The 72,089-nt window shown below is 37.6% G+C and overlaps 2 protein-coding genes across 2 annotated transcripts in view; both read right to left on the bottom strand.

Annotated features, from left to right (window-relative positions):
• The window catches only part of LOC146000340 (melanization protease 1-like), a 75,653-nt gene extending 53,724 nt beyond the window's left edge, over positions 1-21,929 (bottom strand). Inside the window, exons 1-2 of the mRNA XM_083137869.1 lie at positions 21,732-21,929; positions 7,167-7,236 (exon numbers count right to left, since the gene is read on the bottom strand). Of these exons, the coding sequence (XP_082993995.1) occupies positions 7,167-7,236; positions 21,732-21,734 (73 nt within the window). The 5' untranslated portion in view covers positions 21,735-21,929. The remainder of the gene's footprint in view (positions 1-7,166; positions 7,237-21,731) is intronic.
• Positions 21,930-27,615: 5,686 nt separating this feature from the next.
• Positions 27,616-67,827, bottom strand: LOC146000339 (uncharacterized). The gene is made up of 7 exons (XM_083137868.1): positions 67,264-67,827; positions 56,077-56,156; positions 53,016-54,242; positions 50,613-50,727; positions 50,050-50,234; positions 32,061-32,159; positions 27,616-27,954 (listed from the first exon to the last, which is right to left on the bottom strand). Exons 2-7 carry the CDS (start codon positions 56,135-56,137, stop codon positions 27,635-27,637), a joined length of 2,007 nt encoding a protein of 668 aa, XP_082993994.1. The 5' UTR covers positions 56,138-56,156; positions 67,264-67,827; the 3' UTR covers positions 27,616-27,634.
• Positions 67,828-72,089: the final 4,262 nt, after the last annotated feature.

Genomic DNA, 72,089 nt, shown 5'->3' with positions numbered 1-72,089 from the left:
GAACTGTTATGGAATTGTTAGATGAGATTTGTTTGTGAAGAATGAAATAATTTTTAAATGCTCTACATAGACACAGAGCTGAGCATGGAACTGTTATGGAATTACACAGAGATGTTATAGATATGGAATTGAATATTCTGTCTCTAACAGAGCTGTGTTGTTTTGATGTTATTAGGTACAAATCCCCACACAGACACAGGAACTGTTATGACGGAATGAAATATTAAGATACCTAACAGAGCCTTGCTGAGCATGAAACTGTTATGGGAATTGTTAGATGTGAAGAATAGAGCTGTTATAAAATATGAAGAATTGAATAAAATAATATTTATACCCATCTACTCTGTCTCTAACAAAGCTAAATCCCCACACAGACACAGAGCTGAGCATGGAACCGTTATGGAATTGTTAGATGAGATTTGTTTGTGAAGAATGAAATAATTTTAAAATCTATACTTAATATTCCTACAGAGCTGTGCTTGCCTCACACAGACACAGAGCTGAGCATGGAACTGTTATGGAATTGTTAGATGAGATTTGTTTGTGAATTTTTAAATTTATACTTAATATCCCTATCTCTAACAGAGCTGTTATGGATATAGAGGTGAAGAATTGAATGAAATAATATTTATACCCATCTACTCTGTCTCTAACAAAGCTATGTTGCTGTACAAATCCCGCACAGACACAGAGCTGAGCATGGAACTGTTATGGAATTACACAGAGATGTTATAGCTCTAACAGAGCTGTGCTGTACTGATGTTATTAGGTACAAATCCCCACACAGACACAGAGCTGAGCATGGAATTGTTAGATGAGATTTGTTTGTGAAGAACGAAATAATTTCCAATAGATCTATACTCAATATCTAACAGAGCTGTGCTGTACTGACACACAGACACAGAGATGTTATGGATATAAATGTGAAGAATTGAATGAAATAATATTTATACCCATCTACTCTGTCTCTAACAAAGCTATGTTGCTGTACAAATCCCACACAGACACAGAGCTGAGCATGGAACTGTTATAGAATTGTTAGTTGTGAAGAATAAAATAATTTTTAAATCTATACTTAATATTCCTACAGAGCTGTGCTTGCCTCACACAGACACAAAGCTGAGCATGGAACTGTTATGGAATTGTTAGATGAGATTTGTTTGTGAAGAATGAAATATTTTTTAAATTTATACTTAATATTCCTACAGAGCTGTGCTTGCCTCACACAGGCACAGAGCTGAGCATGGAACTGTTATGGAATTGTTAGATGAGATTTGTTTGTGAAGAATGAAATAATTTTTAAATTTATATAATATACCTATCTCTAACAGAGCTGTGCTGTTTTGCTCTACATAGACACAGAGCTGAGCATGGAACTGTTATGGAATTACACAGAGATGTTATAGATATGGAATTGAATATTCTGTCTCTAACAGAGCTGTGTTGTTTTGATGTTATTAGGTACAAATCCCCACACAGACACAGAGCTGAGCTTGAGAAGAATAAAATAATTTCTAGATGTTTCAATACTCAATATCCCTATCTCTAACAGAGCTGTGCTTGCCTCACACAGACACAGAGCTGAGCATGGAACTGTTATGGAATTGTTAGATGAGATTTGTTTGTGAAGAATGAAATAATTTTTAAATTTATATAATATCCCTATCTCTAACAGAGCTGTGCTCAGAAATAGGCCACAAGTGGACCGGAAGTAAATATGTGCGGGTGGGTGTGGGTGGGTGTAGGTGTGTATGTGGGTGGGTGTGGGTGTGTGTGTGTGTGTGTGTGTGTGTGTGTGTGTGTGTGTGTGTGTGTGTGTAGATGTGGGTGGGTGTGGGTGGGTGTGGGTGTGTATGTGGGTGGGTGTGGGTGTGGGTGTGTATGTGGGTGGGTGTAGGTGTGTATGTGGGTGGGTGTGGCTTAGTTTTAGGTGTGGCAAAAAAAAAATATCAAGAGAGGCTTATTTTTGACAGGTTTATGGACAACAATCTCACTGAAGTGCCTTTTGTAAGTGTAGGCAAATCAATCTGAGGGGGGTCATACTTTCTCAGGAACTCCCGAGGGTATTTTTTACAAAAATCTTGGATTAGACGGGGTTCCACACTTGAGCAAAAAGCTCATATGGGCATGTTGAGCTTGTTTTAAGTGAAGGCAAATCAATCTGAGGGGGGTCATATTTTCTCGTCCTGGTTGTAGGTCCAATTACACTACTGACACCTAAGTGTCAAGAAGCTTTCTTGTTACTAAAGAATGCTCTAATTTCAGCACCAGCATTGAGTCAACCCGACTTTGAGTTGAGGTTTTGTGTTTCTGTTGATGCAAGCCAGAAAGGATTGGGTTGTGTACTTTGGCAAGTTGATAATGGTGAAATTCGTGTAATACAATACGGCAGTCGTGCTCTTAGAGGAGCAGAGATTACATATAGTACACACGAATTGGAATGTTTAGCTATATTATTTGCTCTGGAGAAATTTGCTATATATCTTAAAGGAACTGATTTCAACTTATATTCGGATCATAAGTCGTTGTCTTGGCTTAAAACTGCACAATCACTTAATTCTCGTCTTACGAGATGGGCTCTCAAACTGCAGTGTTTTGATTTCACGTTATATCATGTCCCAGGAGTTTCGAATAATATTGCTGATACGTTGAGCAGATTTCCGCCTTGTACTACTTATTGTGCACTTGATGATACATTATATATCAATCAAGTAATTGTGGAAGATTCACAAGATGGTACTTCTTCTATTTGGGTAAAAGCTCAACGAGCAGATGAAAAATGTAATAATATAATTTCTCACCTGGAAAATAGTACAACTGATAAAGACTTTTCAAAGTATCTTCTTCACGACAAAATTCTGTTTTATAAACCCAATTCAGAAGAAATTTGTAAACTTGTAGTGCCACGTGAGCTTATACCTTTGGTATTGCACAAAATGCATGATTTAAATGGACATTTTGGTTATCAGAAGGTTTTATCAGCTTGTAGAAGGGCATATTTTTGGCCGTACATGAGGAAATCTATTAGAAATTACCTGAAAGATTGCTTAGAATGTGCACGAACCAAGATTGTAGGTCGGCCATTGCGGAGAGATGAATATCACGTCGTTTCTCAACAACCGCACGATTTCCTCTCTATTGACTTAATCGGAAAATTACCAAGATCACATACATATGAATATCTTCTCACAATTGTAGACGTTATGTCAAAGTTTGTTATGATTTATCCGTTAAGAAAAGCGACTGCCAGAGAAATTATCAATCGTTTTGAAGAACAATATTTTAAACATTACCCTGTATGTAATATATTATTATCAGATTGTGGGAGCCAATTTACATCAAATGAGTGGAAAACCTACATGGATTCAAGGAAAATTAAGCATATTACTACCACTACATACAATCCGAAATCTAATCCTATTGAGAGGTACAATAAGGAGATTGTTAGATTACTGCGATTATTCTGCAATGATAATCACACCAGTTGGTATACAAAAATAAATTCTATTATTCAGTTACTAAATCATTCTTGCTCTTAAGTTACCGGATTATCTCCTAGTGAACTTTTCTTACATGAAGGACTCAATATTTGAAGAAATCGGCTGGCCGGAGCAAATTAAATCTTTGCCATGGAAACGCAAATTGTTTTTAGCGGAAATCAGGACTAGACAATCTAGAAGAAGTAGAAAGATTAAGAATGCATTGAACTCGATTAAACTTCAAACAGGAGATTTGGTTATGATAAGAAATAGGCAAGTTAGTTCTAAAATTAACAGCCAGATTCATAAATTGTTCAACTTGTATATTGGGCCATTCCTTGTCAAGGAAATTAAGGACAATAATGCAATTCTTTACACAATGAACCAGCAATATTATGACAAGGTGAACTTTTCAAATCTTCGAGTGTTTAACTGTTCGGAAGAAAAGAGGAATCAACTCTTGTCTGAGAATTAAATTTATGAGAGTAGATACTGGAAAAGGGAAACCATTCTGTTTATCATATTGTACAATTGAATGTTGTATTATGCTCTGATTTGTTATTACCTGTTAGGCACAAATCTGTTTATGTGCATGTTGTTGTCGAATGTCAGATAATATTGTCCATTTGTAACTTTGTTTTAGTTATGTTGATAAACAACGGACTGATTTGTAAATGAAAACTCCTCCTCGCTGTTTGGTAGTTTTCATTTTCCCGGAGGAGGGGAATGTTGTGACGGTCCTGTGAATCCGCACAATATAATTGTATGTTTATTGAAATTATTAATTTCATATTATACAAATCACTTTATATTAACTGTTCAAAAAAAATGTATAATAATTACTTTGTACTACGTTAATTATGTTTTATGTTATTTATTGCGCTATACGCTGTATAAACGAGATATTTGGAATTCTAACGTTGCTATAGCAACGAGAATCAATAGTCATTGTGTGGTAGTGTGTCTGAAAAAAATGGAAATATAGGTAATAGTGAACTGCATATTTCTCAGTTATTTCACTAATATATAGACCCATAGAAGTTGTAACTTCACCTTCGCGTTTTAGTTTCAAATATTTATGAACGAAATGTAATCGTGCAAATGATTGACTAGAGAACGTCACAATTATCAAGACAAGAGTGCATCGATCAACTTACTTCCACATTTGGCGATGAAGCCCCATCCTTTGTCACTGTGAAACGCTGGTATAACGAATTTAATCGTGGCCGCCATTCGCTCACCGAAGAGATTAACGAAGGTCGTCCAAAATCAGTTGTTGTTCATTCAAGAAAACATTGATGCTGTGCAAAACCTAATACTGCAAGATCGTCATGTGACATACTGTGAGATTGAAGCAACCATAGGCATTAGTTCCACCAGCATATATAAAATATTACATGATCATTTAGCTGTGAGAAAGGTATGTTCTCGTTGGATCCCACACAATTTGACAAAAACTCAAAAAGACGCTCGCGTCAATTGGTGCAAACAAATGCTCAATAAATACAATCGTGGTGCTTCAAAAGACGTATATAAGATTGTAACAGGTGACGAATCATGGATATATGCATATGAGCCGTAACGTAAACAGCAGTCGACTGTATGGGTGTTTCAAAATGAACCCAATCCAACAAAAGTTGTTCGCGCTCGAAGCACATCGAAACAAATGGTCGCCTGTTTTTTTCTGGAAAACTGGTCATGTGGCAACTGTGCCTTTAGAGGAACGTAGAACGGTCAACTCTGAATGGTACACAACAATTTGTTTGCCAAAGGTCTTCGGTCAAATACGTAAAACAAACAAACGCCGTCGGATCATTCTTCATCAAGACAATGCCAGCTGTCACACATCTCGTCTAACAACCGACTTTATGAACAGTCAAAAAATCGAATTGATGGGTCATCCGCCGTACAGTCCTGATTTGGCACCCAATGACTTCTTCTTGTTCCCGAATGTCAAGAATAAATTGCGTGGACAACGATTTTCGTCGGCGGAAGACGCCGTTGATGCGTTCAAAAACCATATTATGGAGGTGTCTCAAGAAGATTGGAAAAACTGCTTTGACAAATGGTTCGAACGAATGCAAAAGTGTATTGACCATAAAGCAGAATACTTCGAAAAACAATAAAGCAGTTTTCAATGCCAAATTCCTGTTTTTTCATTGTTAGGTTCAAAATATAAATAGTGACCCTCGTATCACCTTAATTGAAATCAGATGTATATTCAGAAAAGCACCAAATCAAATGCAAATACAACGATATACTGCTGGGTGTTTCTACGCAAGAAAACCATGATTGAAATAACATTTCGCTTGAAATTACAGTGCCATTTTGACTACACTGGCCGCCTTTTCTTCTGCACTCCGGTTCACGAAAGTAGGCGTTTAGGCTTTTACGCTGTTGCCCCGCCGGTGACAGCGGCGTGCTAACAACTCCGTGTGTTCGTGCATGATATTTTGTATTCCGTTTATTTATATATACGTGATATAAAAATGGTGTCAATAACAGTGCGAAATAATAGAAACATGATAAATCAAATGGACATTCGCATATATCAGTTTCATGTGTATTTCATCGAGTTTCCTATAATTCTGTTTAATAAACAGGCTAGGAGATTATGACACTCCATTCCTTCCTTACTGCACCCAAAAGTAATGTGGAGGAAAGTTGATGTTTAGACTAGGCAACACTGCATGGCGAACGTTGCCACACAGTGTGCGAGAACTAGTAATCGTTTGGCTTCAATCGCTTTGACTTTGTCATGTGGCACCAGCGCATTCTGTAATAATTAGACACTTAACACTGCCGTCTCTACTAATTCATAAACCAACTAGAAATGTTGTTGTTGGTATAGAAAACGGCAAATATAATAGTAGGCAAAATTGTCAGTCACCATGCTTGTCATATGACGTTCAAGAATTAAACAAAGAGCATGAATAAGCAGAGAACCATCTGTCCTCCAGCACAATTGCCTAAGAAACACCTGCAATGAAGAAGAAGAAATTTAAATAGGTATTGACAATTTACGTACTGTTTTGTTTTCGGTTGACTGTACATACTCACAACTTAATTCTTCATTAATGTGACGTTAAACCAGAAACATCGGATCATTGCGATTTGGTGAGATACGCTAAGATTCACACAAATGAGATTCCGTTCGCCTAAATAATATTATTCGCTATTGAATTAGGACATTTGTAGTAATTGTACTAATCTCGCCGCAGAGAAAATTAACATTTGTGACCATTTCTCTCTGCAATCTGTCGAGGTAAAATTAACAACATGGAGTCTTTTGTTAAATTATGTTTTCTAGCCACTCATAGACTCGTATTTGAATTAGCTAATCGCAATTTCAAAATTACATGTGTAACTTCAACTTAAGGAGACAATCGTATATAATTTATGTTCAATGGTGGAGAATAAAACACAAAAAATAGACTCCTTATGCGTACTGCAATACTGTACATTCATTGCGTAGTAAAACCAGGCACCAGATATCAGATTCTGTGTTGAGAAGAATTAAATTTGATCTTATCAGTAAAAGCCTGGGTGTATTATTTCAGGTAGAAGTCACGGCGCTTAATGTCTCTTGAGTGTCAAACCCAGGACTTCTCAGATAAAAGACAACCATAATAACACTACCGTGAAGTGGAATAAGATGTGGAGAGAAACTGACCTTTGAAAACTCACCTTCACACATTTTGCATCTTCCTAGGCAGGCACAGGTGAGAAATATAGCGCATATGAAGTGCCATGTGACCTGAAATAAATAAATAAGAAGTAAGGACGAGGATCATAGTTTCCTTTTCAACCTTTATTACTTACCACAAGTCAAATGTTTCAACACTTGCAGCAAATACTACCAAGCGTCCAACATGAAGTAATAGCAGTACTGAAAAGAAATAACTTGTGGATATATACACATTTGTATATTCAGCATGATCATGTTATACTGCACACCATACACATAACCATAAGAAAAATATAATGTACTCTCCTCGATGACATTGTGGTTAGGCCGTTACCTTGTAATCAAGGGGTTCTGTGTTCGATATCACATTGCACCTCAAACTGTTAGTCCAATACCAAATAGCCTACTGAGACCAAAAACAACACGTCCTTGGGTCTTTGGAATGGATTCTTTCCTCAAAACATGCCGAAGCATGTTTACGGCAAGAAGCATCACAAGCGAATTCTAAATAGATAGATACTCTAAATGTTATTGTGGATTTATATAATATGCAAAAAAACAACTTACATGTTATAAGGTAGGTGAGCCAAAGGTAGCCCGTGTTCTCAAGGCGGCCCACATTATGAAAATCATATTAGTATTTAGCACAGCTAACAAATGGCACTACATTAATACATTAATATGCCCAGTACCCCTCAGGTGCACCATGCAAAAACCAGCTGCCAGAGACCATTTTGTTTAAGTAGTTGTGTAACTCCTGGCGTCGTAGGGACTGTGCAGACCAGTCCTCCATGGAGGTCCGCTATTCGTCGTTACTGTAATATATATATATATATATATATATATACTGTCATATATAATGCATGTCAACAATCAAAAGTTTGAGACCAACAATTTTCTTTAATAAGATGTAGAAACATGAACGAATATGTTTTCTTAAGCACAAGCATCATTTTCTAAGCCAACTATAAGCCGTGGGCCACCTTGGGAACAGATGTAACGGTTTTGTATTTTTTTTTATTTTTTAAAAGTTACAAGCAATGTTACAAAATATCCATTTGGTAAACATTGTCAATTAGTTACAGGAGTTATTTCCTTTAATTTCAGAAAATTATCTCTCATTATAGATTTGTAAATTGCCCTAGAAGCTTAACTAGGGCCACCTTTGCTTCAGCTACCTTACTTGTTGGCAGCATTAAATCACGAATGTCTGGGTTAGCATCTTCCGCCCGCCCGCTTGTATTCCGTATGCTTACAAGAACTGGCCTCAATCATGGCTCTCTAAGCCACAATTCAACAGTTTGTGACGTAGGTGATGCACACCTATTCCATTGGTATCCATATTATGTTTCTATATAAAAAAGAAGTATTGTCATATTTAATTGATCTTTTAAAATCCTTAATTTGTCAGCAACGTAAAAAATATATTGGTTGTTAACTTTAGTATGAAAGACTGGTGCACTTTGACATGACCCACGTCTTGTGTGCTCGCATGTTGACATTGGGTTCCTTAATGCTCGTAATAACTTAATTCCAGCATGTACAGTGCGTTCGAAAAGTAACTATTATATAAACATGATTACATGTTGAGGGATTGTATTCCCTGCGCTGCGAGTAATGTTTTCTGCAAAGGTTGGTAATCCTGCGTTGTGTGCAGTTTAGTTTGCTTCCGCGAGCCAGTCAGGCCAGTGTTGCCACATGAAGAGAATTTCCCTTTCGCAGGGAAATTCGGACCGAAATTTTAGCCAAAAGGGAAAAGGGAATTTCGATTAAAAATACCACAATTGCAGGAAAATTTTAAGGCCATCTGACTACATTATCAGAGTTTATGTTAATTTCGAATTAATTATCTACATTTTTATGTTTTGATTGATATGTTGTTTAAAGTCCACTTTATGCACAGTATATAGTTTAAAGTGGGATCCGAACCACTTGTGCCTCCACCGGGTATCGAACCCGGGACCCCTTGATTACAAGGCGACGACGCTACCACTGCGCCATCGGGGAGGCCCTACATTTTTGTGTTATTTATTTTGCTATTCCTACTTGTTTCTGCTCCTTTAAGTTTATTGTACGTTGCTTTTATGCATCTTGAGATAAATAGTAACTATGAGGATTAACGATTAATGGGATTCCCGACCAGGATACAAACCTGGGACATCTGGTCAGGAAGTGATGAAACTGAAATGTGAAAATGTTTTAAAATATTTCTTATTCAAACGAATAAGGAATTCAACGGAATACTTAACTACGTAGTACTACTGCTTCCACCACCACCACTAATAATGCTGCTGCTGCTACTACTACTACTACTACTACTACTACTACTAATTATTATTATTATTATTATATAATTTGCTTAGGTGAAAGGAAACATTGGTCCAAAATGACATTGTGGCAACGCTGAGTCAGGCTGGTGCTTTGAGACTAGAAGGTGGGCCTGGTTCTATGTTGTACTATAGTGGAACCACAAGGAAAGAAACCTGCGCAGAACCTCACCGAGCTGGCGGGTGAGGGAAAGGACGGGGGGAAGGAGCCTTCAACGCGGCTCACGTCAGTGTTGCCAGACCTATTGATATCTCGGGAGAATTTCTTAATAAACTATTGCTATGGAACCTCCAACGGCCCGCTGAAAATCACGTTTCCTGCTTATCTTACTTGAACATGGAGGGGAGATGTAGAGTGGAACTCCACTCAGCCATGAAAAGTGCTCTTTGAACTGTGAAATTATGCCAAACGATACTCAATTGTGTTAGGACATTATTATTTTATTACTATTACTACATTACTATTTTTAGATGGTTGTATTTTATCCCACCCGAAAATCTATTTCTATTTTAGTTATTTTACGTCGCTTTTGTGCCTCTACGGGTAAGTACGACAATATGGATGAATGAAAAACTGATGAAATGGATGAAGTGACACAAACACAGTGAAACGTCCTTGCCTTACTAGGTAGGAACACTGACTTCGTAGCGTGGGCAAATTATTTTATACATGTATGTATGTATGTATATATTTGTGTGTGTGTGGGTGTTGTGTGTATATATTTCTAGCAGATGGGGAAGATAGGGGGGAACCCTAGCATAAGGGTTGCTATCTTGAAATTATTGAAGACATGCTGTCTACTTCATCCAAATATATTTCACATATGTAATGCATTTTCTCATTATGGTGCAGGACGCGTGCCCACCCCTAACGATAGCTGTACACCGAACACCAGCAGAAGGCAAATTGATCTGTTATTGTTAGCATTCGACTTGAAAGATTGTGGAAAATGAATGTTGACATAAAAGTACCTATTATTTTTCAGGCGTATGAGTTGATTTCAGTCACAGTAATGTACATCCATTATTATAATAGGGATGTAGGAACGTGATAATTTCAAACTCAAGTGGTGTTTTCTGAGAGGGCAACATTATTACGGTGTAATATGCCTCGTTTACCCACCTGATAAAAATACATTGTTTCCCCCTCGCTGGAAAAAAATCTGTGGACGTCCCCTTGCCTCTTGCCTCGAGAACGTTGTTCATCCGCTACTATTAGATCATCGGATTTTGTAGCAGATCTTCTGTTTTCCCAAGAAACAATCTCCCGATTTTTTCAAGTCTGACCTGGCAACACTGTCCCGAGTACCGATAACTGCAGGGAAGATGCGCGAACGCTTTTGACAGAGGGGTTTTTTTTTCCTTGTGGTCGAGCTATAGTGCATGACAGGTGTATGGTTACTTTTCGAACGCACAGTAGTAGTGAAGGAAGTGAAACAAGGGAGTAAGTTCGCTTGTTTGAAAAGTTAGAACGAAACGTTATGTGTACCTTGCTCAAATATTGTACAAATACTTAAAATATTATTGTCTACTTCTTAATAATAAACTATACTGCTTTTCCGGATTCTCTGGAGTAGCGACGCGCAGAGGGGAAAGCTTGTGGGCGGGGCCAGACTAGGTGGGGAAGGGTGCGGGATGAAAGCAACGAAGTGCTGCGCGGTGTAACGGCCGTTATGCAAAACGCTTTCTGCTGCCAATTTCTTCTTTTATTCTTAACAATGGCCAGTGTATTGTTTTACACAAAGAACAAATAATATTGCACGTTTATTTGTCATTTCATGCTACGAAGAACAGAAAAGAACTAAAACAAATTTAAACATACATTTTCAAAAAACATGCAAATAACCACAAACTATGAAACATCATGTATCAAAATGTGTTTTAAACAAGTCTGAAAAACTTTTCAAACAAGTTGTTCTCGAACACATTCAACACTATGAGGCGCTCTCCTGAATGCAGAGTTCCCCTAGACTTGCGAGCTGACATGTTTACTACGGAACTACTGGACCGCGAATGAGCCCCCTCTCGTGGATGCCCCTCCCCTCCGCGCGTTCATTGGACGAGGCGCACACCCTTCAACATGCGCACAGAACGCATTCGCGTTTTCTTACTCCAGAGAATCCGGGAAAGGAATATAGGTAAATACTCTGCATCTCACAATAGATGTTTTTTATTAACGAAATCAATAGCGACACCTAAGCAGAAAAGCAATATTTAATATTTTTGTCAATTTTACATTTGTAAATATAATGGAAATAATTGTTTTGCATCTGTGAATATTAGCCTACAGAATTCCTATCATTCACCGAGGAATTCATCATTAGCTATAAAAGTATATATCAATAATGAGGATTGATATTGGAAAATAACATAAGACTAATTAAGATTAATTGTGGCCCATTCTCATAATAATTCAAGAATAGAAATAATCTAAGTTGATTAGGTGTTCTTGGAATTTTATAATGTTTTGCAATGCTGCCAACTCTCACAATAATTCAAAAACACATATGACTTATTGTGACTGTATACAATTAGACTTTCACATTGCTGTTTATTACATCTTCACTTGACACATTCAATTTTCTTTTCTATTGTTTGATAATTACTGAGAAGATTTGAACATCGAGGGAAATATGATAACTGCGGTGTTAGTATAAGGAAACATATACTTGTCTTTGAACGAAATGCTACATAGAGTCACGTGTATCGATACAAGAATATTGTGCTTTTTACGATGCAAAAACACAATAGTTTACTTCGTTTCACTTTCTGAAGACAATCGCATCAGAAAAACATGGAATTTGCTTTTGTCTCTTTTATGAAGATTCTTTTAGCGCTCTCATTAGGAGATAATGGTCACAGTGTCTACACACGTGTGTCTGCAAATGATTACACCACATTTTCGCACGATAAAGGTTTAAAATTGTTAAAACAATGGTTGTATACATTTGTGGTGCAAGCACGGGCTTTTAATACATTGTAATGTGTGTTTTTTACCACCATTTAAACGAAACACTCTGTAGTAAAAATTTTACTGTGCTATATGAAATTGCTGATCACAACAATACCCTTCATCACATTGTTGACATTATCTTGTCTTCTAGATTATATTCGTGATGATTATGTTTGGGAAGCCCTATTGATGTTCGTGAATGATGCTTTCAATGTGCGTTTTGACATTTAATTAAGCATGTTTACAATCAGTCAAACTGGGATGTTATGTTTGTTGATGATCAACATTAAATTTTTGATTATGTGGATGAGCATCTTTAATTTTTAATTAGGAGACATTTCATGAATATATTCTGCGATTACACTTTCTTCAAGAAATGTTACCAACCGAATTGACCCAGTATTGCCAACCGTACTGTCCAGACCTTGGACTGTACGCTGAAAGCACTGTTGTGGACATGGTTTTGGATAGAGGAATTAGCGATGGTCAACATTGAAATAAAATACTAATCTTGTGATTATTAGTAACAACAAAGGAATCGCTGGTAGCTTAAGAATTATTGTAAGGTTAATGATGTTCTGTAAGAATAATTTACTATGAAAAGAGTATAATAATAATAATATAATAATAATAATCGACTATGTATGCACTGTGAAAACGAAATTTTGAAAATGACTCTTGTCGCGCTTTATGTACGAAAGAATAAGCCTATATTTCTTTACTTTTCGTCTTTCCACTGTTTTTTGTTTTAGCTGCAATTTTTTAGGCTGAACTAGGCGTAATCATTCCTAATTATACATCAGAAGTTACTGTTACTGGGCCTCCGAAATGGAGCAGTGATTGCGTCGTTGCCTTGTAATCAAGGGCTCCCGGGTTCGATACCCGGTGGAGGCACATAGTGGTTCGGATCCCACTTTAAACTGTAGGTCCAGTCTCGATTAGCCTTACTGTGCATAAAGTAGACTTAAAACACTCAATGAATCAACATCAGAAGTTACTGAAATATGCAAAATTGGGGAAAATATATTATTCATTGCTTCTCGTTACAAGGGCTTCAATATATCACGTTCCAGGACACAGCATCAAAAATTGACACCCATCCCTTTTTCGTTTTGAAAAATGTTTGTGGGCTCTCTTGACATAGAGTGTGATAAAAACCAAAGGACGTTCCGTGTGTGGAAAGCGGCCGTTCGCTTATCTGTCGAACAATTTACGAGTCAACGCTTTTCTATTTCGCGGTCTACTGAAAGTTTGGACAATCTGATAGACATTTCTTACAGACGTAGGTAATTGTGTACGACTATTGAACTCTTTTAGCTTGTATCGACCTGTAAAAGTGCATATGTTTTCTCTAAAATGTCATTGCCATTGCGTGTAACGGTTATTACATATGTTGTGTGTTACTGGTAGTTGTCAGAGAAATATTGTCAGCAAGACAATCAAAGTATTTGATATTGAAATCGGTTTAGCTTTTTAATGTGCATAGTTTATGTTTGACTTCTATGAAGTTGTTAATTCGATAATTATAAAATTTTATTATGAGAGAAGAAACAGCATTCTTAAGAGACGCGAATAAATGGTAAGGTGTTTATCGTAATTATGTACTGTGTTATTTCACACGTTATCTACGGATTTCTTCAAGCAGTTTTACAGAATATCTTCCTAAAATTATGCGAGAAAGTATCTCTAGTTCACCTCAGATGTTATTTTATGCTCCAATGACGATTAAGTATTTGTATTTGTGACGTTTTACGTCGCTTTTTTGTCCCTTCTAGCTAATTGCGACGATGAGGATGGATGATGATTTGATTAAATTGATGAAGGGACGTTCACAGAGAAATTCCTGCAGGTTTGGTTAAATCGGCTGCACTTGTCGAGATCAACTGAATGAATCACGATTATTATACAGGGTGTCATTTTAATGGCGCCCACGGACCACGGAAACGTATAGAGGACATCAAAACAAACAACTTTTCTCAGTAACATTTTTCTCGTTGGTGCATCATTTCGGCGCTACAGTCGTTCGAAAAAGCCCGTTTTGCCGCCTGAATGCTGGCAACCACACACAACATTTGATTGCATTTGTGACGTCATATCCCGTCGTGAAGCGATGCGTTCCAGGGTTGCCAGGAAAACACATATTCTGTGAAAAATGACATAGCTACAATCAGCCACATTACGTACCGTAAAACAAAACGAGAAAACACGTTCTGTAACCTAACAGGAAGTAAACAAACTATACGAAAAATGGTAGAAAAAAAATAGATTTCAAGTGGAAGTAGTCATTTCGAATTTTGTCTTAGCTTACATATCAAATATTTGCAAATCTAGTTACCAAGTTGGTATCTACAATTTAGTCTATCCACTTCGTCCTTCTGATACTAGTTGTCTGTGACACACTGAACAGATGACAAAATATAAATGAAAGAACACAAAATTCCAAAGGTAAGCAACACATAATGTAATGCATATTCAGGGCATTATGAGGCAAGTGACAAAAATGGTTGAGAATACAGGGATATAAATAGTAGTAAAACAAACTCTCCGACGACTGTGTTTATCTACGCACCGGATACACATGTAATAGTTTGCAACTCTGAACCGGGCAGTATATTCGCTATTGATTCATCATTAGATTGTTACTGTGGTTGTACGTGTTTTAGCCGTAATGTAACAACGTGAACCTCAGATACTTCCGTTATCAGCACAAAGTACCACAAGGCATCTGGACACAAACCTGTAGATAACAACCTTGCAACCAGATTTGCAAATATAATTGACATGTAGCTGGGCGTAAACAGCCAAATGTAAGTTGCAAGTACAATACAATTTATTGTTGATGATATTTGACATGTAGGCCGAGTTAAAATCCGATAATGACACTTCATTTTGAATACGTTTTTTACCATTTCTCATATCGTTGGTTTACTTCCCCCTTCTTCTGAGATGACTGCTGAACTTCTGGCTGGTAGGCTATGATGTTCGGTTTACTGGACGCGTTTCTCGCTTCGTTTTACAGCTAATAATGTGGTTGGTAGTTTGTCATTTTTCACAAAATTTGTGTGATCCTTGCAACCCTACCGTGAGCTGTTTCGCCGCAGGAAATGACGTCACAGATACGATCAAATGTTGTGTTGGGTTGCCAGCATCCAGGCGGCAAAACGGTCTTTTTTGAACGGCTGTAGCGTCGAATTGACGCACCAACGTGAAAAATGTTACTGAGAAAAGTTGTTTGTTTTGATGTCCTCTACATGAATCTGTGGTTCGTGGGCGCCATTAAAATGACACCCTGTATATGAGAAAGATATAGAAGTGTCGGGCTGCTACGCATTTGGAAAACTTGGAAAACAGGAAAATCTCAAGGAATTTGGCTTGTCAGGGAATTTTGCAGATCATCTAGAATTTACACGCTTTTTGGAATCTGCAAGAGAAGTTGCAAAATGAACAACTTCCGGATTCGGTTCTTGTGATTCCATTCCAATCCCCAGAAAGATTCAGTTCAGAAACTTGTTTCTCTCATTCTTACGATTCTGAGTCTGGTACAAAATTACGGTTCCTTCGAATTTCGGTTCTACAAAGACTCGTAGGTATTATTTAATTCTCACTTTTATACTAGGTTTTAGAAAGAATATCAAAATAGAAATTGTAGTCCCGCTATACTGATTGATAACTAATGTAAGCTGGCTATATGATCATAATTATCTGAAAGGTTGGTAAAGAAGAGGTTATCGTCTACTATTTTATAAATCTTGTTGGCATTTACATTTTGGTGTAACAAGAAAAGAAATTTTGCTTGCAAGATTATGGCTCTAGTAGAATTTTACGTAATGAACGTTAGCCTGACTGATTCCGCATAATAGTGATAACTGCATGAATAACTGCACAAAGTGAATATAGTGTCGTAGAAAATGCTGATTTTTTTTCGTTTATAAGCACACAGCATCTGGAGAAAGTTTTGTTGCATGTAGGAATTGCATAGTAAATCCGCTAGAAAATGAACAATTTTGTATGGTTTATGAAGATTATGTTGTTTGTGAACGTTTTCTGTTGTTTTAGATCGCGGAGATGTGATATGGTGATTGTAATTTTACATTAGCCTTCTAATTTTCACGTTTTATGCGTGTAGAATGGATTTTGCTTTTAAAAAAATTGTGATAGCGAATATTCATGATAATTAACGGACATGAGTATTTAACTGAAAAATACAAGCTTCAAAAGTAAATATCTTATATAAACATGTCTGGAAAAAATTCATTTTTGGGCTGGAAAACCTGGAAATCTCAGGGAATTACATAATTAAAAGATCGTAGCAACCTGCATGCCTTACCTGGGAACGAATCCCAGAACATCATCTTATTTCGATTTCTACATAGGTTATCAATGACGATGCCGCAAGAGAATTTTGTTTTGGTAACCTCAAGGGTGGAGAAAATATTATTTCGGTCGCCACGGCTGCTAACATTCTCTCTCTCTATCTCTCTCTCTCTCTCTCTCTCTCTCTCTCTCTCTCTCTCTCTCTCTCTCTTTCTTTCTCTCTGTGGCTGTATGTCTCCCACTCTTTGCATCTATCTCTTTCTACGTGAATGTAGCTAAAGTTGTATGGAAATGTGGTGCCAACAGATAATGTTGATCAAATGAACAGAGTATGAACTGATAATGTTCTGAGACATGCGCGTACAAAGAGAAGCGTGTGGAAATCGATCATAGAAAACGATGCAGGATTGGAGATTATATCCTTAGACATGTACGAAAAACCACGTTGCAAGGTCCAGAATACAAGCACATCTCGTACAGTACATCAAACTAAGCTAAATGATGAAAGATTCAAAGAAATTAAAACCTTATCAGAAGGAATGAAGAATGTAAACGATGAAACAAAGAGTAAGAAGAACATAGTGCAAACCAGTTATCAGAGTCCACGTTCCATAAATGTAAGGTCTCAGGAAACAAAGAAAGAAGCAGACGGGGACGGCACCAAGAGTTAGGACAGAGTAGCTCACTCGAAATCAGGCTGATGAATAGAATGGGAACTTACTTGTTTGCATCCCTTAATAATGATGTGAGAATCGGAATACATTTTTTTAAATGATCTTACCCATCGAAATCCTGCAGTGGCCTATCAGAAAGAATGGTGCCACCCAACTGAAGTCGAAAAATATAAAGTGAGCAGGGACACAACTAGGAAGGAAGGAAAATTACATTTTGGTGATGAGGGGAAAAGTGTTCGTGAAAACCAATATCAGGGTTGACCACCTAGGAATAAAACTATTTGGGAGACACTAGAGAGAGAAATTTCACGCCTTGCTCCCTAGGTGGTGAGTCGATAAGACTCCTGAGTGATAATCAATAAAAAAAAATAAGGTAAAGTGCTCCCCTGTGCTTAGCACTACGCCATGAAGGCGTATAGGGGGTGTGGGGGTAACGCCCCACACTTTCTTGATCCGGTCGTGAGTGGGGGTGATGTGATCAGCATCACGCCCCTGACCGCCTTTACCCCCCAGGGTTTCCCCCAGGTACCCAATCCGAAATATAATTTGAGACTACACATTTTTTCCATTTGGTTATTTCTGGTAAGTAGGGACATGAGAACATTTGAATACTAACATTCAAAATTAAAACCACTCTTAAGAATATAATCTAATTGCGAAAATATACCTATATTGCATGATCTGTTTCTACCTTTAAGTTCATAAACCAGAACGGTGGAAATAAAAGATTAAAATTGATACTAAACATGTTATGTTCTATCAGGAATTCTTAATTACATTCTTTCGATGCACCGATCCTCCTTGAATGTATCTGTTACTTGGTGCATATTCAACAATGACAACTTATATCAATCAAACAATTAAACATGTGGCCAATTTTGTTGAAAGTAAACTTAAAATATCTTATACCTTGCATTATCTTGTCATTCCCAACGACATTATTATTTTTGTTACTACACATTCTTTTATATTGTTAGTTACAAATTCAAAATAATGAAAATCTATTCATGAAGCGCATTACCTTTCTTATTTTGAAAATAAATCAGTACAAATGGTATTGATAAACTCAACGAATCAGCTACTTTCACATAATTTTCTCGGCTTAATAACATAATATTCATCCATATGTTTCGTGCTTTGAAAACTTAATCTAGAAATAGTAAATACCAGTAAAGAACGAGGAACCGATTACTTTGAAGCAATCTACTGAGTAATGATATTTGAATTGTGCCCTTTGCAGGAATTCTAATGAGTGGTAAGTGTACACATTCAAAACAATTTAGAAAGAAAAATTCATAAGTGTTCATTATTGTTATTTGGATAGCATAGTCCTTTGTGGAACACACTTCCAAAAAGTATACATAAATATAAATAACAAATTAATAATGTAACAAAAACTATTTACAAAGCTCTCTGCATGCAACACAAACTCCAAAATGTAGACATACCATACTAACAACCAGTGACGACGATAAAGTGACATGGGAGTGGATGTCTCCGGCTAACACATCCACCCCACAGAAAATAAGATAAATAGAATAAATAAATGCTCGTTTATCTCAAATATGGATTTCTGTTCCCTCTCAGAAAATATTCCCGACACCTCTAACTCCCCACTATTTTTTTTTGGTACCGTAAGTTCTACCAACTAAAGATGAAACGCAATAAATTCCCACATAGGGTATATTGAGACATAGATTCTTACAGACAGAATCAAACTTGGCAAATAAACCTAGTAGACATAATAGTTAAAACGAGACGCCTCTAGACAGGAACGTTAACAACAAAATAATATCATAAAAAATAGGTAAATGCAATAACCTTGACAATAAAATAAAGCAACTGTGACAGAAGAAAAATGAAATTTGTCGATCCAATCAGCAACTAGATCTGTGCAAAGGAGACTCATAGTTCCTCTCCAGAAACTAGATAACCATAATTTAATTCAATACACAGAGGACTCTTAAGCAGTAGACCTCACATTGCAATACTATAATACCACCTCTATTAGTTGAAAATTATTTCATTTCCTGAGTTGCATGGAAATGAATGTGTGAATGTTCAGAAACAGAGATACAGGAATACATAATAATAATATGCTCTGTTAGAGATGCAATCCTCATCACAATTCTGACGATATAAATGACCATAGCTAAGAACGGAGTTTGGCATGACCGCATTAGACACTCGAATGGATTCTCAATGAACTGTAAACAGCGGTCTCGTGCCTTACCAAAGCACACCGATGAAGAAGCTCCATTCGGAGCACTCTGCTTCAGAAAATGACGACACGCTTCAATTAATTGCATATTGTTTGAGTGTATTTCCGTGAAATGTACAGTTTACATCAGTCTCTCATCGCGCGAATGCAAAAGATGACCGACCGATTGAGGGACAAATGATAATTTCACGCTCTCGCTCAATCTTCGTTTGTGTTCTCTGTGAACTACTGTGTAATCAGTGGGGATTTTGAAAACCTAAAAAATTCTTAATAAATGACCTCAAAAATGACCTCACAGTTATCAGAAAATGACCTAAAATATTTAAAAATTACCTTCAAACTTAATTTATATATTAAAATACAATATTGAATTTTTCATAAATGCGAAGAGAATCATTTAAGAAAGTACTTTAAGACAACTCGACGCAGTCGGGTGTTTGGTAGGTTGGTAGGTTAAACTTCTCAGAGTGTATACTCATCCTGAATTTATTGAATTATGCGAGAATTATTGATGCTGGGATTGTGCAAAAAATGTCTTTACAAACATGGAAAAATACCGGTATCTTGTAATCAAATGTCGTGAGTTAGACAGAGGAACGATATTGTAGTGTTTATGTAGGCTGGGGGAAGGAACTCCCCATATTTATTTCGTTCACTTCGCTTTAAAAATTAATACAGTTAATTCACTGCAAACGTGCAAACGAGGAATAATTCTGAATTTGGAACTCTCTTCTAATTGAGCAAAATAAGTGAGTTTACGTGATTGTGGCGTATTATTTTTCCCACCTTAAGTTGTATACTTTAGAAATTATAATAATATTGAATTACAGTTTGGATATACCGGAAACAACTAAACATTTTATAGTGTTGCTATTTATGCATGGTGCAATGTACATGAGGTAGTGATTCGCGTGAAGGTCATGAATTGACACGTCTGCTTCAGCATCAACGCAATTCATTCCTTAAACCAACATGGGATGTAGAAGAAAAGAGAACAAAATTAGCAATGGACAATTTGCCTGCTGTTGCTTTTGCTGGCAATTGTACGAAAATATATTTTCAACCTGCAAGCCTATGATGACGTAACACGTACGATAAAGAAGAACGAATCTTTCATATTTTGTTGTTCTGTGTATTGCATGAAGGGAAAATTGTCTAGGTAATGCTACCTAAAATGTTCGTTGTGCATATCTACTTCACATAGCATTGGATTGTGATAGTTTTATCATGATATTCTCTCTTGGCAAAATGAACTGGTGTGGACCTGTTGATAAAAGAAAACATCTGGCCCAGTGTGTTTGGAGGTTAGTTTCATTGCCGTTTTGACAAAGGTCATACAATGAAGGTGCGTTGAGGTAGCAGTGTAGAATCTTCAAAATTGCCCGAAAATAATACGCTAGGCGATTCAGCAATGACCAGTCCAGAACCACGTAAGATAGGATTTAACGTTGAGGGCACATGTTTCTTTTCGAGATATTCACATTTAATTACAATGTTGTTTCCTGTTCCCTGAAACTGTTAATAAGTTTTAAAAAATTGGGAAGTTAAAAACAATAGTTGCGTTTGTCAATATTACGTAACATTTGTGCTTGAACGTTAGCTTGCGCTGCGATTGTCTCACCAAATCCATGAAATGAGTTTGTTAGCAGCACGTTCGAACACAGATTATAATTTTATCGCCACAAAGGGCTATAGAAACAAGGCAATTTCCTTATCTGATTTTCCCAAATGAAGAGAAAACAATTCCGTTTCAATTTTACATATTTAGTATTGCAGTCCTTGCTGCACTTTTATCAAAGTCCAACGTGCCACAAAAGAATTTGATTCACCATATCTGTTGCAAACAGACCGAAAAAGGACATGTGGTGAATGGAATTAGCGTAAATCAGACCACATGTTCCATTGTAGTTGTGTCGTAAACAACGAAAAGGTTCCAGAACTGCTCATTACTTGATATTTTTTTACCAGGCCATATGTTGAGGAACGTAATAAACGCTATAATCCACTGAATTGCTGTGCGAAAGCAACGCATAAGTCAATATTACCCGCTGTTAATACAAGATGTTGATACTTACCATTTTCAATCGATTGGCACTCAAAATTTTATCTCAAAAGGATCCTTTCCTCCATAAACGCCAGGCTGCAGTCAGATGTTTCGTCTGAGATGGTAGGTTCTACCTGTCCACATCAGCAGCACAGTTGCAAGTCTGAGATTGATTCTCTGTGGAACGATATGTTTATAAACTCGTCGAGATATGGCTTTAAAAAGAATCGATTTAAACCTGGTACGCCAACCACTGCCTGTTGCATGTTTTCTTCAGCTCGTGTTTTTAGTGCAATTTAATGACGGTTATGTCATTTCTCTTCGAGTTAATGTTCCGTGGCATGCGTAAAGTTGCCGCGGGTTTTTTCGTGCTTGGAAGATAGTACGATCGCAAGCTCAGGCTAAGGAACAATCCTGCATTGTTTTTCAATATCCAAACGATTTTCCATCGTGGTCGTGTGTTGATAGGAGCATCAAGATAGAATCAGTAAGCTGTTATTTTTAAGTGAAAAAAATATAGGACCTGGCTACTCTGCAGAAAGTTAGGAAGTTGGGATTTCGTTCATAAAGGTTTTCCTAGAAACACAAGTGAGAATTTTGTTTTCAAGTACTTAGGAAAGGTGTAACAGTATCCACTTCCTGCTTGCGTACTTAAATTGTAGCAGGAAGAAAATTTGGAGTTTGGTAGACGTAGGCAATACATGTAGACCTAACCGTGAACAATTTCGTGGTCCAATTAGACAAATGGGCAATAAATGGAGCCAGCACAATCGCTGCTTTCAATAGATCGAGATAAGAAAGAAATGTGGTCAGTGTTTCTAACCCATTCGTATTGTTTGTTACTGTCCGATAATATTCTGTCCCGCACTTTTCATTCCCTGCTGTGTACATTTAATAAAATAGTAAATAATACATGCTGACTTATTGTAAATTGTTATTTAGGAATTTCGTTATTACGGGGGTTAGGAAGTAGCTCATGTCTATAGTTCCTCAGTGCATTTTTTAAAAATTTCTACACATTCTTTATCAGCAAAATTTATGTTAGTGCACGGAATAATACTCCAATAACCGCCATTCAAGTGAACAAGGGTTCACTTTGAAAACAAGGTTATAATGATAATGATACGATGTCACTCAACACTTTGTATTTATTCATAGTTTAATTATTTGATGTAGCTTTTCTACGTAGCTGTAGGAGACAAGAAATACAAATGAATATTCCTAATTTATCTGAATGCAGGAGCGGTTCAAACGCAGGTATTACGCTAACCACTAGTTCACGCAGGTTGACTAAACCCTCCATTGCCTTAAAGGGGGGTGACGATATTGTACACCCAACAGCAAAAGTAACAGGAAACAAGTGTTCATAATCATCTCCATTGTGATCCACAATGTGATGATCATGAAATAAAAGCATCAATAAGCAGATATCATCTGCGTCGCATCATTCCTTAAAACAACACGGGAAGAATAGAAAATAATAGCTATGGACAATTGTTGTTGGCTGTACAAGCAGTACAAGAGTACACCCATGTTCAAAAATGGGGCTGCATTTACAGTTCGTAATCCTATACGCTTCTTGGGTAATAATTGGTAGGCTAGACTGTGATATATACAAAGTAACCAAGAAGTCGTGTAAACGTACTTTTGATTGTTAATAATATGAAAACAGGAGTGCCGTTGGTCACAAATCACAATCATATTTTTAAAATTGCTTCAATATATATTAATTCTAAAATCTCTAAATTATGTAAAACATCTCCATGACATGGATCGATAATAAGTTTCTGAAATAAACTATTCAATTGTCTAGAATATGCGTTATTGTTCTGGTTCTTGGATAAGTCAATTATCGAGGCTATCCTGAACACAAAAAAATATAAGAGATATACAAAGTAACCAAGAAGTCGTGTAAACGTACTTTTGATTGTTAATAATATGAAAACACGAGCGCCGTTTTCACAAATCACAATCATATTTTTAATATCAAAGTAGGTATTAAATTTGCTTCAATATATATTAATTCTAAAATCTCTAACTGCATATTACTTATATTGTTTGTGTTAAGGATAGCCTCGATAATTGACTTATCCAAGAACCAAAACAATAACTCATACCTATTCAAGACAATTGAATAGTTTCTTTCAGAAAATTGTTATCGATCTATGTCATCGAGATGTTTTACATAATTGTAAATATGTATGTGTGTGTGTGTGTGTTCAATAGATATAACAACATAGTAAGCTATTGTTGTAATATTATTCCTTAAGTCGATTCACTATGACCCTACAAATCCAATTTAGTTGAAGAAATAGGATTAAGTTTTGCTCTTTTCTCAACATGCGTATTTAGTTATCACAGCGCGTTACTACGCCAAGGGTCCCGGTTTCGAATCCCTGCCTGAGCATGGGTGTCCTTTGTGAGCGTTCTTTCATCAATTTCATCATGTCATCACTCATCCTCATCTTCGCGAATAGCCAAAAGAGGCATAAAAAGCTAAGTAAAATTAACCAAATCAATGAACATGCTCGTGGAGAAAGAAGGTTTATGAAAAATAATGATTAAATTACACCTGTTTAGAAATCATCCTAAACAGTTCTAAGTTTTTTGAATGATATTTTGTAACAAAGGAAGTTTGGTGTTTTAGCCCATGTTTGTAAAACTGCGAATCAGCACGATGAGCTTTAAATAGACGGTAGGGACATTCCTTTGATCTTTCGTCCTTGGGACTGCCTTTGGAGAGACCGACATCCGAACCAAGCATCGCGAGGACTCTGTTACGAGACACGTCTGGAGTTCGGCTCGCCACGCTGTCACGGCAGTCTAAACACGACTTATAGACATTGGGTACAGTCGCATATTTATTTCAATTCTGGCGAAATGCGCTTGAATATTTCTCATGAAGAATGAAAATGCTGCCCTTGTCTTTTTTTTACTTAACATTTTCACTATGAAATTAAACATTTTGGCATTTGTGGTCCGACGTTTTACATCCTGTGGTTTTGGTAGAGAAGGAATTCTCTGCTAGTTGGTTTCGTTTCAACACTTGAAACTTATCGAAAATGGACTAGGGCCTCCCCGATGGCGCAGTGGTATGTCGTCGCCTTGTAATCAAGGAGTCCCGGGTTCGATTCCCGGTGGAGACACACAGTGGTTCGGATCCCACTTTAAACTGTAGGTCGAGTCCCGATTAGCCTTACTGTGCATAAAGTGGACTTAACACATCAATCCAAAATGAACTAAATAAATATAATGTACAATTTGGATCAATTTTCTTTCAACTTGACTTGATTTGGTTTATTTTACTTTGCTTTTTTGTCACTTTTGGCTAATCGCCAAGATGAGTGATGATATGATGAAATTGATGAAGGAGTCGCTCACAAAGAACTGGGATTCAAATCCAGGCACCTTGGCGTCGGATCGCACTTTCAACTTGACTATACAGAGCAATTCTCAGGAAGCTTACAGACCAAAGCATATTACGCTTCAGTAAATCAGATTTTACCTCAGTAGCCGTAGTATCTCTTTCAATCGACACTCATTCCACCATTGCATAAGCGTATTTTCTCCGCAGAAAATCATTACTGTACTGTCAATGATTGCATGTAAGGGAATATTCAAAGGTAATAATATTTTTAAATAATCCATTTTTCTTATAAATGTAAAGCACGGGAAATGTTTCCACCTACTTTACATGTTTCTTCGACATGTATTCAACATTATACACTTTTCAACTGATTCAGTCTTCAACGGAAACATCCAAGCAGACTTTCTGGTGTGAGTGGCCACTGTACGGCTGTCAAGGATTTGGATGGGCCACATATCTTCAAGTAAAAATTCATTTTAATATTCGCATGGTTTCCATACAGAAGGTTTCCAAACATCCACTTTCATTTACTTTTATCACGAAATTTTTACCTACTCTATTTTGACAGGGTGGCATATTCTGATTTTGGCCTCACTATGGCGCAATGGACGCACTCAGGATTTTTTTCCAAGCAATGGCAAGGAAGGTACTTTCTCTGGGTGTATCATATTCCTGCAACGCCTTTATAATAATTAACAAATTGCTGTGACTGAAATTAAATTACTTGTGTGAAGTATATAATTTCATGTTGACATTCATTTTCCAGGGAGAACTGTGCCCACCCCCTTTGCCCCCCATGCTGAAACAGTCGAGATATTGTGATAAAGTAAATTACAGTAAAACCTCGTTAATCCGGACTAATGGGGGGTGTAAGTTGACCGGTTTGACGAAAGCCCAGATTAACTGATATAAGCTAAAAGAACAGTAGAAAGATTATTAAAACTCAGTTTATAGCAACAAAACACGTTTATTATGGTGTATTTAAAGGGCATAGGCCTAAATACACTATACAGTACAGTAAAATGTAAAGCCGTTACGGAGCAATATGACGAATTCGATTGTTGACTTCTAGCCACATTTAAAACCGTTCATTCTGCATTATTTTCGCATTTTGCCTGTCCAGATTAAGCGAAGTCCGGCTTATCGGGGTCCGAATTAACGAAGTTTCACTGTAATAAATAGGTCATAAAAACCACTAAAGTAAGTGAAAATATCTCTTGTATTCCTTTTTCATAAAATTTGTGCTTTTAAACACTTTTTTTTTTAAAAAAAATATGTCTATTTCGACCGACAACTATAAATCAGATATGAGTTTTACATGCAGAATTGCCATCATTCATGCAATTTCGGCAAATGTAAAAAGGTAGCCAGTGGCGGTGATTAGGGGGCGTGGAGGGTAGGACTTTTTTTTCTTTTTTGCCGCCGTACTATGGCCTCTTAAAACAAAGCCTTCTATATCAACAAAAAGTAATATGTCTCCCGCCTCTCCAAAGATTTGGCACCCAATCACCGCGACTGTAGCCAAATAACTAGTTTTATGGAGATTAACATGTCAGTTTCTTCTCGATACCAAGATAGAGTTTGGCTAAGTTTATTGAAAGTACACTTTTATACTCGGATAGAATAATGAGGACTGAACTTACAGTTTAGTGAGCGATCTGATCCTGCTGGGATAGAACCCGGAACCCCTTGATTCCAAGGCGACACCGTTAGCACGACGCCATCGGGAAGGTCCTAGATTGTAAGAGTGTTATTGTGTGTGTTAGGAAAAAAGTTCACATAAAACCACAATGTTGTAAAGAAACAGGTAAAACGTCCATCAAGAAAATGTTCGTGGGTTTTGCAAGGAATTGTGGATTGTCCATTGTTTCTGCTACTTCTATCGCTAGTTTCAAGTTATGCAATATAATTAAAGGGCTAGGGAGTAAAATATGGTGACATTTTGGTCATTATTGAGTTTCTTAAGTAGAAGGGTTATTAGAAGGTAAATTGTTTTCTTTTTGTGTTTACCAATTTCAGACGGTTTCGATGAGTCCAATGCATATTGCATGACATGCAATTACACATTGCATTGTAAATTTTTTTTTTACATTGTAACTCAAAAATGATCAAAATGTCACCATGTTTTACTCCCGATTCCTTCAATTCTAAATTCTTAAATTTGCAGTCCACTTACCTTTCAATAGTGGCATCAGACAGTAAAAATATACATTATTTGTATACTTTTGCACTGCCTGTAATGAATATATCGTTTCTTTGTGAATTAAAACTTATGGACAAATTGATTTTACAACAAGTATTGGCCTTCAAGGGAGAATTTCGCCTGAGGATCGAAATCTCGAACTATTGAAATCTATCATAGTTTGACATCTGTTCAAGGTGCAAGGAAAAAAATGCTTCGGATAATTTAAGATTGCAATGACGCTCGCTACAAAAGAAAGTGTAATTGTGATTCCCTTGCTGTGAATATAACGATTCTTAAAATCAAAACTCAATCATCCCCACACCATTTCAGCTGTAACCATATCTCTAAATAAAAAGTTCAAAACAATTGAATATGACTTGATTTATTCCCTAACAGTGTCTAAAATCCAAGGTAAATATGATGATACTCTAGTATAAACGCCAGGTAGATCTACAGTGCCACAGCTCTTGGCACCGAAGGAGACTATTCCGATGATAAAATACCGCGGCATGCCATCTGGTTGTTCGGGCCTCATAAGGGGTCCGCCACTGTCCCCTTCGCAAGAGTCCTTCCCGTCCTGGCCGCCTGCGCACAACTGCTCTTCTCCTATCTGCGCCTGGTTTCTGAACGCTGCTGCGCATGCGTCGTTCCTTACAATGCTTAAGCTGACATACTGCAAGGTGTTGGTTCCTCCTGAGTTCCCTGTGAAGGCAGTGAGTGATAAAGTGTATTAGCACACTGAAAGCGTGGTTAATTAACGGTAACACATACTGGCATATCATTCCGTTAGACTATATTACTTATGTAATGTAACTTTTAATAATTCTGACTAATATATGCACACCATTGGTCAGAATCAACTTAAACTGGCCTATCGTATTAATAAAGCCAAAAACAGTATCTGGAAGTAAAAAAAAATGTTACAACGCTTCTTAAGAAACTATTTCTATAATCAAATTACTTTAAAAAACCATCTCCCAACTGCCAGTCTCCCTCCCACAATCCTACCTAGAGGTGTGGAGATCTTCAACCGGTAATGGGGTGACGTGAGGTCAGCACGTCGAACCCCCAGCCGTTACAGGAGATTTCCGAGACCGGGTTACGCTACTCACTCGTAGCTCCCCAATTTCCTCACGATGGTGAGTTGCCACCGGTCCTATTCACAGGCCGAGAACCCAGAGACTGAACTCAGGTGGACTCGAACCCATGCAGTCGAAGCTCAAAGCACAGCGCCTTAAGCCGGCTTTAGACGAAAGCATTTCCTAGCATAAATGCTTCCAAAAATCTTATAGCAGACAGTTCTTTACACGCAAGAATTTCCTGTAACTTTTCGGCTATTTTTTGCGATTACAATGTATAACATACGTATACAGCATGAAAGGCACGTCGTGTTACACCATCTATGCTGAGTGTATGGTGTTTACATTTGAAAAAGTAAAATATTATTCCATACGTGTACAGTAGACGTTGTAAAGTATGTATGTAAGCAGCGCAATTGTTTTGTACCTAATAACGGTTTATACGAAATGTTATCCCTCTCGGTTGAATAGTTATCGGCTTTTAAACATGTGAAGTGATACATTGTTTACATCTCACGCGGCCGCCATTACAACTACGCTCGTGACCTAGAGGTAGCTTCTGATTGGTTACGCTACGAAATATGATATGGACCGAGCCTATCCTTGAGAAATGCCATGAAATATGCCATGGCATCTGAAAAGCCAAAAGATTTCTCACTTTACACAGTAGCATTTTGGTCATGGCATAAATGTTAAGAAAAATGTTAAGGAAAATGCTTTCGTCTAAAGCGGGCCTGACCGTACGACGACGGAGGAGGACCCAAAACGAATAAAGCCGGTGGTAAGCACACTGCGCTACGATGCCAGAGGCCCGGGTTCAAATCCCAGCCTGGGCATAGGTGTTCTTTGTGCGAGTTTCTTCCTTCTCATCTTCGCGATTAGTGAAAAGTGGAAGATAAGCGACGTAAAATAAATTAATCAATCTATCTATCAATATCCAAAACGAACTTTCCTGCGATAAGATGTATGATTATTAACAGGGTGGGAGATGTCGAGCAGCCCTTCCCCAATAAACCCAAGTATCCATGGCAACGTAGGAATGCTTATAACCCTCCCCATGGATAACTTTATCCTCCCCTTGTAACAATTGTGAAACAAACTTGGTACAGAGGTTATCAAGAAATTCTTAACAATATTTTACATGTGGGTTATTATTGGTTGAAGATGAAGCTTTTTCATACTGCAACATGTGAAGGCATATGGAGGGATGTGGCGGTAAGGTCTAACTCGAAGTTCACATTATCGCCATGAGTGGAGGTGATGTGGTCATCACCACGCTCCGGCCGCCTTTGCTCCCCAAGATTGCCCTCAAGTATCCACCCCAAGGCTCGGGTGTAAAACATGGTAAGTGACATTTTGGTAATTTTTGTGTTACAAAGTAAAATGTGCCATTCTTCAATTTTTGAGTGAAATTGTCATGCCATACATTTTGCATTGGTCTCAGTGAAACCTTCTGAAATTGGTAAAAACAACACGAAAACAATTTATCTACAGTATAGCTTCTAATAACCTTTTATCTTAATCAACTCAGAAATGACATAAATGTCACTATGTTTTACAACCGACCCCTTCAATTAATATTGATAAGCAAGAAGTTCACAAAATGGCAAAATCTACACTATTGCAAAGTTTCATTCTTACATTAAATCCTTGCATGACATGGAAAAGTCATGGACTACTTTTTGGGACTTCTTATCTAAAGATCATTAAATGTTAATCTATAAGTATTAGTTTTGGAAAAAGCAGCTTTTTCATCTAAATTGAATTGTTGTTTTAAGTCCACTTTATGCACAGGATGGCTAATCGGGACTGGACCTACAGTTTAAAGTGGGATCCGAACCACTATGTGCCTCCACCGGATATGGAACCCGGGACCCCTTGACTACAAGGCGACGACGCTACCAATGCGCCATCCGGGAGGCCTTCTTTATCTGAAGGTAAAGAAAATAACTTACATATCACATTATGTGAAAAATAAAAAAAAAATATATAGAGCCATTGACGTTTGGCATGAGAAGATTAAAACCCATTATGCAGTATTACATTATATTAATGTTGCTTCTAATTATTGTTAGTAAAATAACATTATGACTTCTAGCTTCCTCCGAAAAGGACATGTATATTCTTACAAAATGCAGTGGCAGGTTCGATGGCTGCAAGATTCGTTATAAATGCTAAATATAGAACATCGAAGCTTCTATACCCTGTCCCAGCTAACTGTGGAGCAGGGCCGCGCATATCGGCAGACGAAGAGGAGCTCATTCGAGAGGTGAAAGCACAGCGTTGCCAACTGTACGCTACTGACCAGACCTTAGTCCGTACGATAAATGCACGGCTTGTCAAAATTTATATTTCCCTAAGAAATTCTTAAACCTGGAGACAAAAATACGGTCCGTTTGTCATGTGCATACGGTATTGTCGTTTTCAAAAGCTTGCAACGCTGACAAGAGTGAAGCAGGGAAAGTGGACAACTCCAGTCGTCCATTACGCAATCCCGTTTCTCTCACTGTTCATTGGTGGAGTCGTCTCGCGTCACTACTTGCGCAGAGACTTGTTCTCGTTCGCCTGGTCTACAGTTAGCTGGCACAGAGTATAGTGCGATTCATTATGTCTGATTAAGTAAAAATTTCAATGGTTACGTTATATTAGCACTGAGCAGTATTCATTCGGAGAGTGGTAGCCATTCTGGGTAGTTGAGAGTTGTTTACCTAGGTATTACTGGGCGCAGAGATTTGGCAGTTAAGAAGTTAAAAGGAGACACCCATAGAGCAAGTGAAAACAAAAGTCGGTTATAGTCAGATTTCTCACCGAAAGTGTTGACTGCTTTAGAAATGAAGCGCCATAATGCTTTTAAAATACATAAAGTTTAGGGAGAGAAATAGATAGAAAGTACAGAGAGAGAGAGAGAGAGAGAGAGAGAGAGAGAGAGAGAGAGAGAGAGAGAGAGAGAGAGAGAGAGAGAGAGAGAGGGAGAGAAAAGAAATCAGAGAGAAAGAACGTCAGAAATACTTTTAGATAGATGTTTTCCTTTACAAAGTGTTGTAACTTCGTGTTTTTTTGTTTTTTTTTGTAATATGTCCTTTTCGGACATTTTTGTCCACCTCGACGATGAGATTAAGTGACAAGTAGGTGACATAAAACAAATCCACTGGTCGGGACTCGAACCCGAGAACTTCAGTCGACTAACTAAAGTGAGTTAGTTTGTTAGTTAGCTCTGTTTCTGTATATACCCATGTGAGGATGCACTGAAATTAATAACTATTTTGTTATTGCGTACATGCTCGAAACATGGGAACTAAAATTTCTCAATAAATGTGACCTATATTATGTGGAGCTAATAAGACAAAACTGTGTGTTTGATATAATGAATATAAGAGATATAAGCAGTGTCGGCGATTAGAGAGGGCAGTTGTCCCCTCCCCACTTTGCCCCCGCACTATGCTATACCTTACATACCAAGGAAAGTAAACTGTGCTTCCCCCCTTCCCAGTTTTGGCACCTTGCCCCTTCCTGGATATAAGAGTTTTTACATGAAATATTCACAGGGTGCTATGTGAGGGAGGGGATAAGTGGAACTCTCCCCCTCTGCTAAATTTTGGTGCTTAAGACGGTAACTGTAAGTTGTGTTTCTAGAGCAATTACCGGAATTTCCCTCCCAGTAATTTTTTTTTTTTTAATACCACACTGAGTATTCACATAATGTAACAATGTAGCATTGTTGTGTCTTACCTACGCTTGTGATGCCCCATCCAGCTACAATCCCTCTGTTTCCTGTATAGTCCTTCGTAATTAAAGGTCCAAAAGGTAGGCATATTGGGTGAACGTATGCTGCAAGAGACGAAAATCATAAGTGAATGTTACAATTCTAACAACTTTGAGAAATTAATTAAAGCATAATGAAATATTCCAGAAATAAGAAAAAGTGTAGTGAAGTGTTGACTCTCTACTAACGGATGCGCACTGTATGAATGTCAATATACTATGAATCATAAATTAAAAACGCAAAGAACATACAAATGTCAGTCTTTCTCTGTAGTTTGGTCACTCTGGTTCTCAAGGGTATACTAATGCAAGTAACTGCTTAATTAATGCTAAGGCGCAGGGGCGTTCCTGAAATCTTCATTTGGGGAGGTGAGTCGAAATGGAAATATGATTGAATAAACAGTGCCGTATGGGGTGGAAGTTAAACTAGATCCTCATTTAAGCAATATTGTTATGTATTAATAACGGTAATTGGTAGTTTGCTAAGGGCCTACAATAAGAGAAAAGCATTTACTTGGTGGACAATATCCAGTTCTTGTAATTACATAATTTACAAAACGTTAAATATCTATTGTCCAGGAATTCTAGAGGACGATTCAACAAAATTGAAGGAGAGCATTCAGCGACATGGTATATTATTTGTACATGAATAAAAGTCTTAGATTGTGACAAAAAAAATGGAAGAGAAATAATAATTATATTGGGGGAATAATATTCAGAGAACTGGTATACACATTTTATTGGGTAAATATTTAAGTGTAGTTGTATTTAAATGAAAATATTCAAATTTACAGGGACAGTATTCAGCAATAGGGTACCCAAGGAAGGGGCTGATGGGGCTGTAGCCTCACCAAATGCATAACAAAATATAATTTTTGAAAAATGTCAACGTTGCATACACTTTATAAAAATATATGCCTGGAGCAATGTTGGTTGCCTCCATTCATACATGCATATAAACATAATTGTACTTGAAAATACTAACGACATAAGATGTATAAAGACTAGGGATGGCCAAACGGATAAGGATCCGAAAAATCCGGATCCATTCGGATCCGGATCCGGATCCAAAAGTTTCGGATCTGGATCCGGATTCGAGAGTTCCGGATCCGCGGATCCGGATCCAGGTCTGAAAGTTTCGGATCTGGATCCGGATCCGAGAGTTCCGGATCCGAAAATTCCATATCCGAAAGTTCCGGATCTGGATCCGGATCCGAGAGTTCCGGATCCGGGTCTGAAAGTTTCGGATCTGGATCCGGATCCGAAAGTTCCTGATCTGGATCCGGATCCGAAAGTTCCTGATCTGGATCCGGATCCGAGATTTCCGGATCTGAATCCGAGAGTTCCGGATCCGAAAATTTCGGATCCGGATTCGGGTCCGAAAAATTTGGATCTGGATCCGGATCCCAAAATCCGGATCCGGATCCGAGAGTTTCGTATCTCAATCCCATTATAATAATACCACACCTTAAAAGGTATTATGATCTTCGATTGCAAAGAAATTTTTCGTTAGTCCTACAAGAATTTTTTTCAAGTGTTGTTCCTGAAATACTTTGCTACGCATCGGCTAACACACTCGTGCACACATGTCAGAGGTGATTTTGTAAATGCCATTGAAACGAATATGTATTCATTCGAATGTATTGGAAATTAAAACACACATAAATGTGAGACATTCCATTCCAGGATGAAACCTTTAACACACATAACCAGATAGAAATGTTATACAAAAATTATACAATTGTTCTACAGTTACAGTTTTACAAATTAAAATAAAATATTATAATATATGCAGTGTTATATAATTACAAAGTGTAAGACTAACAAGGGAGGTTATCTAAGTGTCCCACTCCGATTTCCATGAAACTTGGCAGTATAGTGGGGCCCAAAGGAAGAATTACGTGTTTTTTTGTTTCAGCTAAAAAAACTGTTCTAGGGGGCAAAACCCCCTCAAATGTCAAGATGAAGACAAATTGAAGTGAGGATCTGACCCCTGTGTCCCCCTCCGATTTCCATAAAACTTGGCAGGTGTATAGTGGGGCCCAATGGAAGAAATACGTGTTTTTTTATTTCAGCTAAAAAACGGGTTTAGGGGGCAAAACCCCCTCAAATGTCAAGATGAGGACAAATTGAAGTGAGGATCGGACCCCTGTGTCCCCCTCCGATTTCCATGATACTTGGCAGGTGTGTGTATAAACGGGCCCAAATGAAGAAATACGTGTTTTTTTTTGTTTCGGCTAAAAACCTGTTTTAGGGGGCAACCCCCCCCCTCAAATGTCAATATGAGGACAAATTTAAGTGGGCATTTGACTTATGTGTCCCCCTCCAATTTCCATGAAACTTGGCAGGTGTATAGTGGGGCCCAAAGGAAGAAATACGTGTTTTTTTTTGTTTCAGATAAAAAACGGTTTTACAGGGCGAAACCCAATCAATTGTCAAGATGAGGACAAATTGAAGAGGGGATCTGGCCCCTGTGTTCCCCTCCGATTTCCATGAAACGTGGTAGGTGTATAGAGGGGCCCAAAGGAAGAATTTGTGTTTTTTTTGTTTCAGCTAAAAACTGTTTTAGGGGGCAAAATCCCCTCAAATGTCAAGATGAAGACAAATTGAAGTAAGGATCTGACCCCTGTGTCCCCCTCCGATTTTCATGAAACTTGGCAGGTGTATAGAGGGGCCCAAAGGAAGAAATACGTGGCTTTTTTTTGTTTCGGCTAAAAAACTGTTTTAGGGGGTAAAACCCGCCTCAAATGTCACGATGCGGACAAATTGACGTGAGGATCATCTGACCCCTGTGTCCCCCTCCGATTCTCATGAAATTTGACAGGTGTAATTAGAGTCCGTATGCCCCTGTTTCTTCCTATGCCATATTTACGTGGTTTCGGGGTCAGATCCCCACTTCAATTTCTCCTCATCTTGACATTTGAAGAGGGGGGGAATGAAAACACACATAAATGTGACACATTCCATTCCAGGATAACACATAACAAGATAGAAATGTTATACAAAAATTATACAATTGTTCTACAGTTACAGTTCTACAAATTAAAATAAAAAAGTTCTGGCTCTGGATTTCGGATCCGCCAGGATCCGGATCTGGCCATCCCTACTATACACCTGCCACGTTTCATGGAAATCGGAGGGGAACACAGGGGTCATATCCCCACTTCAATTTGTCCTCATCTTGACATATGAGAGGTGGTTGCCCCCTAGAACAATTTTTTTGCCGAAACAAAAAAACACGTATTTCTTCATTTGGGCCCTGCAAGTTTCATGGAACCGATTTCTTAGACCTAAGTCTTAGACTTAGACCTCCCTTGTAAGTGTATTAATTAATTACAAATCGCGCACACACACTATATATATATATATATATATATATATATATATATATATATATATATATATATATATATATATATATATGTGTGTGTGTGTGTGTGTGTGTGTGTGTGTGTATGTATGTGTGTGTGTATATATATATATATATATATATATATATATATATATATATATGTGTGTGTGTGTGTGTGTGTGTGTGTGTGTGTGTATATTAGCAGGTAACAATATGTTATAAGCACATTCTTACTTTCCAAAGAAGCGCATGTGGGATGGCAAAACGGATCCGGATCCGAAAATTCCGGATCCGAAAAATCTTAGGATCCGGAACCAACCGGATCCGGATTTCGGATCCGCTAGGATCCGGATCTGGCCATCCCTAATAAAGACCCGGGTTCAACACCCCCCCCTTTTCAAATCCTGCGTACTCTACTGGTATTCAGAGACCCTAGTGGCAAGGGACTGGTACTGTGTAATTATAACACCATTAAGCCTTGTTTCCATGATATGAAAAACTCAATATGCTGACCAAGGCAGAAATTTCAACCTTCTAGCAAGGTCTTCTTCAGACTCTGCACCAAGTACAAATGTAACAAGGTGGAAGAGGAAGGGATTATCTACGAAGTGAAATGTAAAGAATGTCAGAGCTTGTACATAGGAGAAACGAAAAAAGAGACTGAAAGACAGGTTGAAACAACATAGGGATGATGTACGACTTCAGAGAGAGAGAAATGCGATATTTAAACACACGAGAGAAACAGGACATGACATAGAGTGGGATGAGGCTAAGCAGATAGGAAGGGAGAAGAGAATGCTAGTGAGAAAATGGAAGGAGGCTGTTGAGTTTCGGGTTCTTTCAGTTCTTCAATTACACAAGAAATGGAGTCAGGAATAAAACAGTATTAGCAACACGAACGTAAATGTATAATTTAGGAACACAGTAACATAATCAGCACAATAACTTACATTGTGATATGAAGATACAAAGTTGCGTCGCACAGGACGGCTATATCATATTGGACATGTTTGACAGGATGAACGCACAGACTAAACACCAACAACATTTAATAATCAGGTCTGGCGTTCGAGTTCAATCAGCATCCGACACTCTCCCCCCCCCCCCCTTAGGTTGAAGAGACTCCCGTTTCATGTAGTTTGCCCATATCGGTCAGGCGGTCGTCTTGGTCTTTGTGATCTCCTAACCGGTTGATTGTCGCAGGCCGCATTCGGAGGTACCACTGGATCCTGATAAGCACGCACTGGGAGATAATCTTCCTCTCCAACAAGCACTGGGTTTTTTCGGACAAGGATGTCTTTTCCGACCTTGTCGGGATACTTCTTGATCTTCGAGAGATGAACAACAATCGTGTCATTGTCCACAATCACCTTCGCCATCTTCCGGCCCATCAATTTAACAATTTCTCCGATTTTGTATTTGGATCCATGGCTGAATTGTTTCTTGCGTTGTTCAACAAGCACCTTTTCCCCCCGGCATAAACGGAACGGGACTAATAGGCTGATTGTCGAAACCATTTGGTGCGTCAAAAGCGGAAATGTCCGTTCTTGGCCGAAACTTGAGCAAACGTTCTGCTGGACTACATCCGTGCACTTGTCACGGTATCTAGTGACATGTGAAACGCAGTTCGATATAAATTATTTTTTGTTTATTGATTCATTTTATGCACAAACATGAAAGTGTGAGGTTTGATTTTATTTTTGTGAATAAACTTGTATCCGAGCCAGACGTCGGGAGTTGGAGCCGGGTCTTTCCTGAGTGACAGCCGCCGCTTAGAACATGACATATTTGCACCAACGCGAAGATAAGGAAAGATTATTTTCGTCGCTACCAGGCCTGACTGGCAGCGGGCGGGCTAACCCATGTTCACGGATGACCAGAGAAATCAGCTGGAGCTCAAGCCTGCAAGGATCCAGGACGCGTCGCCGACCGCGCCTTTCAAGACAATGCACAGAGGTCATTTCCATCCCCTGAGAAAGCGAAGCGAAGCCACCTTAGCGTGGGTTTCAACGGACGAATTTGAATCTCTTATATATATGCGGTGCTACCACCCCAGAGACAGTTTTTACCCGGATTTCACAGAGAGAGCATCTCCGCGCTACACTCTCGCGTGATCATTGTTTTGTGTCCGTGGACTTTGTTTCCTTACGTACCGTGAGCGAATCGCAGATAGAGGTACCAGTGTGCGCCTTATTTTGGTGAAGATTACGCGGTGATTTGTTTTTTGCCAAGCGTTAACTACATAATCATGGGCGGCTAAAGGAGATTGAGAAGGGAGTCTGTCGACTTCCCTGACCCCGCAACGATGCATCGCCATCTTCCGATGAAGCCAGTCAGCCAACGCCAAAGACGACATCAAAGCCAAACACTGCCCAAAGCCCGAAGGACGTCTTCAGAACGACGCCGATCGAAGCCCGTCACCAGAGAGAGAGATTGAAGGACGACTCCAGAACGACGCCGATCGAAGCCAGAGGGAGAGATTGAAGGACGACTCCAGAGCGACACTTCCAGAACGACGCCGAATCGAAGCCCGTCACCAGAGAGATTCCGAACCGACGCGTGACCACGTACACCCGACGCTAGTGACAAGAGGAACGCCCGAAGTTCTGAGGAGGTGCAAGTACACCATATCGTCGCAATTATTCTTCGTCGCGATCGACCTCGGAGGACAATTTCGCCACAAAGGAACCGTGTGCAAGTCCCGCGTCCAGGAGAGATGAAGGACCACGCCATGTAGCAGAGTCTGGTACAGTATACTTCAGAGGGTCTCATGTCCATGTAAACGTGCGTCGTTAGTATCACCACCGTACGTTTAACGCCGAAGTCTCACTTATTTGCAAAGTTACTCAGGAAACCCCGAACCTAACTTCCGTCTCTGACAATTTTTGGTATTGTTATAAAAAAGGGTTATTTCATGTTCAGATGTTCTAATTTAATTGTCTGCATTCAGCGTTAGAAGCTCCATTTCATTTCTTTAATATTTAGTGTAAATTGTCAAAGTGTGCTCCTTTTTTTTGTGTGTAACCGACCGCCCCGTCGCGCCATTTAATTTGTCAATAGTTGACTGATGAGTCCTTTTTAATTGTGGAAAGCGTAGTTGTTTTTATTGCAAGGTCGTGTGCGTGAAATAGTATTATTTGTTGCATAGTGGTTTTCAAGGTAATTTTTGCTCGCGCCGACGATTGATTTGTGTACTCCGGCAGCTGGAGCCAATTAAGTTTTTGCATCACTATGTAATTGTGTAGTTGTTCTCATTGGACGCGAGAGGCTTGTGTGTAATACCCCCGTCCGAGAAACTTGTATAATGTCGTGCTTACGACTCGATGCATACGTTCATTCGAACGAAAGATTTAACCACGCCGACCCAATTGTCTTAGTTAACCGCTTTCCGAGGGCTGGCACTTAAGTTGATTTAAAAGAGCACAGGAGCTGGCAGACAAATGCCCTAAATTCACATAAAGGCTTAAAAAATTAAAAGGAATGATATGTTAATGAGATCCATGATTTGTATCCATACTTCACATGTAAAAATACCTCATGTGTGTGAAAGAGAGATAGCGTGAATGTTGTGAGAGTGAGGAGGCTTTGTAAACAGTTGTTGATTGCAATATTTTTTTGTTGTTACAATATATATTCACTTTTTTACCGTTCGTCAGTGTTGTTATTTGACGTTTTTCAGGTACCGGATATTATGCTATTAGTGTGTTATGAATGTTCGAATCTACATATCAAAGGTAAACAAAACAAAGATTAATAACATTTCAAGGTATTAATCTCCGCCTCGCAATAGTATGACAATAAACGACCGTCTCAGTACCGAACTTGATAACTGGACCGTGAGTCACGACCGGTTTCCCGTACAAATAACGACGTTTGGCCCCGTGCCGGGGTATGATTGACACGTCATTTCGGGGACCGTGAGTGCACTCGTTACACACTGGAGTATTCCTTAATCTGCCTAAAAGCTCAAGAACGAACTTGTCCATCTCTCTCAACGTGATGTATGAACGATTCGAAAAGTTCTTTTGTAGTAAATTCTTCACCACCCCAACATTCCTTTCAGCTAGACCATTTGATTGAGGGGTGTACGGAGCTGAGTGAAGAAGCTTGATGTTCTTCTTTGAGCAATAAGAATTGAAGTCTGAAGATGCAAATGGTTGGCCATTATCTGTAACATATGTTTTCGGATATCCAAAGCATGAGGAAAATTCCTCTAAGTAACCAATCATGGTGTCAAATCGCATATTCTTCACTCTCCACACAGATATCCAATGAGAGTAAGCGTCAACTAGCAACAAGAAATCCATGTCTGAGAAATGGAAGAAATCAAGATGAACACGCTCAAAAGGCTGCGATGCAATAGGCCACGTTTCGAATGCGGTACCTGGTACATTGGGCCTGTTATTGTATCGCAAACATGTGTCACACGAAGATGTAACCCTTTCAATATCTTCATTCATCGTGTTCCAGAAGAACGATGAACGAGCTATTTCCTTCATTTTGCATGTTCCCTGGTGGAATTTGTGTAACAGAGACAGGACACTTTGTATACAAGATTCAGGTACAACTAGTCTTTCGCCCACGAAAATACATCCCTTCTGTATGTGGACATCATATCGCCTGCCGAATATTTTCCTGATAGGATGACTTTTTGTTCTCCCTATGGATTGTGGCCATCTCCTTTGAACATATTCGAAGACTTTAGAAAGATCAGGATCACGTTGTGATTCCAGCGAAATGCGCGTCAACACCGAAGATTCAATAAGATTAAGGACAACTGGCTCAGCTGTCAACTGACATGCGAAATCATCATGATAATCATGAACTGGATCATCTGCAACACAAATTCTAGATAGAGCATCAGCCAACTCAACATGCGGCGTGTAAACAGTTCTGAAGTCATATTCTTCCAATACTAACTTCCATCTGTTGATTCTGCTGATGGCTAAAGCAGGCAAGTTACTTCTAGGATCCAACAGGTGAGATAAAGGTTTCGAGTCGGTGAACGCAACAAAATGTCGTCCAATGAGATACTTGTGAAAGTATTTGACTCCTGGGACTAATGCAAGTGATTCCCTTTCCAATTGAGTGCAGTTCCTTTCCGCAGCGGATAAAGTACCGGCCATACACATGATAGGCTTTAGGACTCCGTTTATCTTGTGCATTATGGCTGCTCCCGTAGCGGTAGGAGATGCATCCGACATGAGGTATAAGTCTTTATCAGGATCATATACTGTGCGTACTAAGTCCTTAGATAGCAGATCCTTGACATCCTGGAATTCCTTCTGATGAACATCTGTCCATGACCAGCGCACCCCATTCTTCAACAAATCATATAAACTGGCAACACAGTCAGCTAGGTTTGGCAGGTACGAAGCGTAATACGTGACCATACCGAGAAATGACTTCAATTCGCCGACATTAGTGGGTGGCTTACATTGAATTATTTTATCAATGTTTTCTTTCAGAGGACGAATTCCCTCCTGTGAAATAGAATGTCCCAGATACTTCACATTTTGTACAAAGAACACAGACTTTTGTTCATTTATGCGGACGCCATAATCGGAGAAAAGATTTAGCACCTTTCGTGCGTTATCATAGCACTCCTCAAGAGTAACTCCTCCCACTAAAATGTCGTCTTGGAAAATGGAAACCTTGTCCACACCCATCAATATCTGCTCCATCGTGGCTTGAAAAATTGCACTGGCAGAGTTTACTCCGAAGGGAAGCTTCAACTGTCTGAATAACCCGAATTCCGTGTTGAAGACAAGAACCTTCTGAGCCTGAAGAGATAGGCGTAACTGAAGGTAAGCCCTTCGAAGGTCAAATGAAACGAACCAACAGCAACCAACCATCTTGTTGAAAAGATCCTCTATTCTAGGTAACGGATGTCCCATCTTCCTGAGTTGCGGATTAACAGTGTTCTTGTAGGATACACATAATCTTAATTCACCGTTTTTCTTACGAACAACAACAAGAGGAGAAGCCCACGATGATGATTTGATAGGTTCAATTACTCCGTCACTAACCAACTTCTGTAATTCATCCTTGACTGGTTCCTTAAGCGAATACGGGACGTCGTAATATCTCTTGAAAACTGGTGCAGCATCGTCTTTCAATGGCAAGTCTATCTCGAAGCGCTTGATCGACTTGGACATGTCACCATCAAAAGGTATAGGAAAATTTTTCCTTAGATTCGCAACCAGTTCCTTTATTGCTGATGATTCAACAGTAGTTGCAACCATCTGAGGAACATGTGAAACAAAAATGTTTCGCCATTCAGGCATGAAAATGTCAATCCAAGACAAACCCATAATTGCACGATTCAATTTTGTCTTTACAACAATCATATCTAAGTTATGTTTCATTCCTTGAAATACAACTTCAACGTTAACTTTTCCTAAAACACCAAGATTATTACCATTTGCTGCTTTCAAGATGATAGGAAAATTGTATATAGTGCAACCTCGCAATGAAGACTCAAATTGTCTGCTATCAATTAAAGTATAAACAGAACCTGTATCCACTAGGAATGGAATCTTAGAATTGTTGACTTGTAAGTCGACAAACAACGATCCCTGTGTTTGCCAAACAGATTCACTCTCTTTAGTAATGAAGGTATTGAAAATTTTTGGACACAGAGCATTACATTGGACACTAGCGGCGCTGTAATCAACAAATTCGCTCTTAGATTTTTCTTCTTGATCATCTGCAAATTTGTGATCTATGGGAATGCACGGCACATTAAAATCTGAAAAATCAATGGATGATTCTCGGACCATATGTTTGAAATTGCTGTGATTGTTAGGTACAATGGAAGGTTTCGAATTATCTTGCATATCAATAGATCTTTCATTGATACCCGTGTTAAGCACAATGTTAGCGCCAGAAACCAATTTGCTTTTACTAGAATTATTAAATTCTCTCTTCTTGCAGGCAGTCAAGAAATGATTTTTCTTTTTACAATATCTGCAAGTAGCCCCAAAAGCTGGGCATTTCCCGTTAGGATGAAAAGAATTACAATTACCACACGGTTTACCAGAATCATTGTTTGATTTGTTACCAATATACCTTGAATCAGTTCTATTTTGTCTGATGTTCATTCGGAATTTGTCCTTGTACCTGTTTTGTATTTGCGAAGTGACTTCAGTTGGAGTTTCAGAATATTCCACAGCATTCTTTGAGTGACTTTGATTAATAATTCCCTCATTTAATTCTAGCTCATCGAGATACATGGCCGTATCTATTGCTTTTTTCAAGGTCAAATCAGGATCTGATAACAGTCTGTTTCTAACGCACACATTTCTCATACCAAGAATAAATACGTCGCGACACATTGAGTCGATGAGATCACCAAAATCACATTTTGAAGCTTGTTCTTTGATTTGCACAATGAAATCCGGAATGTTCTGATTTTCTTTCTGTTTAATAAGAAAGAACTTATGCCTTTCAAGCACGAGATTTTTCTTGGGCTCATAATGGCGGATCAACATTTGTTGAATTTGGGCAAGACTGAGTTCTGATATAGATTTTGGTTGTATGAGATTATATAAATCAGCATACGTTCTGTGCCCTATTGCTGCTAATAGAATATGCTTAGCCTTTTCATCTGGAATGTCTGAATCTTTGCAGAAATGCTCGAATCTATCAAAATATTGCTTAATACTTTCCTGCTCCCTGCAGAATTCGGAAAATTGAGACAACCTCTGCATTGTATATAGAGATTCTTACCTCCAACAGACAACTTGAAGAACAATAACGAGAAATGTGTAGAATTACGAGAAGTAAGTATGGGTAACAGTTTCATGCATCGGAGACACATTTAAATCGGATATTTTGTCTTTCTCGTGGTTTGTACTTACCAATTATGTATTGCGGAACATAGTGGAAGGTGCCAATATGCTTTTTGCACGAAAACAAACACTTTTTCTGCTAAAATAAACCATTTTCCTTAATGCTACGGAAAGCACGTCACGGTGCGATATCGCTTGCTTTGCGAATTGTAACGCTTCTTTTATTTTCGAATATCAATGTTTCCAACTCTATTGTGCATGAAAGTTGTAAAAAACCGGGGATCAAAAACCATGCACGGGTAGCCCCACAAACCATTGACGTTAGCCCCAAAAACCATCCACGGGTAGCCCCACAAACCATTGACGTTAGCCCCAAAAACCATCCACGGGTAGCCCCACAAACCATTGACGTTAGCCCCAAAAACCATCCACGGGTAGCCCCACGAACCATTCACACGAGGTTAGGTTAGGCCTGTTAGGTTAGGTTCCATTAGCACCCATTTCACCCCTAAATTCATCGAAAAACCATTTTCCTTTCTCGACAAAAAACCGCGCGTTTCTCGAAGAAAAAAAAACTCGCGTTTCTCGAAAAAAATCGCGCGTTTGGAAACTCTGATTCCACTAGGGAGATCGCGTGACTTCCGACGCTAGAGCCATCTGCAGGTACATCTTGGAAACAACGGCATAATGTTGTCGATTTTCACAAAATGCGCAATATTATTACATGAAAAGTGATTATTTATTGTTCTGCTGCATTGTAGGATGAAGTTTTAGGAAGAATATATATCGACGGAGGTTGTAAACCTTGGAGAAACTCATTTCCGTAGGTAGTTTCTTGTGTAAAATTGAAGAAATGTGTCTCCGATGCATGAAACTGTTACCGTAAGGATGTTCCAAGATCCTCGTCGCCATTGTTGAGTTTCGGGTTCTTTCAGTTCTTCAATTACACAAGAAATGGAGTCAGGAATAAAACAGTATTAGCAACACGAACGTAAATGTATAATTTAGGAACACAGTAACATAATCAGCACAATAACTTACATTGTGATATGAAGATACAAAGTTGCGTCGCACAGGACGGCTATATCATATTGGACATGTTTGACAGGATGAACGCACAGACTAAACACCAACAACATTTAATAATCAGGTCTGGCGTTCGAGTTCAATCAGCATACGACAGAGGCCAAGGAAATAGAGAAGAAAGATGAAGACACAATGAATTGGAATGTGGGACTGATGATAAAGAATGGAAGAAGGTGTTAGAAAGAGTGGAAAGGACAAGAGAGAAAGAGGAGAGAAGAAGGAAGAAGAATGAAGGAAATAGAGCGTGAGATAAAATAGTCCAACCACATTCACTTTCAGGTGAAAGTACAGTTGACAAGGGAAAGCTACCTGCTAGAATGTTCCAGAAACAACTTTCTAATAGTGTGGAGGGGAGTATTTTTGTGTATATATATCGTCCTTTTCTTGTACCTTGTTACATTTGTACTTGGTGCAGAGTCTGAAGAAGACCTTGCTAGAAGGTTGAAACGTTACGTTTAGTTTATGTTTTATAATAAAATAAATTTCTGCCTTGGTCAGCATATTGAGTTTTTGGTACTGTGTAGCCTCCCGAAGGAGAAAGTGATGTCAGTTAATGTTATATTCCTCCTCTTTTGGCTTGATTTTCTTTTTAAAAAGTTAGGGGATTAGAAATGGCGAAGTAAAACATGACACTGGTTCGTAGGCAAGAAGTTACAACAGCCACTCTATTCATGATTACATAATTTCTTTACGAGAATTCTGGGAATGTCTCGTATAACAATAGTAGTCTTAATTAAAGCAGGCGTGTTTAGGTGTCTTGGGCCGCTCTTACAACCAACCCTTGTTTATAAGAAAGTGACAAAGAGAAGAAAAAAAGTACACATGAATAGTGACAATTAATAAAACAAATTACAGAATTAATTAAAAGTGACAATGATATAAAGACAACGAAAGTTTCATATAATACAAATAGTGGAATTATTTCATTGTAAAGAGAAAGTACAACGTGAATTAGTAGTTAGCATATAATAATAATAATGATAATAGTAAAGAGAGAAAATAATAAAAATGACCAAGAGAAATAAAAGTTATCCAAGTTTTGATTTCGTTGTTGTCCCAACATGTATTGCTTATACTGAAACATATGTATAGTCTCTGGATAGTCTGTCACAGTCTTCCACGAAAGTACTCCTCTCTTCATGATTGCCATTGGCACGACTGATTGCAGGACCATCTTGCTAGAACTGAATAAATACTTCCCGAAGATAAATATGCGTTACTTGGCATTGTGGTATTTGAAAAATTATCAGAGGGGGACAAATTCTAATAACTTCTTTCCACCCAAAGCATGCACAAAATGCTAAAATGTTGCAGGCGGAAGCAGTATCCAGTAACCAGAAGGGGGAAATTCCACCTTATTTCCCTACAATAACACTGATTGTTGGTATTCGGAGAGGAGATTGTATTAATTGTGAAGAAAAATTAGCCTAATTATTCTTTTAAGCGAGACCATTTCTTTTAAATTGCAACTTATGTAGATTTTGTAGTACGGCACACAAGTGTTCTTAGTGAACATGACCTTAACTATGCGAATCCACAGTTTATTTATTCATTTAACAAAGGATTCCAAATGCAGCATTAGCCATTTCGCATTGGAATGTATGTTACTATAACAATAGAAATTAACAACAATAATACAAATAATATAAACAAATACTGGGAATAATGAGTACCCTGAATCCGATCCTTTTAATGCTTAAATAAGTTGTAATGAAACAAAAAACACATGGATTAAAAAAGCAAATGAAGCCCTTTTAAAACTATACCCAATATGGAAAAATAAATATATCTCCAAAAATAAAAAAATCCGCATTTTTAATACAAATGGAGTGACCCAGCAGATTATACATGGGCTGCAAACTTTTGTTAATAGATGCCTACAGCGGATAATAAATAAATGGCCTGACATAATAACGAATGAAGACCTATGGGAAGTCACCAACCAATAACAAATTGATATCTAGGTAAATAAAAGAAAGTGTAAAGGGATTGGACACACTCTTCGGAAACCTGTTGGATCCATAGAGAAATGTGCATTATACTGGAATCCTCAGGGAAACCGAAGAGGTGGCCGACCTAGGAAGTCCTGAAAGAATCAATTGAAGAAGAAGCTTTGGAAATGGGATTAAGACAATAGCTGTCAACAGGACCAGATGGAGAAGTTTCACAGATGTCCTATGCTCCAAAAGGAGCAATAGGAATTAAGTAAGTCAATGAAACATACTTGAAGGAATGCAATAACAGTCGAATTCCATAATATTATAACTAGTGTGATTCTGTCTAAAGGTCTAAAACATTTTTTAAAACTTTGCATGCACTGTAAAAAGTGTGATGCAAAGTAATACCAAGTGTAGTATTCATGGCCGTATTTAGAGGGTTTTTTTTAGGGTTCAACCCCCTCCCCCCGAAACGTCTGGCTTGTTGGATTGAATCAGGGAAAAATGCGCCCAGCACACATGACCTTCACCAACTAATTCATTGAAGGGTTGGAATTCCCGGTTATCTAACTCTGTTCATTTGTTTGCTTCTATCGCACACCTGGTAAGTTTTCCAATGACTCAGTAGTCATTACCAACCCATCTCTGGCACAGGTCAGGTGGTGTGTTTGTGTTTCTATTTGTGATGGCTGATTTGACAATCACCGAGACGAACAGAGGCAAGCCGTGTGCTCTGTTCAATGGATTTCAATATCGAGTTAAGAAGAAGACGGATGAGAAAACTACTTGGCTTTGTGTTAAAGAGAAGAAAGAAATTGAGAGACCTTACCAAGTGCCTGAGAAGTCTGGCGTACATCCAAAAAATGGAGTAAAAGATCGTCAACGAAGGTCACAAGAAATGGAAATACAAAAATGTAAATAAAAACTTTAATCAAATAAAATAAAAATTACAACATATTAAATAAAAATTACAAAGTAAAAAAAATATGACAAAGGACATAATCTCCAGCTTCTAAACACGCCAAAAAAGAGAATATTTTTACTGTACTTTTAAAACAAAAATCTCTTTCCTGACAGTCCCAAGCCTGTGTTACGAGTGTGAGGGGAAGCTGCGTAAAGGTTGATTTAATCAACATATCATATTGGTGAGGGTCGTGTGTGTTGGGCGCATTTTTCCCACTTTTCATTGTGGTTACTCTTGGGAGGGCGCATTTTTCCAACTTTTAATGCAAAAGCGCACTTTTCCCGACACCGTTGGATTAATGGAACTTCAGAAATCAAACTTTGTAACACATTTTCAAAAATGTATTCGCAGTTTCACAAAAATACAACAGGGAGACAATCCTGAAATGATCGGATTTAATTCTCAGAATCGCAGCTCACCCGCGACCCCTTCATTTTCACTTCTGCTGTCCTCTCTCCAGTGCTGTTCCTGGATCAGGCAGAAAATTTCCTTGTGATTGTCCAAAAATTCCCGTTCCAACTTTTAAATTTCCTGTTCGATAAGGGGTTTAAATCCCCCTTTATAAGAGTTCAAACCTAGGATATCCTGCTTCATAGCGCGCTACATTCACTATCATTCACCCGGCGGTCGATATAGTACATACATTTTTCCTATATGCGATCCTATAAAGCACATATTTGTATAGTGCATAGTGGTTGTATATAATGTTGTTTGGTAAGTATAGGAACAATATGAGCGTCAGAAAATGGGATCGAACAGGTCCACAGAAACACCCCCCCCTTTCAAGAAATCATTGCAAATTACAAAATAGCAGAACTTTTATTAATTTTATTGTTAATAACTGAAATAATGTCAAGTTAGTATTCGAATAGAACAACCAAAGAAAAATGGCGTTAGATCAAAAAATTGAGGTTACAATACAAGCACCAGGTTATGATTTACCTTAATCGAAAGAATAACTGATTCCACAGTTTTCAAAATTCCAAAAATTAAGTTTTATGTGAATGGCCAAACATCATAAACTTTATAACTAAAATTCCTCTCTTGCTTTTAAAGTTTATCCTTGAGGTATCTAAAATTTAATAACAAATTATATTAACTGTGCATTTCAGAACACGCTGCATGAAACGTAAAAATAAATAAATAAATATAAAGTAAAAAGAGTTGTGCTGCATATTCACACTTCTGATTGATAGAGTGGAAAAGTCTCCTCAAGGATATAAGGACAGCAATAATAATAATAATAATGCGTTTGGAATTTGTTTATTATAAAATTTTAATTATTATTTAATAATTATTAGATATTATTTATATTATTAAAATTTCTTGCGACGCCCATGAGAACAATTATAGGTGAACCCCCCCCCACCCCGAAAATTTTTGCTGCCTATGGCCATGGTAGCATTACAAATACTCAGCCTTGGTGTAACTTAACACTCCCGTTGGTGTTAATGCGGAATTGGCAATGTTTTGTTACACCATTGGACTGTCAAACAATACCAAGTATAGAGGCTTTTAATGCTCGAAATAGGTGCTGTACTACACCAATTGTGGTGGGTACAAAGTTACCAATCAGTTCTGATGTAACCCAGTTGCATATTTTAAAACGTGTACTCAGTTTCTTGCAAAACAAATTCTTCAGGTAATATCAGGTCTCATAACCAGCCCCCTTCCCAACAAGTTATTCTAGAGAGAAAAGACACTTCGGAACCGTTAACAAATGAGGAAATAATGGAAGATTATTTCCAACAATATGCCACAGTATGCCTCTTGCTAACGAAGTTCCAGGATTTCGAGTTCCGGTTTGGACATGGGTGTTCATTTTTAGTGCGCCCTCATCAATTTCAACTAATCATCACTAAGGCCTGGACTTTTATGTAGGTAACACATACGAAATATGTACATAAATATGTAGAAAAGATCGCTGAAATATGTAAATATACCGAAATATGTTAAAATATATAAGTATATAAAAATATCTAATATGCTTATTCTTTCTCATTTCTGTGCTGTTTCTAGGTTCCTAGCAGTAAAAAAATAAATGTATTTATACTAAATAAATTTCTCAATATTATTAGGGAGTTTCTTCAAATAATAACATTATAATGTGCTGAATTGCATTGGAAAATTCTATATCTGTTAAATTGATATCGTGAATGACAACATTTTTTAGTACAAGGTCAGATTTTTTCACCGCGAGAAATGCGTTCAACTTTCCACAATGCTCAAGAATATTCTCATTAAATAAAGAAAATAGTTTTGTCGGGCAAAGAATAAAATTTACGTTTAATGCAATAATACATTATTTCATAAATAAATAAAAAGTGCTTCTGTTTTCAGTATATACGATGTTCATGTGATGCACAGTGAACCACTAAATACATTTTGCGAGGTTTTTTTACTTTTCATTTTTGATTTTTGAATGTTCTCTTCTTACAATTATAACTCCTTACTCAATGAAAAATCAGAAAAATAGTTTAAATACAGCGTTTTATGTAAAAATATGTAATGTAAACTGGAAATATGTAATAAAAAATATGCAAAAATATAGGTGACATGAAATTCACATAATGGTTCCTAATATCGTAATTCGCCGACAGTTGTAGTTTTTGCTTGGCTACATAAATGAAAAATATGTAATTACACAAAATTCCGACCCATGATCATCACTCATCATCATCATAACTAAAAGTAGCAGAAGAGTGACGCTAAATACTAATAAGAATAAATACATGCAAATGAAGTACATCACCCTCTAAATCTATTGCAAGTTTGAGGGAACACATAATGTATGTATATGTGCTACAATATTCTACATACTCACATGTAAAAATGACGTCTCTGTCCAACCGTATGAGAGCTATGTCGTGCCTATATTTGGGTTCATCGTATTTCGGGTGTATCGTCACTTCCTCAGGCCTGAAGTCCTGGGGAATGTCGGCGCAGACTCCTTGATAATCGCAGTCTAAGTCCGAAGAGATGTTATGCTCACCCAATCTCACTCTCGCCCTATAAAAAAGCAAGCAAGACAAAATACATTTCAACTTTTTACTCAGAAAGAACGTCCACAGTGAATGTAAGCAGTCTGTAACGTATAGCGAATAACTAAAACAAAGGATGACTATTTCATTATTCTTTATGATCACACCTTCATGCATTCCCCTTAATACAAAATCATTTACACAGCGCAGACTTCAGAGGTGACCCTCGTTGGCTCATGGCATATGAATGCACCATATCCGGTTTCATTATAACATTACAGAATGTTTGCTTTCTTTTTTCAGTTATGGTGTGTAAGAATTCGACAGTACTGCACATTTTTTCCTTTTTTTTTTTTTTTACATAAGTATTGTATACGAGGGTAGACAAGAATTTGTATTCACTTACAGTTGTAAACCACCAGGAAGGTTTCTGACGCAATGCGCAGCAGTGACGACATAACGACTGTTGATTAAAGCGCCTCCACATCGATAGAAGTAGCGGTTGTTGGGAGATCCTTCGCCTGCAAAACACATTTATATTAGTTAGGCATACTATAATAAACTTCACTGCAATAATTTCCAAAACTTGCAATAAACCTTGAAATACCACAAGAGGAAATAGGCGATCATCCAGCTCCCTTGAGGTCTAAAATTATGCAATTGCCGCTCCTGAGAATTCTAAATCTTCCATGAGCATGGTGGCATGATAGTTTAAAATTATCGGCCCCTCCTTCTCCCCTTTCCACAGTTCGAACGTAGTTAATATTTATACAAACTGTAGCAAAACGTATTAGTAGATGTATTCACTTAGAATATTTGAACAATCAAATATAAACATATTTCAACTTAGAGCATGTATTGGAATTATATATCAAATCATTAAAATCAAAATATTACTAATAGTTTTGAACAGAGGAAAGATAACCTGACAGTAATTCATTTTATTATATTAAGATTTTTGTTGTTGCTATTCGATATTAATACTTCTTGCGTGACAATCTGTAGCTAAAATGGTTGTAATTTTGATGGCCGAAAGTAAACTTCAGATTAATTTAAGTACGCTTACCCTACAATGGAAAAAATTGCTTATCAATGTCAATTCTAATCAAAACAAAATCAAGTACCTATATTTGAAACACAAAATGATATTTTTAAATTTGACTATAACAATGAAAGTTTTGATCTGAATTTCATGGTCTATGTAATGTATGCGATATGTTAATAATGAAGCACAATAGTTTTAACTTTTAATGTGTCCTTGCACGGTACATAAAAATTTCGAGTGGATGCCTCATCATAGACAATTACCCCAGAATCCTCAATTAGATTACAAATTACATGATAAAATGTCACACGCTGATACTAATGACATATTGTTAACTTTTTAAGACATGTGACAAGAGTAAAAAATTTGAAAGCTGCAAAAACAATGAACATTCAAGTATAAACATCTAAAGTGTTCAATTAGCTAATTACAACAACCCACATGAATCACAGGCATAAACATCTTTGTTCTTGGCCCATCCGTTTCGGCAAGTGCAATGGGTTTTATCTTCAAAGTTGACAATTGGACAATCTATTGTCGCAGTTGTTCCTTGGCGAGATCCTATCTTACCTGTGTTAATCCTAAACGAGTTGCAGCTAATAAACTACGCATAACGTGGTAATTTCTTCGTTAATCTTGCTAATGATGCTCTTCTTGGTCATTACTACATGTTCTCGTTTTAATTTGTTCACACGTCTTGTTCATATCTTCATGATTGCTTCATTCCAACTTCCTAGAGTTAATGCCTTCATTTTATGTTCATATTTTATCAGGAGTGTTCATCCTTCCCCAAACAAGAACAAACAATTTCTCACACTCTTGAATGTTACGGAATATAACTGTCACGTTTCGTATGTAAATAATCACTAGGTGTCTTCAATGATTATCACTTCGATTTTGTTGTTAATTTGAGTTTGAATATTTTGTGAAACTTTTCATCGCCATACCTTGCAAGAAAATAATTAACACCAGACCCAGTTCGCTCCCGAAAGTTTTCCAAATTACACGGCTCTAAAATTGAAATTTTGTACAAAAACAAAGGTAGCCTTGCCTTTCTTTCGGTATAGATTTTTGGGTGATTCCAAAAGGCATTAATTTTTGTTATCTTGCTCATGTCATGAGAGGAAATTTAACTGGAACAACACGTAAATATTGCTTCTATGCCATGGATGTAAGAGCCTTATTTGTGACAACACTGATAACTCCGAAAATCATAATTTTTTTGTCCGAGATTGCTTAGAAGAGAATAAATTACATGCTAAACACATTTTCATGCATACGAAGTAGCAAAATAATGTAAATGTTATATTTTGAATGATTTTAGCGTTTCTGTAGATTTCACCTTATTTTGCACCACAGAACACCACAAAAATCGTAACATAGATGACACTCTGGTAAAAAAAGTATTCGTTTATGAATACCCAGTTACATACATAGTGACAGGTTCATTGCAAGATGTAATTTCAGGGTTATTTTTTCCATAGCAATTTTAAAACATACATACTATATTTTCTTTTATCAATAGTTGAGCCTCGGCCGGAAAAATATCTCTGAATAAACATTGCAAAATCCTATGCATATTGATTAAATTTTAAAAATAATGAATCAATACGATTTGAATCCTGTCGAAACGCTTTCAGAAGATCTCTTCCCTAATTTGAAATTGCTACAATACTTCGACCTTTATCCCAGCTTTCAACTCCATTACGAAATAACATGCAGGCAAATTGAGGTGAGATTTACAAAAGTTTCTAAGTTACTTACGAACGTAACCTATCAGCGCTATCCATGGATATGCTCCTAGAGCAGCTTCTTTTCCTCCAACAATACGTTCTTCGAGAGAAAGTCCACAACGTTCTGTAGGAAGTAAGTTTCTGTTGCGGTGACTATCAGTGCTTGTCGAGTTACTTCTAGGCACTGGGATAGGTGTTGGTTCTGAGTTATGGTGGAGAGAAACTTTAGTCGTGCTTTGCGTACTGCTGGCTACGTCGGGATGGTAGTCTGGCCTAGATGAGGAATCTGGTTTCAAATCTGGTCCATTAACATTTCCCGGTTTTGGAGTAGGTCTGTGATTAACGCCTGGGTTTGGTCTCATGTCTGGTCTGTGGGGTCCGTCAGGCTTGAAGTCTGGTCTGTGGGGTTCGTCAGGCTTGAAGTCTGGTCTGTGGGGTTCGTCAGGCTTGAAGTCTGGTCTGTGGGGTCCGTCAGGCTTGAAGTCTGGCCTGTGGGGTCCGTCAGGTTTGAAATTGGGTCCGTGAGGTATGTCTGGCTTGAAATCTGGTCTGTGGAACACCCCAGGCTTGAAATCTGTCTCACGGTGGACATCAGGCTTGAAATCCGGACTGTGAAACACGTCAGGCCTGAAATTTGGTCTATGAGTCAAATCTGGCCCTGTCTGTGGTCTGTCTGGATCAAAGTGAAATGGTCTTCTGGGCAAATTAGGAGCGGGCGTGTTTCTTGGGTAATTATTTTCAACGTTAGGTCTTCGTGGAAGATTTGGCAAGACATAAGGTTTGTATGTGGTGTGGGGACCATACGGCCTCGTAGTCGGTCCGTTTGGAGTATAATTCGGCCTAGGGGAGTGGTTGAAGTTGGGCTTTTCCGTATAGTCGTATGGCACGAGTGGTTTGTGAGGGTAAAGGTTGTTTGTGGGGTAGTAACTACCCTCTCCAGGGGAATATCCGCTTCCAGATCTAGTTCCATGGAGGGAGCAGCACACAAGTGGGGTGAAGCCTTGGAACCCACAGGTTGCTCTTCTCAGGATCTCGATGTCAGAGGGAGATACAGGGTGGCGCTTCAGAAGTCCCAACAGGTGAGGGCATTGGTGAATGTCCAGGCAGATTCCCACGCTTCCGTGCTGGGTGATGCAGGAGTCTCGATTTTCCATTCGCGGTGAAAGTTTTCCAACGTCTGGGAATGTGAAGTCGGGGCTCGTCGGGACATTTCTTGAAGGCCATGTTCTTGGCGTGACAGTTTCGGTGTGGAGCCAGTCTACAATGAGAACGAACGTTTTTTAGTAGCTTACTACATAACTTACTCTGAACCATAAACATTTAGTACTGACCTGCAAAAGCTATTCTTTCGACATTGTTCAACTTGAGCCAGGAAGACTAATGTGTCGGTAATGGTAACTGTTAACTTACCACCTCTTTGATTGATTTGGTTTACTTAGCTTATCATTTGTGCCACTTTTGGCTAATCGCGAATGTGGAGATGAGTGATGATTAGAGCCCGGAAGTTCAGGCATTTATTTTCGTTAAAATAGGCAGGCAAAAAGGCATTTATAATGTGGAAAATAGGCACTAAAATTGAAAAAAAGGCAAAATAAACCGAAAAAAGGCACATTTGGAAGTCGCTTACTTTTATCTATAATTTCTGGCAACATGTTAAAATCTACATTGGGAAGAGCATTTCAATTTTCTCCGTCTTGATTGCACATAACTACAAGGCGTTTTTTTTAATTACTCAACATTCATTGATAGTAGTCTGTCAGAGAGAATGTTTTTCATAATAGAAAATTATATTTCTACTTCGACAGAAGTTATTGGAGCATACATAAAACAAGCTAATGAAGCTGGACGCATTTCGGTAACAGCATTTTCACCTTTTAGAATATCACAAATTGTTTTCAATTGTTTCAAGTCCTCATTTGCACTCACTACCCGTTTGCACTTTTCCGCAACAGCTGACCGACCCCTTTTCTCCTGGCACTTCCATCAACTGCTGCATAGATTCCTCGTACATTTTCATGCATGCTACAAAGTGTTTTTTTAAGTTCTGTAATTGTAATTGTCTCTGGGAATGCACCATAATGTGCAAAAATAAACTTTAATAGCACAGGAGCTTTTTCACTTCACGAATTGAAGCCGCTTCATTTTCTGGAAGAGCACTGATTTTTTTAAAGCTTGTTAGCATAATATATAGCTGCTGATATCCAGGTTCCCCATCTGGTCAAGACTGGTTGCGGAGGTAAACTAAGCTCAGATGCAACTTCCTTAAATTTTCGGGTTCGAGAGGGAGATTTCAGAAATATCTTCTTTGTGTTCGAAATCAACCTGTCCACTTCAGCAGTCAATCATACACAAGGAAATGTTAACTGAAAGACAATATCCTAACTGAGCATCAAATACATTTTTCTCACACTTTTCTCCTTCAGCAATGTTGAAACATACATGAGTTCAATATTACTTAAATAAGGCGAAAATTATTCACATAATAAACGAAAGAAAAATAAATGCCAACAACGTTTTTTGGGAGAAAAATAATTTATATACACATTTTTTTAAAAAAAAAATGGTCAAATTTAATTGAAAAAGGCAAAAAAAGGCATTATAATTAAAAATAGGCAGTGGGGTCCCAAATAGGCAAAATAGGCAAAATGAAAAGGCTTCTAAAACATTCGAAACAACATGAGAAACGTATATCCGGAAAAATTTTATCAATATATGCAGTGGATAAAAAGAGGCATTTTGCCAAACTTCCGGGCTCTAGTGATGATATGATGAAATTGATGAAGTGAAGGGACATTGACAAGAAATGTGGGACCCCTGGCATCGCAGCGCTCTGTTAACCAGACCTCCACGGAGGCCTTAGTAAACTGTGTTACGGACTTGTTTCCGAGTCAAACACTAGAAATTGAGTAGAATTTTCTTTAGCACATTAATGCAGTTGTGTACTTAACTCTTGACATATGAAGTTTTTCTATTGTCTTAGAGAACATTTTTGGAACTCTGTGAATTTATCACTCACATAACAAAATTTACTACCCTTGATTATCAAATTATTTGCGATAATTCCATTACAGTAAATTACAGTTTATACTTACGGCTGATAACAGTGTTCTCTAGGAAAATTAGTATGTTGAGGAGGAAGGTGAATGGCGCCATCTACCTTCGACTGCTTCACCTAAAAAAAATAAGAACGAAAGTGTGAAAAATAACAAGACTATGCTTGCAAGTTATCTTCATTTGGAACAAAATGTTTGCAGACTAAGGATAATAGTACACCTTCAAAGATAAAATGAAAGTATTTTTATATCACGTCATATTACAAAACGAAAAGCATGCATGCACTGGCTCATTGTCGAACAGTAGTCTTGAAAGGAAAGTATGACCTATCTTGCAATGACGTCACCAGAAAATGTATTTCGGTTGGACGAATATTCGCAGGTGAGATCTGCATCGGGTTTTATAGCTCCCTTTCTCCTTCTGTATTTTCCTTCTGACAACCATATGTCAAGTCCACGTGGAGCCCAGTATATCCTCCCTCAAACCTTTCCCACCAATAGCGTCCGTTTTAGGAACTGACAGTATTTGTCACGTCCACGTGGAGTAAATGAAATGTTGCCAATTCAGTTTCTTTAGAGATTTCATAACGTGAGGTTGCGGTTATGATTGTGTTGTGTTATTTTTTATTTTTATATACAATGTGGACACCTTGGGAGCAGTGTTGCCACATGAAGGGAAATTTCCCTTTTGCAGGGAAATTCGGACCGAAATTTTAGCCAAAAGGGAAAAGGCAATTTCGATGAAAAATGCCACAATTGCAGGGAAATTTTAAGGTCATCTGACTACATTATCAGAGTTTATGTTAATTTCGAATTAATTATCTACATTTTTATGTTTTGATTGATATGTTGTTTAAAGTCCACTTTATGCACAGTATACAGTTTAAAGTGGGATCCGAACCACTTGTGCCTCCACCGGGTATCGAACCCGGGACCCCTTGATTACAAGGCGACGACGCTACCACTGCGCCATCGGGGAGGCCCTACATTTTTGTGTTATTTATTTTGCTATTCCTACTTGTTTCTGCTCCTTTAAGTTTATTGTACGTTGCTTTTATGCATCTTGAGATAAATAGTAACTATGAGGATTAACGATTAATGGGATTCCCGACCAGGATACAAACCTGGGACATCTGGTCAGGAAGTGATGAAACTGAAATGTGAAAATGTTTTAAAATATTTCTTATTCAAACGATTAAGGAATTCAACGGAATACTTAACTACGTACTACTACTGCTTCCACCACCACCACTAATAATGCTGCTGCTGCTACTACTACTACTACTAATTATTATTATTATTATATAATTTGCTTAGGTGAAGGGAAAAATTGGTTCAAAAAGGGAAATTTTGGCCCTTGGAAAGTGAAATTGTGCCCTTATATTGTGGCAACACTGCTTATTAGTGTAACGTCGTCGCAATTCGTGTTGGATGTTTCAACACTGCAGGTAAAAGTGACAACAGAGCTTTTCAGAAAAACATGTCCTGTCTCGAAATCAGATACCCGTCCGGTCGGCTTCCTCTCGAGCTATGTCAAAGATACCGAACTGGCGTTCGAATCAGGACTTGAACTTTACTAGACTTACAATTAAAAGTGGAATTCCAGTCACTGTGCAATGTCCTTCCATCCTGGAATTGAACTTGTGACCTCTTGGTTGCAAGGGGAATAGCCACTATACTATCGGGAAGCTCAACATTACGTCCATTCACATACGTGAAATTACGCCACTCACACGTAATTGTAATGCGTATGTAACTTTATGTGCAGTGCGAGTTGTAACGCAGCATAAGTGTTAACGATACGATGTAGAACTCTGATATAGGTAGTTTTCTTTATACTGGTATTACATTGAATCATGAAAGAGAATATTATCTATTTGCTGAGCTTAGCCAGTGGGATCAGCGTAGCATGGCCAGTGAGGTCCATAAACAACCACCCATGCATATTTATACGCAGTATACACAGTTTCAATGACATTACAGAAGTAACTATATTTTTCATTTAAAAAAATCGGAAACTTCAGTTACGTGTTGTTGCATATTCTATTTAATCTGTTTTACAATTAAGCTGGACTCACACTGGAGCGTGGGCGTGATGAAGTGAAATTCTTCGATTCTAGTGGTTTTACTTCTATACTCTGGGATACTCTTGAGATATAATACCATTATTAGTGCCAAGCTCACACCGATAACAGCCGATATTTTTCAGGCAGTGTGTATCCAGCTTTACAATATATTTCTTCTTTTCAGCACGTATTAAATCCTAATACACAAATAGAACTAGAGTATAATGTTTATTTTGTTTAGTTTAATTACGAATGTTTTGTCTATATTTGCTTCATAATGTAATTTCTACAATATTTCCAATATTTCGTAACGATAATCGTATTTTTTTCTATTGCTTTGAGTGGTCGGTGCTGGGGGGGGGGGGCAAAATATTTTCAGGGAGTTTGTCGAAGTCGGCAAATGCCCCTTGTTTTATGGACCAGTACGCATCTGTCCTTTCGTCATTGTCATCCTTCTATGTGATGAAATTATAAAAGTTTTTGGTTGCTCACGTGTAAAGGTTCAAGGTGCTTGATTCAAGTTACAAATTGACTTTTTACTGCACAAAATTAAACACTGATAGCTCACAAGAAGAAAACATGGATATTTGATGTTTCTCGAACATTATCCCACACATGGCGTTCAAATCCATACAAAAAAGTGCACATGAGCTTGTAATTCCACTAGCCGTATAGTAGGAAGATGCAGGTATGAAGAGGCTGGTGAAATCTAAGCCAAACAATTACAAGTGCATGAAGTGTAGAATCACAGACAAATGTATTACCTTTGTCTGTGGTAGAATCAGGCGCGTGCCCAGGATTTTCGTAAGGGGAGGGTTATGAATCCAACACATTTTCCAGTTCACAGGTCAAATTTCTTGTAATAAATTAGATAATTAATATACTTGGATTTTACCCCAATGAACGCAATCAATGTATTTGCTATGGATGCTTCATGTTTTTATTGCATCATATAAAAGCACCTGCTTGAATATTTCCAAATTATTAATATTTTATATTTAATTGCTCATCGTGGGTGAAAGAAAGAGGAGGAGGGATTCCTTCAGTTCGCATTCTAAGGGTTACGGATATTTTCTTGACCATACTGAGTAGGGAATTCTCCTTCCTTTTCAGTGACTAAGGAATGAATGAATGCTTGTGCATTGCTGTAACTCAACTCCAATATTATCAAAAGTAATTGAAGAAGCAATACATTTCTCATTGCCAAATGTAAACATTTTACAATATTGGCAATTTATGAAATAAAATGTATTTCTGCTTTGAATTTTTTTAAATGACGAAACCAATGGGGGGGGTTTAACCCCCACCAACCCCCCCCCTTGGGCACGCCACTGGGTAGAATGCATTAGCTGTAATTGAAGACAAATAGAAACATCACAGGCTTTGTGTTCTCTTGCGGGCGTCAAGAGCTAACATTATTCAGTCATCTGTAAAATAACAGCAACAGATAACGTATAGTGAACTAAAAATTAAAGTTCTCTGCCGTTGTAGGGATTAACATGGGAATGTCCTGCAATGGCTGGACGTGTTCTACAGAAAATTAATCAGAAAACTGATTGCGGGACTAAAAACTATTACTAAAACTATTGAGAGAGAAAGAGACATTAAGCAATAGGGAAATACAGAAAGAAAGAGCAAAGATGAAACTAGAAAGACATACAGGGAGATAGAAGAAAGAAAGTACAATGGGAGAATAAAACTAGAAGAGAGAGACAGAAGGAAACAAAGAAAGAAAGAAGGAGAAAAGATGAAGCTAGAAAGCAAGCATGTAGCCAGGGGGAGGGCTAAGGGGGTTGAAGCCCTCCCGAAATCCTACAAATATATAATTTAAATGTTATTTGTATTGTTAATAACAGAAATAAAGTTATAACCACAGTAAAAACTACATTACATCAAACAAAAAAGTTTAGTGTATAATAGAGGAACGAGGTTATATTTTTATATTCTACGATTTAATCCAAGGAATAAATGGATTAACGCACAGCTTCCCAAAATTATAGTTTTCTTTGTGAGAGGTTATAGAATATAAACTTTATGAGTAAAATTTACCAGTAACTGTTAAAGCCTTTTTTAACGATTCTGTAAAAGTTAATAACAAAACACAATAACTATGATTTTCAGTACACTAACTACAAAATATAAGAAAAATAATGGACAACAATTGTGTTAGATATTCACTGATACAGTGGAGTAGCATAGTATCTCAATTTATGTAATAATAACAACAAATTTAGATTCAAATTGGTATATTTTTAATAACTTATAATAGTTATTATTGCAAAATAACAATAATTATTATTGTCATTATCATTTGTACTAATCAAGTTTTATCTATGGCTTGACCCCCTCTACAAATATTTCTTTCGACGCCCGTGCTGACGTGCCCGAAATAAAATTCTGGCTACGGGCCTGCTAGACATACATAGACAGTAAAATTAGAGAATGAAACGAGAAGAGAGTGAGACATAAAACTGATAGAAGAATAAAGAAAGAAAGCGAAAAGATGAAGCTAGAAAGACATACAAGGAGATAGAGAAAAGAAAGTAAAAATGGAGAATGAAACGGAAGAAGAAGAGAGAGAGAGAGAGAGAGAGAGAGAGAGAGAGAAATGTATGTAGAACTAAGGGCAGAGATAGAAATCGATAGAGAAACAGAGGGAAAGAGAGAGAGAGAGAGAGAGAAATGATGATAGAATGAGTTACAGAAAGATAACAGAGAGGAAATGAAAAAGAGTGAAACGAGGGGTCATACATAACCTCACACTTTAACACAGATTTTTCTTATTTAGAAAAAAGACGTCAACATGTAGGGCACACTGCTGCAAAGAAAGGAAGACACCTTTCCCTTACGAAAATTCTTGGACACAGAGAAATATTTGTATATCCAGAAAATATCACATTGCTTGATGAAAAGGGGTCAAAGTTAAATATGAGTTACTGAGGGATACATTATTTATCTAGTATGCCTTTCACCTGGTGCATTGGGAAGAAGGTCACAGAAACCTACAATAATAATGATAAGTATATTTTCTATGGCTGAGTTGTCACTTGCCAGTTCCGACGAGACAATGAAAAATGCAAGGATGAAATGTTTCCCGAGAGCGACGATAGATGGCAGGAAAAGAAGAAGCCTTTTCACTAATCAACGATAGAGAAGAAGAAGGCTTTTCACTAAATCAATGATAGAAAAGAAGAAGAAGCTTTTTCCCAAAATAGAAGGAAGGAAAAGAAGAACAAGCCTTTCTTATTGGAAGGATAATCCATTTCTATTTGAAGAAGATTAAGAAGAAGATTTCCTTTCAATGATACATACATACATATATACATATATATATAACCGATGTAATTTTTGAATCAATATATATATATATATATATTTTATTGTACATACAAGCTTTTTCTCTGTATTGTGTACAGTTTTCAGAATATAGATCCGCATTTAACTATATCCTCTTGGCTATAAAACGCTTTCTTATTTGGAATTCTCGAATAAAGAACCTATCCCCTGAGATTAAGATATTTCTATAGCCGTGGTAGACAACATTTAAGTACATACCCCCAGGGTCGTATCAGAGTCGACACTATTTTGAACCGATACCTGAAAATTGTATTAATTAAAAGTTGTTCAAAATATCGATTAATATTAGTGTGTAAGCATTCCACTCTGATTATATGCATCAATTTACCAAGATTTTTGTTTTGAAATATTCAAGAATTAGAGAATATTAAACTACATGTTATGTTATCACAAAATACATTATTTTTTGCACAAAACTGTTCAAAATAAGAAGAAACTTCGAATTTGGCACAATTTCCAGGATATTCAGACTTAACGAAAAAGTATAGTGCGACGTTTTTGTGGAGCCCGTGAAAGAGCAGAATGCCGGAAAAGTATCGGACGATACCGGTAAATATATTCCAACCGATACTTTGATATACAGTAAAACTTCGTTAATCCGGACAGGCAAAAGGCGAAAGAAGAAAGCAGAATGCAAAGTTTTAAATGTGACTAGAAGTCAACAAGAGAACTTCCCAAATAAAAGGCAGTCAACCACTGATGAAATTCTGTTTCTCGCAGACTTTGTAATGTACTGTATAGTGTATTTAGGCCTATGCTCTTTTTTAAATACACCATAATAAACTTGTTTTGTTGCTATAAACGGAGTTTTAGGGTCAAGTGCCCATATTTCGGATACTTAATTTCAAATTAGATTTTCAGTACCTAAATGTAAACAAAATAAGCCATAAATGTGTTGATAAACATTGAACATATATTTATTAATGTTTCTGAAAGTTATATTAACATTTATAAGAAATACTTGGTATATTTTATGAAACAAAGAATTGTATGCATATTTTTAGTCTGACAAAAAGGTTGCCTAATATCGGATAGGGTATTTCCTAATTTCGGATCGGGTTACTAATGAGTATTTGGAAAGTGTGCACAATTTCGGATAGTCGAAATTAGGTACCCGTGTAGCATCCGAAATTAGGAAACCCAGTCGCATATTCAATATGGCGATTCTGTGCGTTCCCCCTCTGTTATAATGTGACTGAAACTACGTAATAATGTTTGCTGAATCTCTCAAGATTATATAAAATTTAGACAGAAGTGAGTAAATACTAAACTTCCAGTTGTAGGCCTTAAGTTTGGATGGTGAAATATTACATCAAAACTCCGGAAAAGTCAGAAATATCAGCCACACACTAAAGAAACATTGCTCAAGGTCACGCACAAGGGTGAAACTTTGGGACGAAGTAGCGTGTTAGTTGGCACTATCTGCACTTCGGCGCTGCTGTTCTAAGGTGGAAATTTCTTGGTATCCGAAATTAGGAACCTATCCGAAATATGGGCACTTGACCCTAATGCACATTCTACTGTTCTTTTAGGTTATTTCAATTAATCCGGACTTTCGTTAAGCCGGCCAACTTATCCCCCCATTAGTCCGGATTAACGAGGTTATACTGTACCGATACCAGCGGCATTGGCTCATCCCTAATATTTTCCCGATTGTATATAAACGATACTTGACCCGTTACAAAGATTTCTGGCTACGCTGATGCCTGGAAGTAATTATTGGCTTTGTGTGCGCCCATAATTTAATTATTCTTCCGAATACCCAAGTTTTTCTTTTCTTTTAACTACAAGTTAGAAACACTGATGTAGCAAAACTGATATACCGACGGAAACAGCATTTCCGTGCAAGTTACACACTCTTCCTACCATTCACGTGTTTATAAAACTTCTGATAAGTAGCTGGAGTGCTAGGGAAAAAACTTCATCAGAATCGTGTTGCCAAGATATAGGAAAAATATTTGGGTCAAACAGATGACGTCAGATGTAATTGCTCGTTGTAGCATATTAAGGGATTGCCGAAGGCTCAGAGACGATCTGAGAAAGTTGCACATGATTCATGAAGAACTTCTCACCCTCAGCTGTCCTGAGTTTTTTCCACACAAAATCCCACGGAATTTTCCACGCAATGTTGCTGCCTGAACGGAAATTTCCCTCAGTAAAGCTAAATTCAGTGATATTTAACTGAAAGGGAATTTTTATGAAAATAACCATGTCGCATCAGGAATTTGAAGATCCATTGCTTCAATGGTTGTATTGAACTTATTTTGTTTCGTTGGGGAGGAGGGGGGAGGGATTAATTTCTGAACTCGGGGGTAAACAGGAAATACAACATATACTACCCAATACAGAGCCGCGCCCAGAGAAAAAATTCAGGAGTCTTGACTCTCTCTCTCTCTCGCACCATACCGTGAGAGATGTAGAGGTAGGATCCACCCATTCTCGATCTCTGTCATATTGGAAGTGCTGGGATCAACACAACGCTCCATGCCCTCAAAACAATTGCTGAAGCTTTGAGAAAAAATTGTTTTGTTTGATTTATTTTATTTTACTTCGCGTTTTGTGCCTCTTGGCTAATTTGCTAAGATGGAGATGAGTGATGAAATGATGAAACTGATGAATGGACATTCACAAACAACCATGCTCGAGCGGGATTCGAACCAGGGATGTGCTAACCACTCAGCCACAGGGTCCGGCGAGAAAAAAATTGTTTGACGTTAATGTAGCATAGCCTTTCTGCATCTTTTGGCTCATCGTGGCGATGAAGATGAGTAATCATTAGTGAAATGTGATAAAGATATAGAAAAGTAACATCAAGGCCTAGTATGAGACACGAACCCGTAACCTTCGATGCCCAGATTGTGAGTTGACCAGTTTGAAGCCCTTGAGCATTAAAGCACACAAGGCCAAAAATCACGTTGAATTTCAAACAGCATTATACCTAATAAGCACGTAAAATTACTATCAGCAACGACGTCATGACGCGATAACTGGTAGCTCATGAAACCATCATTGAATCTATGTAACATCTCCGCGAGCTAAAAAAAAAAAAAAGAGAGAGAGATAAAACGTTCATAACAATTTATTCATAATGACCGCAAAATTTTTCACATTCTCGAGGGTGTACGAGAGTCACCATAACCAACTTCCTCTTCCATTGAAATTAAAATACAGTAAAACCTCATTAATCCGAACCCCGATAAGCAGGACTTAATCCGGACAGGCAACAGGCCAAAGAAGAAAGCAGAATGCAAGGTTTTAAATGTGGCTAGAAGTCAACAAGAGAACTCCCAAAGAAAGGCCATTCAACCACTGATGAAATTCTGTTTCCCGCAGACTTTGTATTGTACTGTATAGTGTATTTAAGCCTATGCCCTTTACATACACCATAATAAACATGTTTTGTTGCTATAAACGGAGCTCTAATCCAATTTCTACTGTTCTTTTAGGTTATTTCAGTTGACTTTCATTAAACCGGTCAACTTATCCCCCCCAATTAGTCCGGATTAACGAGGTTTTACTGTACTGTGCATATTTGACTGGGAGAATTAAGTCTAAAACACAGTGTTTTAATTCGAAGGTTCGAGCCACAGAAGGTTCCAGGTTCATCAATTTCATCTCATCATAATTCATCATAATTGTCGTAATTAGCCGAAAGGAACAGAAAAGCGACTTAAAATGAGAATTGTGCATACAAAATTATTCAAAGCATGATTGTTTCACAACTTTTGAAGTGTCACTCCCCTCCTATAATCCGATTTGTCGTCTTGGTGAGTCTCCTTAGAGCTTCACGTTCTGAAATCAGAGTACGAGTAAGTAAAGTGTATTAATTAAAAGCTTGCAGGTTATTTATTTTTTAAAAAAATAATTTCGTATAACTTATGGTTCCAGAATACTACTTTTTTCACACACAGGTTCGACTTTCAAGTAGTTACAGTACTTTCCTTAAATTGATTTTTTGTTGTTATTGATTTGCTTTAGTTTACTTCGCTTTTTGTGCCACTTTTGGCTCATTTGCAAAGATGGGGATGAGTGATGATGTGATGAATGGGCACTCAAACATCCATGCCCAGGCCGGGATTCGAACCCAGCACCCTTGGCGTCGTAGCGCGGGTGCTTAAAATTAAAGTTCTCGTTCTGAAATTTGTTGATTAATACTAACAAATATCTATTGATTAATACTAACAAATATCTATGTCCTCCCTCCTTGGAAGGGAGGTTTTTTTATTTCCCCGAATGTAAAAGAATTTATGAGGAGGGGGGTTTGGCAGATAATTGCGTTTTGGTGGTTTCTTTATCTTCTTTTCACTTTCTTTTTTCTACTTTCTCCATATTCTTTTCTATCATTTTGTCTATTTCTTTCTTTTTTATATTCTCTCTCTCTCTCTTCTTTGTAGTCTCTTTCTCTCCAATTCCTTTCCTTCCCTTTTTATATTCCCCTTTCTCATTCTTTTTCCTCTCTTTATCTGTCTCGTTCGATTTCTCTGTCTTCCTGCGAATATTGACTTAGTTCCAGTGATGTGCGTCTACGCGTAAACAACGATAGTCTACATTCTACACGTAGACTATTTTATACACGTAGATGACGTAATCTATGTAAACAACATGGCGAAAGGTGGAAACTTAGCAAAGGGCGCCGTGGAATTAAAATAAAATTAACTGCGTATCAGTTGCTAATGTGTGAGGAGAACTTTTCATACTCTTTCTTCCAAATTCGAATAATTTCTCACCTAGGAAGAAACCTAATATAGGAAATAATCTAGTGTTTTATGGGGAAAAGACCACTCTTACCTCACGACTGCCATCTGTTGTTGTTTTTTGCATACTATTTATCTTCTTCCATAGTTGGTAATTGAAGAGAAGATAAATTTTGTTGTAAATAGGATTCTTTTCATTTCGTTAGGAACCAATACAGTTGAAAATGTCACTTTCCTTTCATGAAACTCTTGAAAATTAATTCTAATGCACTTTAGATTGTCTACGTAGTCTATGTAAACTACAACCCAATGTAATCTACGCGTAGATTACGTGTAGACAACGCATGTAGACGTAAACTTATAGTCTACGGCACATCACTGCTTAGTTCTTGACTCTGTTAATTTTACATCCCTTTTCTGCCACTTTTGGCTAATCGAGAAGATGAGGATGAATGCTGATGAGACGAGATGGATGAATGGACAACCACAAACAGATACGGACAACACACAACTCCCACAGGGAAATACTGGCCATAGGTCTAGGCACCAGAGCCTCGTTAGTCTGCAAATGCAGTCCAGGGTGTACTATGTGGAAGGAAGGTTGACATTTGGGTGTGTCTAAAAAAGACACACTAAGTTTCTTTCCGCGAATATAGATCCACAATAAACATTTTCATTAGAATTAAAATGCTATTACAATGCGCGACGGCCCTTGAAGTTTGAAGCAACGAAATTCCCCCCCTTCCCCTCCAACCCCCTTCAAATCGAACACAAGCAGACTTAAATAAAGAAAAGTAAAACAAAAGAGCACTGGTACTTCATCCCACATCCCGAAATTCACTTCCATCAGAATTTGGAATGGAATTTAACAGTGAGAGCATTACTCCCGGACATCTGACATCTCCCGTTAAAGAATGTGCTGAAACTTATCTTTCGAGAACTTTGGGGTGGAAGACCTTTATGCTTGACCAAGTAAACAAGGCTGAATTGGTCAACTGTGACATTCTTTAGTTAAATTAAGATTCGGAATATATTTAGACCTCGGCAGCCTTCGTTCGGCAATGTGGAAATACTCGTAACATTAGTGAGTGCTAGAAACCGTCACTTACCTTGTTTCTTGGTGACAATCCACAGAAAGAACTGGACAGTCGTGTGAGGTCCGATCGAAATGAATCAGCGTCGGAAACCATCCGCATTGCTGGTGAACTAATTTGTAAAGCATCCACTGCACATTATTGTTCACAAGACGAAAGATGGGCCATTGTTAGTCATGGTAAAAACCCCTCCGGCAACCACTGGTGCACTCAAATAATAACCGATAGAGCTTCGTGCACAGAAATCCGGCAATACATCCACGTCCGTGTTGTTATCTGAAGTTAACATCGGCATCTGGCCAAACCCAACGTAGACATTGCCTTTTCGTCACAAACGTAGGCGCCCCCACAAGTCCGTTGGCTCTTGTGTCGTCACTGCACAACCCCAGACACAATTACTTGTGTGTTACTTATGCATGTGGTTTGATCGTGTGCTTGGGACGAAAGTAGGGGGGAGAGAGTGTAACGTGTCTTCCGCACTCGGTCTGCTTTTCGCCGTCAGTTGTTGGCTTTTCCCAACTTCCGTCAAAACGGGTGACTCACTTGATGTGCATTTGTGCTTTGTGTTATCAAACGGTTCCAATGGACTCTTAGCCTTTCCGCGGATAAGCCTGTACGTTTTCTACCCCGTAGGAATTCCGCACAGTAAAATACTCATAACCTCACGCAACGTAGTAATAAGAACAATAAAAAAACACATTTTACATCGTGACGATTCCTTTAGGTCACACACAAAGAGCAAGGTCGTCTGCCCCTTCCTCCCCCCAAATGTACGACATTGTTGTTACGTGCCTTGCATTCACAGGGCGGATAATCCAAGGGGAATTTTGAGGGATTCCCCCTAATAATCAGACCGTGACGTCTAGGGATCACGTCATTCTATGCATGTGACGTAATTACGACGATGTAGTGCACAGTAAACCGGTCTGTTATTAATTTGCTCCAACTGGTAGCAAGGTGATCTGCCTTTGCTCATGAACAACGGTGTTCCACATCAGAGGGAGAGCAATTGCAGCAAATTTTGGGCGTGGCCACCTGGGGGAGGGGCAGAGGGGCTCTAGCCACTTTGCTGCCTACCCAAATACATATAAATTTTAAGAATCATTCATAAAGGCTCAAGAAGTACATACGTATTGAAGCTGAAGAGAAAATGAAAGAAGGAATAAAATAATTAAAGAAAGAGAAGGAATAGAAGAGAGAGAGGAAGATAGAAAGAGATAGTAAAGTAGAGGAAGATAGTAGCAGAGGCAGAGTGGGGAAAGTGGGGGAGAGAGAGGTAAGAAGAAAAAGGCGGAGATAAAGATAGAAAAAGAGAAGATGGAAATACGAAAATAGAGGAAGGATATAGTTAAGAGTGACAAAAAGGAAGAGAGAGAGAAATAGACGCGGAGGAAGAAAGGGTGAAGCAAATGAGGAAAAAGAGTGAGAAAGATAGAAATGTGCAAAGAACTATAGAAACAGTATGAAATAAATAATTGACTGATTTGGTTTATTTTATTTTTCATTTTTGCCAATTTTGGCAGTTCACAAGATGAGGATGAGTGATACTATGATGAAATAGGGACTCATAAAGAACACCCATGCGAAGGTAAGATTTCGAACCCGGGACCCCTGGCGCCGTAGGGCACTTGCTAACCACTTCCCTACGGAGGTCGGAGAAAGAAAGAGTGTTTGGTTTGATTGATTGAGTTGGTGTTCTAAGTTCACTTTATGCAGAGGAAGGCTAATCGGCACTAGACCTACAGTTTAAAGTGGGATCCAAACCACTATATGTGCCAGTAGTAGAGGAACGCGCTAACGTCGGTCGCTGCATGGGTGGTCTTTAATTTGCACGTACTTATAACTAATTTGCACGGGTTTTAATTAATTCGCATGTACTTAGAACTAATTTGCATGTACTTAGAGTACTTTACATTTATGTGTTTGCTTGTTTATAACTTTTTATGAATATATAATTATTTATTTTATGAGAAATATGTATATAGAAGGTAATTAGAGGTACTAAACGCTATGCATATGGTTTTATATTCATTACTGCAAAGTATGTAATGTATAAATCGATAATATTAATGTTTATAATATTGAAAATAAGTTTTCTATGGTTTATGAACCGCTATGAACGGTGGTAATGGGTGTAAGTACAGGTTCAATTACGATTGGGGACGGTCCCGGTACTCGAACCCACGATATGTAATATTATTAATTAGTACTATGTAATAATGTATGTTATTATGGTATGAAACACGATGATCTCACACGCTAGACAGAAGACTGTCTCAGAATCTCGACTCCGCTCTGATGCCAGACAGAGAGAATGAATTAATATTCAGCGCAGGTAGAGGAGAAAGGAATTTGGGGGAACTGCGTTCAAGGTCAAATGACGTCAGAACGCTAGGACAAAGAAGGAACCCAATTGACCAATCAGAGATCGCGTCGGTAGGTTTTTAGAACCGGTTTTTTCAAGGTTAACCAGTACGCAAGAACAGAGGAAAGCTATGCAATACTGTAGGGCAGGGGAGGGATTGAACCAGACAACAAAGGATGTCTGAGAATGCGCAGCAAGGGTCAAATCTCTGAAGCTATGCGGTTTCCGCCGCCAATTAATATTCCGCTCAGGTTTGCCTCCAAGGCACAGGACGCTTTAGCGCAGGTTTTTTTTTATCTGTACTATGAGGAAGGGAGAGCTATTAGGGACGGGGCCTACAGTTTTCACCATTTGCTTTTATCACGGGGTAACGAACCTAGGACCCTTTGATTATTGATTTAGGTAGTAAATGTATGTTACTGTGTGCTATTTAACTTAATTTTGAGTTTATTTTTTACCAAACTTTGACTTTATGTCAAACATTTTCACAGCTTATTCTTATTTTTACCAAAATAACACTATTTATACTATTTAGGCAACATTTTTTATTAAATTTTGGACTCACAAAAAGACATTTTCTAAACTTTTAACTTATTATTTTACAACTTTATGTTAATTTTTACCAAAAGAACACTATTTGTACTAATCAGCAACATTTTTTATTAAATTTTGGACTCACAAAGACATTTTTTCAACTTTTAACTTATTATTTTACAACTTTAAGTTAATTTTTTACCAAAATAACACTATTTGTACTATTCAAGCAACATTTTTTATTAAATTTTGGACTCACAAAGACATTTTTTCTACGTTTAACTTATTATTTTACAACTTTATATTAATTTTTTACCAAAATAACACTATTTGTACTAATCAGGCAACATTTTTTATTAAATTTTGGACTCACAAAGACATTTCTTCAACTTTTAACTTATTATTTTACAACTTTATGTTAATTTTTACCAAAATAACACTATTTGTACTATTCAGGCAACATTTTTTATTAAATTTTGTATTTACAAAGAGATTTTTTCAATTTTTAATTTATTATTTACAAGTTTATGCCTATTTTTTACTCAAATAACACAATTCTATCTGTTCAGGAAAGACTTTTAGTTACATTTTCGACACACAGAGTGTGTGATCTCAACTTCTATCTGTTTATTTCACAAGTTTAGGCTTATTATTACCAAAATAATACAATTCAATCTGTTCAGAAAAGACTTTTAGTCGCATTTTCGACACACAAAGTGTGTGTTCTCAACTTCTATCTGTTTATTTCACAAGTTTAGGCTTATTATTACTCAAATAACACAATTCTATCTGTTCAGGAAAGATTTTTAGTTACATTTTCGACACACAAAGTGTGTGTTCTCAACTTTTATTTGTTTATTTTACAAGTTTAGCCTAGTATTTACTCAAATGACACTATTTATATTATTCAGGCACCATTTTTTATTACATTTTGGACTCTCAAAGACACACACACACACACACACACACCCACACACACACACACACACACAGAGAGAGAGAGAGAGAGAGAGAGAGAGAGAGAGAGAGAGAGATTTTTTCCAAGTTTACAGGATTATTCTCTAGTTTACTCAAATAACACAATTTAGATGTGTTTTGAATTATATTTTGGATGCAAAAGTATGTTTTGACAAGTTCTACCTTTTTATTTTACAAGTTTAGGCTTATTATTACTCAAATAACACAATTTAATCCAGTCAGGAAGGATTTGTTATTATATTTTGGATGCACAAAGAGATGTTTTCAACTATTTTACTGATTTTTTGCAGGGTATGTATTAATTTGTATTTATTTTGTTTCGTATCATATATACATTTACAAATTTTTAATTTAGAGTTTAGTATTTATTTAATTTTTTTCAAAAACACTAAAGAAAAAGTACTTTTAGCTAAAATGTAAGCCACAGAATATATTATTATTATTATTAGGGTTTACTGATTTCCACTATGCTATTTTTGGTTCTGTATTTCTATATGTATTTATTTAGGTCAGGTTACGTCTGCTACGTAGGAAAGTTTGTTTATTTTAGAGTTTGCTGAGTATTTTGTTACTTTTATACTAGGTAAAGTTTTCTAAATATATCAGGAAGGGCTCCATCCATATATTTTTGTTTTTGCTGTTTGGAGATGATGCGATCAGCATCACTCTCCATCTGCTTTTTATTTTATGTACCCAATATTATTTTGAGGCTTAGTGAATTCTAGAGCCTATTTATGCAGGAGAGAGGACTTGAAAATTTTGATCTCAGACAACCCACAACTATTTGTCAGAGTATTTTAAAGGATATTTTATACTTATTATGTGCCACTAGAATATCAAAGCTTGCTTAATTTTTATGTCTGTAACGCATTTATTGTATTTCTAGCTAAGGCTTACTGGATAAAGTACACGAAATGTTTAACATTTCAACTATTTGCTTTTATACGAGGGCAATTTTTTAGTG

Source organism: Lepisma saccharinum, chromosome 16 (genome assembly GCF_977018435.1).
Source record: "Lepisma saccharinum chromosome 16, izLepSacc3.1, whole genome shotgun sequence".
Taxonomy (NCBI): domain Eukaryota; kingdom Metazoa; phylum Arthropoda; class Insecta; order Zygentoma; family Lepismatidae; genus Lepisma; species Lepisma saccharinum.
The sequence above is the reverse complement of the archived record's forward strand: the minus strand, read 5'-3'. Positions and strand labels throughout refer to the sequence as shown.

Bases quoted from the DNA above. Each gene is read 5' to 3' on its own strand.
- LOC146000339 (XM_083137868.1), bottom strand. From the start codon at position 56,137: ATGGCGCCATTCACCTTCCTCCTCAACATACTAATTTTCCTAGAGAAC. The intron at 50,728-53,015 runs GTAAGTAACTTA...TGTGTTTTGCAG, and splicing joins AGCGCTGATAGGTTACGTTC to GCGAAGGATCTCCCAACAAC. The intron at 32,160-50,049 runs GTGAGTATGTAG...CGTCTCTTGCAG, and splicing joins CAGAGACGTCATTTTTACAT to CATACGTTCACCCAATATGC.